The sequence below is a fragment of the Poecilia latipinna genome, unplaced genomic scaffold (assembly GCF_001443285.1).
Source record: "Poecilia latipinna isolate Pla-1442-1.1 unplaced genomic scaffold, P_latipinna-1.0 Scaffold337, whole genome shotgun sequence".
In the NCBI taxonomy this organism is placed as follows: domain Eukaryota; kingdom Metazoa; phylum Chordata; class Actinopteri; order Cyprinodontiformes; family Poeciliidae; genus Poecilia; species Poecilia latipinna.
Window position 1 is genome coordinate 2,120 of NW_015112953.1, and position 72,089 is coordinate 74,208.

Genomic DNA, 72,089 nt, shown 5'->3' on the forward strand with positions numbered 1-72,089 from the left:
TATAACCGGTGATCTTTGAAAGGGACAGAGTGACCTGCATCGGTGTGAAATGCGCTCGGAGGCGGGATGACACCCACCCCTTTATACAGCCCAACGAAGGGAACAAAATGTTGTATTCACTCGACAGATAATTCATGCCCTCACTTGCCAAATTAATCAAGTTGCATAGCAATGCGCTGCAAGCCCACCCTTATCAAAACTGTGAATGGCTCCAGCTTGTACTCTAGACAAAATCAGTCTGTCATTGCATAAACGTTAATTGGTTTTACAGAGTTCAGCCTTGCCTTTTGTCATTAACTTAGCATTCATTTCCAGTCTCTCAGGTATTGTGCTGGTCCTTTTTAACCGCTGCGTTCTTGGCACATTTCTGATGGCAGGTGCTAGACTTTGCTCTTGCTGTGCTTTGCTGCGTTAAAATGAATTCTGCAACATGATAAATAACATTACTGCTATCTGACATTTAGGATGAATGTTGTTGGATTTGAAGCTTTTTGTGCTGGAAACCGTAATAAGCCTTGAGCTGTTTTCTTGTTTTGGAACAACCTCACCGGGCCCTCCCATCCTGCGTTTATCTTTTTTGAAAAGGGCAACATTTTTCATTTTGACCCTTTGTGACCCAGCAGCTCAAATCTATCGGTTTTGTATTGTCGGTTTTGATGTTTAATGGCAGAGATGTACAACAATTTAACATCGGGCATCAGATATAAGGTTTAAAAAAGGAAAAATCAATCAGGTGATCAATGTCAATTTCATGTGGGTGCTGTTATTTTTTTTTCAGCACTACCTCCCTGAGGGAAGGTTTTCAGATTAAACAAAGCAGCGACACTTTCCACTTATTCACCATGTACCGATATGTTTCCACGGCACTGAGTGGGGTCTGCGAAATGCTTTAATTCTATTTGTTGGCACATTAGATTAAATAAAGGCTTAACATTTAAGATGTAGGTGCATCTAAATAAACCAGAATATCATTAAAAATATTTATTCCATTGACTCCTTTTAGAAAGTTAGACTTGTATAGATTCATCGCACAAAAAGAGCGTTTCCAGGGTATTTTCCAGTTATTTGGATGATTCTGACTTGTACTGACTTCTATTTAAAATTGTAAAAGTGCACAAGACCAATTAATTATTTTTACTTTAGAAATGTTACGTTAAAGTTTTAATCACATAAGAGATAATTTGATAGTTATTCACATCCCACACATGGAGGGCAACGTATCCCACATTCATCCGAAGCTGGACAGTTCACACAGTCACGTGGTAGTGGGACGTATTTGCAGTTTTTGGCGCAGACTACCTGGGGGACACCCCAACCTCCCTGCATCCTCTATTTTGATTTTTCGAAACAGTCATGGAGAAAGGGCCACAATTTTCTGCAGATGGCTTTTTGAGTGTTTAACAATGTCTCAACTTCTATCTATTAGTTTTAGCCATTTGTTGGTTTTACTTAGGCCTGTCAAAATAAACAGTAAATCAATTGAGTGCATGATAAACTAAAACAAACTCAGTAATTTTCATTTGCTTGATTTATTGTTTTTCTCTTTTCTCTCTTTCTACCAAAACTGGTCTTCAGTCGGGTGCTTTGGTCTCAACTTTTCCTTTTTGAAAGACTTTTTTTTTTTTATTCATTTTATCTATTGTTTCTATAGTTTTGTTAATATATTTTAGGCTTTAAAAATGTTTTCCAGTTCAAATGTTTAAATGTCCATAAAATTTAAAGTTTATTGACCTTTGATAAAGTGTTCTTATGTTATTCTTTCATTATTACTATTATATTACTTGAAAACAGTCTCAAAACAACAATATTATCGTTTATCGCAATAGGTTCTGGGATAATTTATCGTCTGGCAAAATTTCTTATCGTGGCAGGCCTAGTAGTTTAGTTAGGAACTGTTCAAATGTACACAAGTCCTCACCTCTCTTACGTCTCCTTTGGATACAAAAAACACATAGTGGAAGCTTCTAGTTGAAACAAAATATTAACATTGTTGTCAGAGCGCATTTCTGCACAAAACATGGCAACAACCATCTGACCAATCACACGTCACTTTGCACAGAGCTCAGTCGAAATGGTTTGACCCGGGTCTGGTGCCGGGAAGGGGACGCGGGTGCCTCTCTACGAACAAAATGACGCAATTTTCCTCAAGCATCCACATCAGTGAGAGCTGATTTTGACACTTTGAAGGAAATATGCGAGATCCTTAAGCCATCAGCGGTTATTTCTACAGAAGTTAGGTGAAATAGTTGAAGTTGTGATACTTTTATTAGCATTTGGAATTCTTATTTAATCATTTAATTTGTCTTTGGGATCAACAAAGTATTTTTGAGTTAAAATGTTTCAGTACAGATCTGTATTTTAATATAAAACCATAAATGACTTAAGCTGTCTAACTTGTGGCTGCTACTGAAGAATTGCAGAGCAAAAAGAGTCATTATAATAGCCTGACTTTGTCTTTTTGCCATTTGTCTTTGATAAACACCTAGACACTGATTCAAGTGGTCACTTTCTCACCTGTTCATTTTTCACTTGTCAACCTCTATAGACCTCTTAATATTTTTTGCTAATTAACAGCCAGACCAATGAATACTAAATTATGCTCCGTGTCAAAGGTTGGGGGTCCAGAGACGAGAATTGTCAGGGTCAGTCCAACCTCAAGGAGAACATTGTGTTCAGGAATGAGACTATAAGAGACCTCAGAGCCTAAAAAGCACATTCTTATTAAAGTTGATCTATTATTTATACTGAGTGTGGGAAAGTCTTTAACAAAAACTTTTTGAGGCAGAAGTTTACAACAAAATTCAGGTTTGAAATGGTAAATACAAATCATTATTAACCTTTTACACCATGCGACATTTATTGATAATACTGACATGTTTGCCATATTATATTTTCAATATTGTCTAGACAGAATCCCCACATTTTTCAGGTCAGTCTGTCCTTTTATATAACCTAAAAAAATAAAAAAAAAATCAGACTTTTTCAATTTAATTTAGGAACCAGATATAATGTTTATGTTGACCTGTTATTTGTAAGCCGTTAATTTGAATTGTCTACAGAAAAATAAGTGCGAAAACAAATAATGTGTTGCACTTTTCTGTCACAATACATCCCAGTAGGTGGTGATACTTTTAGCTTTTTTAACCACATTTTCAGAATTTTTTGGCAAATGATAATAGATTTATTCATTTTTCACAAACTTTAACTCAAGGGACCAATGTGCATTTTAAGAAAATTCCAATATTTTTGAACATTTAAAAACTATAGAACAGAGCTAAGGAGGTTAAAATGGGGTAAATAAATATACATTCAAAGGATCTGATGCATTTCTATGGTCTTTGATTAGATCCAATTTGAATGCAATGTGTGTTACCTGAAAATATGATCAAATGTGCATCTGTTTTTGATAATTTGCTTAGGAAAAAATAGACGTTCCAGACGTTCCAAATAGACGCTTTTTTGTACAATTTCACTTTCTAAATGATACTTGGAGAGGTCCAGAAGAAGCACCAGTAATGAGAATTATCATTAAAAAAAACCTACTAAAGGGTTTTAGTGATCTGAAATGCAATTAGATCTTAATGCGCCACACTTAAGCTCATCTCAAACCCAACAGCAATCAGTCATGTCCTTGGTGCCTGCTTAGATATTGATCAGACGGTGCGCTGCTGATGATAGTGTGGCATTAGTTGTTGTACAGTATTGATTAGTCGGGGGAAAAAATGCATTTTCTGCTCAATCTAGGCAACAGAAATCATGTCTCCATGTGATCCAGATACCTAATCACAGTTCTCCTGTAGCTCCTGACTCATTAACCAATCAATTACTACTCATAGTTTTAATTTTACGTATTGATTCAGGTATGTTGGTGGGGTTAAGAAAAGCACATAATGTCCCTTCTGCATTTTAGTAGCTACTAAATTTGGGAGTTTGGGGGGATTTTGGTCAGAATGATTGGTATTGTGAATATTGTGTAAAACCAGGCAATTTTACAATTTCTTTTAAGGCAGGGTTTTGTTGAAAATTTGTTTTATTTTTTCTATTTTCTTCTGCTTTTTCATGTGATATTTCCATTTATCTATGTCGCAAATGTTTCTCCGGTTGAGGTTTTTTTGCTGCCTTAATTGCCATTTCATTTGAAATCTGTCGAAAGATTTATTCAGATCGGGGATCTGAGAACGCCTTCAGATTTGCTTGTCACTTTGCACGAGTGGAAGAGAAAGAATGAATGACTGATTATTTTCTTCAAAATTTTGAACAACACAACAAAGATGAGAAACAGATGAAGCAAAGTCAGGTAAATAGAAAGAAGAGATGTAGGAAGGAAGAGTAGGAGTACATAAGGAATGGAGGTAGTGCACTGGGAAGGAAGGAGAGAAAGAAGCAACATAAGTCGGATGCAAGAGAGAAAATGCAAGGAAAGCAGATGGGAAACAATGAAGCAATAAATGTGGCAAGGGAGGAGGGATGTATAAAATAAGGAAAGAAGCAGAGAACATAAGATGGATGGATCCAACACTTGGACAAAAAGAATGAAGTCTGAAAATAGGAGTATGTTCCCCTGCTCATGTTTTCATTTCCTATGCTTTTCCAGACTGTGCAGGAACTCTTCAATTCTGCTCAAGGAGAAGCAGCTGCCAAGCAAATTAATTTTGTGCATAAATGTTTGTTTTTCTCATATCCATCTGTTTTAGTCTTAAATTCTACCAAACAAACACAAAACAATTAACAGTGATCTTGCTTTGCTAATTGGAAAAAAGAGTGTTTCATCTTTAACTTGAAGCTCTTTGGAGAAAAATCGTTAAGCGATCATAGTAATGTAGCGCTGGCGTTATAATTCTGGTGAAGAGTTTGTATTAACGGCACTGAACATGTGTTAAATGTTTAATATCACGTTTGCTGTGTTTTGTTCACGTTTCTACAGCAGCTGATGAGAGAGCGCCAGCAGATGGCCAGTCGTCCATTTGCATCCGTCGCCGTTTCGCTGGATGCCAGAGGAGAGCTAACAGAAGTCCTGCAGCCTTTGGTTGATGTGAGTCTAAATCCCACATTTCGTGCAACATTTTTATTGTATGGGTTCTTTTTTTTTTTTTACCTTGATTTACAAAATACAAAATGTAGAAATAGCAACAATATTCTTTCAACTTGTACACCCTTGACTTCTTCTTCTTTCAAAGAGATAGAAAATATGTTGTTACTCTAATTCTACATAATTAAAAGCTATTATGAAGTCATCCAAATAATTTTCCCCCAGTTTTCATGTCAAAAAGAAATCAGTGATGATTTCTTTGAGGTATTCAAACTGCTTCAGTTTTTTTTCTTCTTTTTTTTTGTGCCTTGATTTGCTCTAAAATTGGTCTCTATTCGTTTATTACTGTCACTTTCTCTCTGTCATATACCTCTGTTTAGAGGTATATGAGACTGTCCAGGCAGTCCTGTTTTGTTCATACTTCTCAAACAAATGGGAATGTCTGGCTCCAAGTCCAACATAGGGCTCCAGGTTATATGCTGTATTGCTTGGTTTAAAGTAAGATGAAGAGATACGTCCCCAAAATAAGATCTGAGGGACCGGTGGTGATTTCTCAGCCTGGTTCGGGCTCTGTGTCACCTGCTCCTGCAAGAAATAAAATCTCTGTGGCAACCTGCAAAGAGGCAACACATTAGCGCCGAGCGTTCTGCTGAGTGGTACTCACACAGCATTATGGTGTTTTGAAGGGCAATGTAAAGCGAGAAAGAGGAGGAAAAACAATGCTTCTCGGCTCTGTGAGTGCATCGCACCGTCTGGATCAGAATGCTGCTGGAAATGGCCTGGTTTTTTTCTTGATTAAAGTGTAGTTTTAATTGCATACTTGTCACTCTAATGTAGGTCTGTATGGTGTTTGTTCTATTCTAGCCTTCTCATAAATATCTCAAGTGTTTTTTGTGAGGCACATTAAATGGCATACCTAACAGTCACCAGAGAGCATTTAGGGAACACAATTGATGTAGGTTTTATGCTTGAATCTTGAAAAATCCACACCTATTTACTGGCAAAACAAGGAGTTTATACAATAATGCTCCTAGTAGCAATAAGGCAGAACAGAAACTGACCTTAAATCCATCCCATCCAAAAGAATTGAAGCTTAAATTGCCATTTATCTTTTCATTAAAGACACAATTGTTCAGGGGTTTTTACCTTTTCGAGACAGTTAAGGGTTTTTGACGTTTTAATCAGATTTTCTTTAGATAAGAGCAAACTCTCAGGAATTCATGCTCTTGTTTTTGTTAGATTTTCGTTTTGTATTTATCTTAGTAAAAACATGTCGTCCGCACCTTCTTGGTGTGGCGTACCTCATGGTTCTGCTTTAAGAACATATGTGTTTCTGCCACATTTTCCCACTTGGTCACATTTTAGAGTTTTACATGCTACTGGAGGATAAAAATTATTTTTTTATGATCCACTGAGATGTGGACAGAAACAATTCTGACTTCATTAACATTTTATTTTATGGTTTAATTTTGAGGAACACAGAAGGCAAAACGTAAAAGTACGAAATTGCTTATGATCACATAAGGTTTTTTGTGTTCCTTTGCACCAAAGTGACATTTTCTGATCTCTGTAAAGCTAACAGGAAATATTCTGAAATGTGACAAATATCCAGAATGTTTTTTTAAATTATTATTATTATTACATTTTGATCCAAAGGCAAAGCCGAAACCTTATTTGCAGCGGTAAACTGGAATGCGTTTGTTGTAGCAGCGCCACAGCTTGCAACCTTAAATAAAGAATTGCTCATTAGTTGAAGTATTTATCTGATAACTGCCACATAACCTTTGAGCTAAAATGTTTTTTAGCTCAACTTTTAGAAATATATTTAAAAGTTGAATGGTGTACACATTTTGAATATTCAGTTGCACTTTTGGATAACTTACTCAATCATTCATATTAGATGATTGATGATCTGGAGGGAAACTCTCAAAACAACCTAATTCTGCTCTGTGTCAGCTAATAAGTCAACATCTGCTTCCACTTAACTGTTGCACATTTTATTTTGGTGACACAGAGGACACTGGCTTTATTTACTGCTCCGTTTCTGCTTCAACTACTACATTTTAGAGCACTTTCTCAAATGAATTTGAGCACAATCAAGAAAAGTTGTCTCACCATGTTGGTCTCTCAGAAAGTTTCCGACTTACTGAAACATTCAGGTCCAGTATGACTGAGCCATAAGCGCTAATCTCTCCATATATGTCATCAGCATCTCTACTTTTCCAACTGCTTTGAGAAGAGCCCAGCAACCTTTTTGCCCATTTTTTCCACTTGCTTGGCTTAAACCTCCAAGTCGGGCTCCGCTTTTAGTGACCAGGATGTCAGCAGCTGCTGGACAGAGAGACTCGGGCCTGCAAACTGCAGACCAAAATGGCAGGCACTCGACATATGGAACCAGTAATGAACAGCTAGTTTGATTGATGAGACCCGTCAGTCCTGGAAAGAGAGCTCATACCGCCTGTTTAGTTGTGTGTTTGCATGTATTAGCATGTTTGTGCTTGTGTGTTTATGAGCTTTGGAGTTATGAATGACAATGTGACAAATGCAAAATATCTAAATAGGCTTTGAATAATCTTAACCAAAATGTTTGACACATTGGTGGCAGGAAGAAGACTGGTTGTGTGACTAAAAAGGAAACTGATTTGAATTTAAAACTGTTCATATTTTGAAAACACTAATAGCACTACAGCTGTTGACCTTCAGAATCCTATTGGACTTAACACTAATAGTTTTTTTTTAGCTTTACAAATATATGTGCAACGCAGTAATGGTCTGTTAAATATCAAAATGATTAAAGAGCAACATTTATAATTTTGTGGTTTGAGAAGACAAAAACAAATTAAAAAACATGCAGTTCTTCTGAGATCATGGCATTTAAAATTGTCTGATGGATGCAAAAGTGCAATGTGTCTTTTACTAGAAATTTAAAGACAAGAATTCAGTTATAGTAATTATTTCAGTTTCTATTAGCTATTATCTAAAGATCTGGCTTTCAAAGCGAATTTCACAAGAATCTTCTTAAAAATATCAATACTACTAGGGACTTAAAAGTTATTATTATTTTCACTCTGACTTTGCTGTTTCTACTTTAAACACCATCAGGCAGAGAAAGGGGGAAAAAATGCATTTCTATTCAGAGACACGTCGTTTCTCAACAATTTCTGTCCTTTCATCCAAAGCATGCTGTGAAACCCTTGACATTCATTATCAGGATGACATGTTTTTCACGCTTGATACGAGCAGTTCTGGCCATTACGTCTGAGGGGTAGGTCATCGCCTCGGCACTCTGACTGTCTGACAGGGACACAAGTGTTTTTGTTGTGTGACCAATCAAACCATTTGTCTCAGGAGGAGGGCGTCTTGACTTAAATGCAGCAGCTCCATCAGATGACATGAGTGACTTTTGGTCAGCTGGTTCCTTTAAAAAAAAATAAATAAAGCATCACTTGAGCCAGAGCAGAAAGTAAAATTGATTTCAGCTTTAGTTGGTAAAGCAAGGGTGTATTATCCAGCAGAGAAAGCTGTTTAATTCATTATTGCAGTTATTGATGCTGTCTGTCGAGAACAAAAACACTACTTCTTTTTTTAACCCATATTATTGGATTTAGAAGAACAAAATCTTGATTAGTATTACAATTCTGTTAATTTGTGTTTTTTCTTTTGTTGCTTTTAAGGGTGTGCCTAAACCAGTTGCAATGGAGCCATGTTTTGGAGGGAAGGCTGCTGTGCTAACTGTCCTCATGCGTCTCCCGTCTGGATTTTCTGACCTGCCTCCACCTGGACAGTCAGGTAAACAGCTCACACTGACACGTGAATCACATTTCTCTGAAATCGGTCCCAAAGAATGCGATCTGAATTAAGACCACAATCATAATCATCACGGTGGATCATTATCCAACGTAGAAAAGTTAGACGTGTTACACGTACTGCACATATTGCACTAATTATTTAACTTTTGACAAGCAAACTGGGCAATGAGTGCAGCCTGAAGCAATATTGTTTTACTTTTTAATTGAGGCACTAATAAATGAATTATGAGATTTCCCGCCTGAGAGAGAGGGAGGATTTACTTGGAAGATTGGTCAAGCTTTTCATTTGTTCTTGCCAAATGGATATTGTTGACCAGATGCTGGAGTCCTCTGAGTAAAAACAAAAACATCACCACTGAGTTATAAAAGATGACTGATGAGAAAACACATTCTTAAGTTGTAGATGATCTCACTGACAGAGTAAATATTAGATTGTCAGTACTCGGATTATGTTTTATTTCATTTCTTGCTCTGATTTGCTTGTCAGTATTGCTGCAGTGCATCTTGTCAGGCTTGGCAGCAGTCGTCAAATGTCACCTCATAAAAAAAGCTGCTTTATCCTTCGCCCATCGTTGACTGTTTTTGCTGAAATAGTTTTTGTGAAGCCTTTTATCTTTGATTAAATTTCATGTCAGCTTACCCTTTACAAAAGAGATGTATCAAAAGTAATTATTTTGCACAATTAGCCATATTTTTCCCCCTTTGTAAAACAGATTGTCAAACCAATAAAAAAACATCTTGATGATGAAGCTGATAAAACACTAGAAAACAGTTAAAATAACATTACCAGTGAATAAAAGAGGATAGGAAATAATTATTAATTGATCTATCACTTGAGAAGTATATTGTTATAGATACGCTGTCATATGAAAGACTGCTGATTTGGCAGTTAGTAAAGCAACAAAAGATCATCTGAGATATCCAAGCACATTATTGGAATGTTGAGTGGAAGGACAAAGTCTGGTAGAAAAAGGTGAAAAGGTCCTTTCTGGTCCAAAGCAGGAGTCTGCAACCTTCTACACTGGCTCTTAATAATTTAGCAAAGCAGTGCAGAACCAACATTTTTCTTAATTACACATATAACAAATACAGTTTTTAGGTTTTTTTTGTATGAAATAAATTCTGTATTGTTTTTCCACAACCGAATGACACAAATATCAGTAAAATATAGAAAAACTGGCTTTCTTCCTCTGTGTAACAGTTAATCCTTCATATAGTGAACACATCATAAGAGAAACTGTAAAAAGTTTGAACACGGCAAGTTTTATAGTTAGTAGAGGAAATGTCAAACCACAAAACGTATACTTATAGACATCTCTATTGTATTCAAATTGAGCAACATTTTACTTCTTTATTATAAGTTGCCAATTAAAATTCTCCTCCGACCAAATGAACAAAATCACACTGTCCTTTTCCATTTATTTGGGTTTTCTTCAGTTGTACTTGATCAATAAATACATTTCTTTCTGTCTAACCTCATGCGTTTCTCTGTTTTCCTTTACTGCAGGACTAATTGTCGCCAGTGCGTTGGTAGACATCTCACAACAGAAGCCATTAGATTTCAAGGACAAGTCCCAAGCTTTAAAGAACCGAAAAGCCCTTCCTCCAGCTCACCAAGGGACCTGCGTCTGACTCCATCCGGCGGTTACGTTTCTGACCGACCGCCATGTCATTCCAGCATGTCTCAGGTCCCGCAACTGGAAGCCTTTCCACAGACTTGACATGCCTAAGTGACTTGTAGGAGATTTGTTTTGGCTGCTAACATTCACCACTACAGCTCCCACTTCGCGTGAGCGCAGTCCCTCATTTCCGAATATGCCGACATCAGAAATCCACGGCAGCGACCGATCCAGGCCAGGCTTCAGTTTCTTCACTTTCGCTCGGACAGCTCAGTCTACATTTAACGAACATCTGTTATGTTTTCCACATATTATGGCAGATCCAGACTCATTGAAGTACGACTGATGAAGGTTTTTTTATTTGCAAAACATGAAGGAAATGTAAATGCGCATTTGGGAATGTCACAAGCTGACCAAATTTCCTCATACGATCAAAACCAGTTATTAGATGTCCAATATGTGCACCCTGTATAATTTTTTACTTTTCTTTTGTGCACCCGTAAGTGGTACATTTGGGTGCCAAATCATTCAGATTTTCCTGGTTTGTCATTTTTTTTTGTTGTAAAGAATTTAGACTTGAAGAGGTCTCAACTTAACAACCCACAATTATATTGCAAACCATGACAACTTGAGCATTTTCTGCAATTTCTAAGCATAATTGTTCGTTTGCATAAGACTCCTCCACCAAGTAAAAGCTAAAGTCTGTATTTTCTGTGGGATACATGAACTAATGCTGCAGAGGAGAGAGTCCGTTCTCGTGACATGCCAGATGAAGAGGTGAAGGAGCCACAAACAAATCATTCGTCATTGAATTATGGCATGAAATTCTAGAACATGTTTGATGCATTTTATTTGGGAAAAATGTACTTATGTTCTTTTTTTTCTCAGTGTAGTCACTGTTCAATAAACAGAAAAAACACTGAAGTTACTGTAGTTTCTAATGAAAAGTTTTGGACGTTTTGACACTTTTGAACTGAGATTGGGATGGTGGACGTTTTAAGAGGCTGCTCCAGAGAAGTCCTGCTCTTCTAGCTGTTTACTAGTTTGTTTTGTAAGTTTTATATGGAAAAAAAAAAGAAGCTATAACTTTATTTCACCTTTTAAGTACAATGAGTTGTGCTAATAATAAGAATGCCTTGGCTCTTCATGAGCTCAGATGGGAGCATGAAGATCTAAAGGAGCTTCTCAGCTGTACAGTGTCTCGTTGGAACAAATGTGCGTCTTCTTTCACATTTTTTTTTGTCATATTTTTATGAAACTGGTGAAAACCTTTTGTTAATTTCAGGCCTTGTCACCTGATACTATTATATCTATAATAAATTATCGGTTTGCTACACTAGTGAGGAACTTTTCTGTTACTGTTTTTGTATTTAACAGATTCCTGTTTTCTTGCACATTCTCGTTGACTTCAAACCACTTGTTCTAATGTCAACCCCTTTTTTTCTATTTGTGCATCTTTATAAAGTGTTTGGGCATTGTCCTGCTTTGTGTCTCGGAAGTCATGATGAATTTCATGATGTCAGCTAATGTGTTTTTTCTTATTTTTATTTTGTGTTTGTAGAGTAATCCTTTAACCATGTCTTTGCACAGGAATCAGGCTCATGCTGTTCTGTGAAACAGATGACAAACTTGCATATCAGTCATCGTCAGTGTATTGGAAAGATGGACAACATGCCAGAAAATTAAAAGAAGAAATATCAGAACAAAACAAAAAACTTTGCAGTAAACTTTCTTCCATCTCTCACTGAAGTTACATGTTTTTTTGTCTTTCTGAAATGGATCCATAATAAATATTTGCTGCAGATGTAAAAACAGTAGAGTAAAAATACTGCAGGGTGTTCAGTTTTTATAAATGTAAATAAATATTGTCACTCGCACTCGGGCGTCACCATACCGTTTGCGCTGCAATGCATTCTGGGTAAATGACATATGCTAGGTCATAGCAGTGCTAGCTCCGTTCAGCCCAGACATTAATGAGTAACGTTAAGCCTTTTACATTGGAACCGGAGCACTACAATATTGTATATCGTTTGTGTATTGAAGATGAGGCGGACCAAACGGAGGAAGAGGAAAGAGTTGACCAAAGAAGTGGTTTGTGCTGCTTTCAGCTTCATAAATGAAACCATGAATGTCGCGTACCTGTGGTTGGAGTCGGGCACCCGTAAGTCGTTGACGTTCGCTGTGTCAGGTCCGGTGCTACATCCGTTTAGAGTCTGGTCTATTGTCGGGTCTCGCATTAGGTACCGGTGGTATGAGGAATTAGCTTATCATTTAGACAGTGTTGCCTTTCTGATGTTTTCCCCACTTTGTTACTCGCTAGCTGGGACAGTTTAGGCACTTGGTTTTAGCTTGGGAAGTAAAGACCACCTGTTAGCTCCTTCATCAGTTTTTCTGGAGAGAAATGTTTAAGGCACAAATGTGGGGAAATTGTGTTCTTCCATTGGCTTTTTTCCTTTGCTCTCTTTTTTCTTGTGGGAAGCAATGGAAACTCGCCTTACTATTTATTTTTGTTTCGAAATTACAAGCCAATAGCAATGCAGTGTAGCATTGTCTAAGTTTATACCAGTCAAATGCAATACTATAGGAAAAAATGTCCGCTTTCCTGTGTTTCCAGGCCAGCAATACCCTAACCTCAGGCACTGCTGCAGCCCAAATATTACAAAATAACTTTTAAAATTCAAGACTTAGGTATTGCTGTATGTTTAAGTAAAAGAATTGAAAAGAATTACATACTTTTTACTGCATTTAACACGTATAGTGTTTTGCTTTCCCCCTTGAACTTTTTCACATTTTGTTACTTTGCAGTTGGTGGCAAGGATGCGTCGTGTATTTTACCTTTTATTAGCTTGGTGCTTTCAGTGTTTATTTTGAAGTAAAGAACGCATTGCATTCGTCTTTTCCAAGCTCAACGTGATGTTGAGAGGTTTGTCCTTCATTGTATTAACTCCCTATAGATTGTTCATGCTCTTTTTTCCCCAGTGTCATTGCTGTGTGTTTGAGCAAGGATGTAGGCAGCTGGCCAAAGTGCTACTTTAAGGAATCTTCACTTATTCTGTACCCATTAGCTGCAGCCGCTCTTGGAGAAAAAAAAGCTTCTAGTGCCCTACAGGAGCGTTCAGTACCAGCAGGAGATCCTTAAATGATAGTGCACACCATACACAGATGAAGAATGTGATATTACACAATATGACTATGGAGTATTAACTTCACAATGGGTTCAGTCTATGTATTTAGTAAACTTTGTTATCTTTGACTCTCATGTAAACGGTTTCCTTTTAAATCATCTGGACTGACAAGCATAGAAATATGATTTGTGGGAAGCAAATTCCATCAGAGGACCTGCAACAAAGGTCAGTCAGAGACTAAAAGGTTTAGAAACTACCCAAGTAGAGGTAGTATTTTTATTTTATTTAGGTTTAGCACGCTTATTAAGACCAACACAGGAATGTCTAGCCATACTGTTCAGGAAGAAAACATGTTTGGGTTGAAATGTGTATATTAACCCTCAAATTAAATAAAAAAATATTTAGGAAGATGTGGGCTGAATGTGGTAACAGAGCATTGTATAAACAATATAAAACTAATGGACCAACATTTGTTGTCTGGCAGAATGGGCCAAATTTACAGCAAATTGTTATCACAAGCTTGTGGAAGACCAGAAAAAATATTGGACCCAGTTCACACCGTTTTAAAGCTAATACCAAAGATGAAAGAAATGCATGTGAATTTTGATTTTGAAAAAACAAAAATCTTTACATATTTTGGCGTTTATGGCAAAGATGTTGTTGGTAATCTTAACTGACTTAAAGTGGGAACAATTAGTCTAATTAAATGGTCGGTAAACAGTATCAGCAGAGGAGTGTTTAAGTAACTCAGCATTGAGTTATTTCTTCAAAAGCTACTTTATTTTTAATTACATATTAAAATGTTGCCATTTGGCCAGTATTTAAACTGGTAATTTAATAATTGAGGATGTTTTCACTAGAACTATTTTACTTTGCTGATTTCTAGGTAACGTAATAAAAGTTCAAATCAGTGCCCACAGGACATTTCTAAAAATTTGCATGTTTTAATTAAAGTATTACTCTTTTTCTTTGCTTCCAGCAAAATTATTGTGTGGATTTGATATCTTTTTTTTTTTTTTCAAAAAGAATCTCACTTTTTATTTTAACCATTTAGGAGCTAATAATATTCTGTAATATCAAGATAAAAACAGATCCATAAGGTTATCTGCAGTCTTAAATCGGTTTTCTTTATCCATCTATTTTAGAGCTTAAAAAAAAAGTTTGTTCCTCTAAAATCCCAATTTAATCCAATCAAGAAGCCATTATTTCTTATCTCTGTCCATGGGACAAATTTGAAAAGATGTGAAGCAAAGTATCTTGACGTAACTCATAGTTGTTTACTGTGAAAAGTCAGACACACACTGACATTTGGACACAATAAAACCCCCCAAAAGTAATAAAATGAAATTGCCTCTGCTCTCCTGGTTAATAGAAAAGGTTGAGAAGTTCTGCCTGGCTGAAAAATGGTGCAGGAGAGGTCAGTGGTGCAGTAATTAGGTATGAGGTGCCGTGGCTGTAATTGTGCTGTTTTATCAAGATCCGCTTTAATCCATGCCAAGGGAGAGCGTCTGGACGGTGAAGACTTGCAGTGGTTTTATGGGTGTGGAAGGGTTGAAACCTACCGAGCTCAGAGCTTGGTGGCAGGGGAACAATAAATCTGGAGAGCAATAATATTTACAATGGGCTTAATGTCAGCTGATTGTCTCAAGGCATCGATCACCTGAAGTAAGACAACATTAATTGGAATTTGATGTGTTGAAGTTATCAAGAGAAGCAATTTTAATTTAGAAACTAAGATAAAAACTATAAATTATTAGCCCAGAAGCTAATAATTTAATCACATGAATAATGTTGCTGGTTTAAAATGACAAAAATGTGCAAAAAAAAAAAACCGATAAAGGTATAATCTTATATAATTTTTAGTTTTTGAAGTTGCAGAACTGCACAGTGCCTCGCACATGTCTTCCTCTTAACCTTTTTCACATTTTGTCACATTACAACCAGAAACCTCCAGGTAATTTACTGGAATTTAATGCGATAGACCAACACAAAGTATCATATAACAGTGAAGTGGAAGAAAACTGCTACCAGATTTAAAACGATTACTAATAAAAATCTTAAATGTATGTTTGTTTTATAGTCTTGCTCCTGCAGCCCCCAGACAACCTGCTGTATAAAAGCAATCAATTACAGTTACCACCCTGCAATTTTGTGTGCTTCATGTAAAGCCTATTGAGTACTTTATACTTCAGCACCTGATAAAATGGACAGACTGTTTCTTTCTTGTGCAGAACATGAGGTGGACATTTTGGTCCTTCTGTTTCTGCGAGACGTCCAATAAATCTTTGGCTTTCTCTCTGGATCGTGCATTCCATCACTGTTCCCAAAACAGGTGACAGTACACATCCCCCTCCCCGTCCAGGGACGAGTCTGTCCTCTGCAGGTTGCGTCCTTGTCCGCTTCTGTCACTCCACACGGGGACTGATATGATCTAAGTGGCAATAGTAGGGTGTCTGCCAGGTGCCATCCTATAATCCTGGTTTACAGGAGTTTCTTCTATATGGAAAGGTGAGATAAAATGGCTTTTTGGGGGGGGAGGAAGGATGACATGATCCAGGATACATGTCTGTTATTGAGTCTGTAAACCAAAATGTCTTATGATTATATTGTCATGCTTAACATTAAATGTTATCTCCATCTTTTGATTGTTAGAGATTTTAAAAATAATTGTGCCTTGCAGAACCTTATACTTTATCACAGCAACCTTCAGTGTATGTTACTGGAATTCATGGTTATCAAAATCTTGTATAAATAAGTATCTGAAAAGTGTGTTGCGTTGAACACGTGGTACGCTTGAGAGACTTGTTTGTAAAAATATTAAAACCACAAATCTTTTCCATCCCACTTACTAAATATACACTACTTTTAGTTGGTCTGTCACTTAAAATCTCAAAGTTTGTGAAAGTTTGAGATTTTAAGTCAAATCTCATTTTGTCAAGTTGCAACTTGACAAAATGTAAACAAGCTCAAAGCACTGCATTATTAAATAATATGCTTCTTTTTTTCAATCTCAAAACAACAATCTTATGCCCTCCATCTTGGATCAATTCATTATAGGTACTGTTATTCAGTTGTCAACAGAGATCAGTAATTACAACAGACACATTGCATTTTTAGAAATGCTAAAGATGTTTAGAAATGAGCCTTTATTGTGTCGTACATTCGTTGAAAGTCTGTTAACTCGATCCATTTAGTACAAACTAACTACGTGTTTTTATCTTTCCGTCCCTTCAGACCAGCTCTAATTGCAGGCAATTAATGTCTGCTGGCTTTTGTCTTTTGACATTAACTCTGCTCGTGGGTATTTACACATTGTTTATTCATCAAACCCTTGCTCCCTTTGCGCTTTGCAAAGAAATAATAACGTGGAAAAAATAGAAGTGTGTGGTCCTCGAATTTCTGGATGAGACCAGTGCCTTTTTTTTTTTTTTATTTCTTTGTAAATTCTATGGATTGTGTTTACAAATACTTTGATACCTAAGAGAAATGATGCACTTTTCCATCAAAATATATTCACATAAAGTCAAATCTGTAACCACATGAGAAAAGAAGCACATCTCATCACATTTCATAAATCACAATTAGGCTGGATAAAGCTCAGTCACCTGTACTAATTTACACTCTCAAAATGTTACAGACAATATTCTTTACAAGCTAACAGCAGCATACTGGAACAGAGTTTGCACCTGTATATTTCTATGCACAAAGTGAGGTGTACATGATAAAAGCCACAAACCACCTTGACGACCAGATCTACAGAGCTGCTCTATAAATAACGCCAAACATGTATTAGAGAACGTTGTTGCGGACTTTTTGGGCAGATTTGTCTTTGTCGTAGTTAGATTTTTCAGACAAAATGGACGTTTGAATGACCTCATTGATCATAATCCAATGCATCTATGAAATGTGTTGTATGTCCATGGTTTTCCCTTTTGCTTCCCACATGTTTAGCTTTTCCCTCAACTGCAACAAATCAAGCAGAGAATACATGATTTCATGCTCGAAGCAGTTTCCACCTGCACTCCACTCAGTCAAATATGCAGAGTCTTTGCAAATGACTTCCACAGGGCTTTGGAAGGCAAATGAGCTGACATCTCAGTGACAGGCGTCCACAAATCTGACCCACGAGTGGCTATGATTTCAGAAAAACCTAGAGGTTCCAGTTCGGTGAGTGTCTGAATTAATATGACTTTGATTGCGTCTTAAGTCCAGAAAGGTTGACCTCCAGTCCTTGGCTCCTACAGAAACAGGAAACCTTTGAGCTGTAATGCTGTTGAGGCCACTGAGAGGACTAAAGTTGAGAGATGCAAGGAGTTCAGTTCAGATGGTGAACGTCCAGCGATGGCATTCAAAGTGCCAGATTCATCCAGCTGGTGGTTCTGAAGGAAAAAACAAATCAGTTAGTTTTTTGTCGTATGGAAAGTTTTATCATTTACTTACAATATTTTGCAGAATTAACACCACTTTTAATTTTTTTCTACATCACAACCATAAAGCTCAATCCATTTTTCTTGGGATTTCATGTGAAGTGAAAACAATAAATGGTTTTCACAGTTCTTTTCAAAAACCCTGGCATGAACCCCTTTACTTTGATGCACCTTATAAAATCCAGCAGACCCAGATCAAGTCACCTAAACAGAATCCAGTAAAAATCAAGCTTTTCTTTAAAACTCACAGATGCTTGTCAGAATGCAATAATTAAAGATGTTGAGAAGTTAAAAGCAAAATGTAAAATGTTATTTTTTTAACCTTTTATTTAACCTGGAGAGTTAAGAACAGTTTTTTTTTACAATAATGACCTGGTGGGGAAGGATACCTACAGAAGCAGCTCAAATAACAGTTAAAAGATTGCTTAGACACATATAGGGAATGAAATGTAACACTTCATATATTAGCTGAAACTCTAATAAATATAGACCCAGGATTGTTTGGTCTTATGGGAACCGTAGAAACTTCAGACGCTTAATAAAACGAGTCTTACCGGACAAAAAGCTGCTTTTGCTGTTTGATTTGAGACCAGATTTTGGACCTTGAAGGGAGAAAAAGAAAACAGAAGTGAGGAGGTAGAAACGCATTAAATTTGATTTCTGTTTTTTATTAAGTTCTCCACAGCCCGACTGAGGGCGATGAAAAACGATACGATACAAACCACAGACTGTTTTATCCCCACAAATCTCTGGTGGTGTAAACTTTTGGTGTAATTTTCCCTCTGCTTGTGCAAGCTCAAGGTTACATCAGTTTATTACATTAAAACTTTTTTCAGTTTCCTCAAAACCTTTGCATTCATATATATATATATAAAAAACTGTATTTGCACATACAAATAGATAAACAAAATAAAATGCAACCTCATAGATACAGTGTTTGGGTGCAGAAAATGATAAGGGGAATCTGCGGTGGTTTGGAAACAGAATAAACACTCCATGTGGTGATTTCTAAGCAGAAAGAATCCTACAAACCAGGGTTATGAGAAAGAATGATTAATTGCTGTATTGGAGGTCTTTCCTCCTAAAGGATGCTTTACGGGTGATAAATCATATTATCGCTATTAAAAGCCAATATGATAGATTGTTTCGGTTAGAGGAGGCTCTGTGATATGATCTCATTTATAAGAAAAAAGCCCCAAAGTATTTATCAGGAGAGAATAGCAGATATCGTGAGCGTGTTGATCGGGCCAAAATCTGTCCACAGGGGTTGCAGCGGGTTCTGAGACAGTTGAGCAAAATTAAGTACAAATAAAAATGGTGAATATACGTAGCATTTTGAATTCAGGGAACTGGATGTTTGTGAAACACAAAATAGTCTTAACGTGATGCAGTGGGTTTTAAAAGCGCACACACCTCTGCTAAAATGCCAGATTCTGGTGGTGTAGAATAAAGTGACATTAAAATGTGACATTAAAACTTGTACAGCTCAACTGAAGAATATGCAAATCTGTTGGGGGGGGGGGATAAAGACGCAATCACCTGGTTGCATAAGGATTCATAGCTTTAAACTAATACTTTGTTCCATCTTTGGACTGAATTTCAGCATTCAATCTTCTATATCACACCTTAATAATTGGTAATAATTATCCATTCCATCTTACAAACGTTCTCCAAATCGATCATCCTCTCGTCAGCATACCTCTTCAGGTGACTCCAACTGATTTTCTGTCATAATTAGCTCTAATCTCTGGTTAGGCCACCCCAGAACTTTCATTTTATTCTGGTTTTCATTCATTTGGATGCATGTTTGGTCCCACTGTAGCACTGAAAAGCTAAATCCATTTTCATCGCCATTTTCTTGCAACCAAATGAAGGTTTTACATCAAAACTGATGAACATATAGAACTGTTCATCTTTAACAAAAACAGATCTATAAAAATGGCCCAGTTAACTCTGAAGAAAAGTAACCTTAGAGCATGATGCTAGATGGTGACGTGCAGCGTTGATTCTTTGCCTCCCCCCTTTATCGAAAGTTGAGTTTTAGTTCCATCAGACTGTAACCCCTCTTCATGGTTTTTAGGGTGAATTTTAGCCATGGCTGGATGTTTTTAAGTAAAGGTTTCTGTCTTGGAATCCTGTTCCAGGAGATTGCCGTCACATGAACGACACAACCAGTACTGGCAAGAAAAAACAAACTTCTAGCTTTTGTGATATCACAGTTGTCTAATCTTTTCTTTAAGCATTGTGATCTTTTGTAACTTGGGTTTGTATAACGAGGTGTTCGTACAATTCTGAGATCCACTACGTCTTATTAAAGCTGTGGAAGTAATGTCAGCACTTTACAGACAGAACGGTTTTTTTCTTCACTTTGACTTTTACAATGACCTACAAACTGAATGCCAAATAAAGTTGAATTAAGACCCAAATTAAGAAATATCTAGCGCAAAATAAAACATGACAATTATTGTTTTTTAGTTCTTTGCAAACAAGATACAAACAAAATAAATAGAAAATGCCACTCACTTGTCATGGCTTTGTTTGGTGACTTAAGACTTAAGAACATTAAATCATTTAAGTAGATTTTAAAGATGCTTTGTGTCTATTAGGCACTGATAAACTATGATTATATGACCATTTATCTTGCCATACAACTCTTCCTCTCTCTGCCATCAGTTCAGAATTTTTAGAATTTAAAAATAGCAACTGAAAATTTGAGTTTGGGAAAATTCAGACACTTTTAATTTGATCATGTAAGAACACTTATGAGTGAGAACAAGTTAAAAAAAAATTCTAGACTCGTGTCCTTTCCAATAACTGATCTTCCAGGATTGAGGCGGGGAATATGAGGGAGATCCCTTTGGCTTTAGCTCCTGCCTGCACACTAACATTGTCACAAACAGACTGAACCTTCAGGCCATTTCTGAGGTTACCGAGGCATCCAATTAGCTTTGACGTGACAGCTTCTGAAAATGTGACTCCACATTGACATATCCACTTTCTGCCCAGGAGGCGGGATTCTGTGCATGCTGTTATAAAACCTTCGCTGATCTATCACAGTGACGGATTCAGACATCTGACAGTCAAACTGAAGCCCTGAATGGATTTCTTGGTGACCTCCTAAGGTCTAAAGTTGGGATGAGGCATTTTCGTTTCCAAGTTCGGGGAAGTTTCTAAAGTTTTCTCCTGATAAGGCTTTCCCAGCATTCCATTTTCATTAAACCTTTCAGCAAAAATAGATTTAAATGTTTCTGTACAGCAAAATTTAAGATTTTCTTTTCAAAACTCACCTGCAAGGGTCCACAAATGTGAAACGAGTCACTATTGGCGCCCAGTTGGTTGACGTCTGTCAGGACGTCCACAACGCTGTTCGTCCAAGCTTTACCCCTACGAGTGATGCTTGGCTCCACAGTGGGTTGAATGGGGGGTTGCGGTTGCCATACTCCAACATCAGTACCGTTACCAAATGCCTTTATGGCATTACCTAAACAAGAAGGAAGTATTGATCCTATCGACTTTCTGAACAGAATAAATGGAGCATGTCAGGGAAACAGAAAACATGGCAGATGTGGGACAAAATTTGCACCAGATAGCATGACTTTCATTCAGCTGCTCTGTGTTTGATATGATGGATTAATACAGTTGCATCACATTTATCGATTTAAAAAGCCCAAGTAATAAAAACAGGCTACCTAAACATATGCAAATAAATATGGTTATGTACTCGCACAACTTTTACGGTTACAAAAGATTTCATGTAATAGATTACCACAAAGTAGTGCATAATTGTGAAGTGGAAGTTTTCAAAGTTTTCTTCAAAAAAAAATGTAGCTAGTAAAAATGTTTTCATTTGTGTTTGTATCACCTGTGATTGCTGAACAGGTCTTGCTCTCTTTAGTTTCATTTGTAAGTTCTTGGCGTGTTTCTTGCATTCTTCTGTTTATCTTTTAGATTTGTCAGGGTTTTCCCCTTCAGTTTAAATCTGTTTTACTCTGTTCAGCCCCTTCTATGTTAGTCTCCACGTTTTCCTTCTCTCACAGCTGCACCCTGTTTTCAATCAGCCACCTGCCTCTTGTCAGTAATCAAACTCACCACTATTTAAGTCTCTCAGTTTCTGCTGTTGCCTTCTTGATTTTTCTCTGTCCTCCTGTCTCATGGTCCTTTGCATTTCTGCTGGCTTCTTGTCCTGATCCCTATCTGCCACTTTGTATGTTTTTAATATGAAGGAACTTTCACTTTACGTTCTGCCTGTGTTTGAAACTAAAACATGACAAGAAACAATGTTTTGAATTATGTCTCTACCAGCTCTGCTCATCTAGTCACTAAAATTTTCCCCCTTTCTTCCAACATTGAATTCTCAGTGAGACTAGATGTGAACGTTGAATTTTCAAGGATTTCCGCAAATTCTCAATTAGCTGTCATTTTTAGTAAAGTGGGGGAACCAATAAATCCCACACTTTTCTTTTTTTTTTTTGTAGAACATTATCACGTTACAATTATTCACTACTTACTTACTCTATTACATAAAACCTCCCAAAATATATAGAAAAACCCCAACTTTTTTCTCAACCTGTAATAGTTTGGGGAGTATAAATACTTTAGCAAAGCATTGTACGTGTTACGGAAAACAGAATGCTGGAACTCACGGAGACATCGATTGTTGGTGAAAAACTCAGCGAATTTATCACAGTCTGGCTTGCTGTTCCCGCTGCTGCTGCAGTCACACCATGGTGACAGGCTAATGCCAGAAGACCGCACATAATTGGGAGTCATCACTGTACCTGCAGCATAAAGCAGAATAGGACCCCTGTTAGTCATTGCTACTCCGGTTGAAACCATTTAATAGGGCACTTGTGGTTTAGCAGGAACTGTTTTTTAGCCTTTTATGCTAAATTAAAATGTCCAGGTCAGCCAGTGAGAGTGGGCTTACTCTGTGTTATAAGGAGCTTTTATTCCATTTACATCGCCCAGGGAAATTGCAGTGAGTGATAAAATGATAAAATTCCTTAGTAAGCTGTAATGTCAAGCAAAGACTAATTGTCTGCCTTTTTGAAGGAAGTTTGAGGCCGAGTAGGTTTGATTTCTGCAATTACAAGCAGATTCTGTGGTGTGGCGTCAGGAACCTGTCGGGTGGGAGAAGTAGAGGGAATAAACTGTGTGAAGCATGATATCTGTGGTGTAGATTGAAATTTCTGCCTGTTGAGACTGCAATTGGCCTCCGTTGCACTGTGTTCAAATCTCATTTCAAAAACTCTGTGGGACGTCATTTTCCTTTCTGCGTAATGAAACCCCCTGATGAAAGGAAGACTGGAACAAGATCTGTTACTGCACAATGAGCTGCAGTGAAATGTTCGCACTGCAGCGTTGCTGCTGTAATATAAGGTGTTTGCCAGCCTGGCTGATCAGCTAGTTTAACCTTTGCTCTGCAGAACAAACACAGGCTAAACTGCTTGGCTTTTCAATGAGCACCTGTAAATGATCTGTTGTATGTATGTAGTCCACATGTGAATGTGTAGAAGAATGCATCAGCTATGCTAGAAAGTTGTTGGAAAAAACAAATAAGGATTTTTAGTCAGCATCATATTGTGGTTGTTAAGAATAGTCTCTATCTTTTTAGTGACCTATTAAGCAAGAAAGTATAAAAAATAACTTTGCTCACTCTGTAATTTTCGTGCCCTGGACAAGATATGAAAAGTAGGATCCTTATTCTTCAAAATGAGTAAAAACAGAGAACATGGCAAGACGACATACGTATGTGTGTTGATTTACAAATGGGTAAAATAGCTATTAACCTAAATAAGAAATAAGTTTAAAACAAAGTTTTAACACACAAGGTTGGGTGAGGACCCGAATATAAAGTATAAAGTTTCATTTCCACTGAGAAAAATAGTTAAAGAAGATAAACAAATCTCAAAGGGGCACTAATGGGATCAGTATGTCTCCATAACAGCAATCTGGAGCCATTTACATGAAGACAACTTTCCATCCCTACCGTCACTGACATAAATATGTGGAGTTGGACAAACTCTACTGGTACTTTAGCTGGAAATTGTGTGTTTTTAGGCAGGTGAGACTGAAATTGTTCAAAGGACAAATGCATGTAAAACTACTCTGTTCCCATTCTAAAGTTTGATGGAAAATCTGAGAAACTTCTAAAAAATGCACAGCAGACTAGACTTTTTCCAAATACCACATTTTAACAAAAATCCTCACTGGGTTTTTAAGTTGTATAATATGGCTTATGGTCAACAGAGCAGTGAAATGCTTCACCAGACTTTCTTTGATGGCAATTTCAATTCACAGACATAAATAAATCTTATTGAAAATTAATTGGAAAATACTGAAGTCTCAGAACTCTGGATGATTACGTAAACTTGTACATCCCCCTCTCTGTATGCGTCAACATTGTGAGTAAGGGGTTGACATAAGTATTAACAGGACTGTGAATAATTGTGTTATACAGTTGAACCAGAAGTTTACATACAGTGAATAGACACTTACACCTTTTTTCTCACCATCTAAAGGTAAAACAGACCAAACGTCTTTTGTTCTAGGTCAGTTAGAATGACCAAAATGATTTCTATTTGCAAGATGCCTCGATACTGAAGGAAAGAACCTGTCAGAGAATTATTTAACATCTTCAAAATCAGAAGACATGCAGAATGAATATTACCTCTTCAAACAATGGAGGAAAGTCCAGATGATGATGACGTATTAGTTTTGGAAACTTCTGATAGGTTAACTGACACATTTGAGGTAATTGGAGGCTGTGGATGTATTTTAAAGCTACAACTGGAACACAGTGATTTCTTGTTTGACGATGACAGGGTATTTTTGTACACAGCATTTTATTCCACACTGAAACAATGTACAAAAATATATTTTGGATTGTTCTAAAATGTTTAATATGAGGTTGTGCTACCACAAGAAGACAATGTTTCACATTTTTACCAGGTGTGGCAATAATTGAGAGCACAGTTCAGTAAGATCACGGGTCCTTGATGAAAAATACGAAGAACTTACCAATAAGACCTGAATAGGAGAGCAGGCAGTTGGCGTAGTTCTCTAGAAGACAGCCAGATATGGAACCAGCTTCGGGCTGACAGTTGCTGAGAAAGTCCGCCAGCCTTGATCTATCAGCAATGGAGATACATGACACATGTTGTCGATGAAAGCTTCTTAAAACAATGCTTTTGTGTCCTACTTCTGAAATCACTCTCCAAGAAAGATCTAGTAGAACAGCTCTTTAGGGTTTAGAGTTTGTTTGCTCATGTTTAAACAAGATACAGTGCAAAGATTGAGTGAATCAATCAAATCAAGATGGACATAACTTCATTAAATGTTTGTATCTATAAATCTGGACAAGTTTTCACCAAACTTTTGTTTTGCTGCACAGTGAAGGTGAAAATTATTCAAATTCAATCAATCAAATTTTATTTGTATAGCACATTTCAGCAGCAAGGCATTTCATAGTGCTTTACACCATTAAACACAAAAACAAAGAGTCATGCAACATTGAATAAACAATCAAAAACATTAAATTTGCTGCTGAAATAATAATAATAAAAAAAACCTCAGTGGGGAAATTCACAACGTATCTAGAGCAAAGTGACGGATAAGTAGGAGACGCCAACATACACAAAACCCTAACAATAAAAAAGTGTAATGAAGATTCAGTTTTGCAGTAAATAATTTTGCAATAAGTAGAAAAATGTTTTAAATAAAGTAATCTATTCTTACAGTGTTTTGAACTTTGCTTCTATATTGGTGCAATTTTCATACGCCTTGCAGATTTCGTCTTAAATCTTTTACCATCATGCTTTATTTTTCCGACTGGAACAAATCATTTTGAACTGGTTCTGACTTGAATCTGATGGACGGAGCAAACAGAATGCCTAAAACTGCCAGGAGAATGAACAGTTTTGTACTTGGCTATATATGGTTGAGATGATACACTCAGTTTGACCTCAGTGTGTTGAATAAAATATTGGTGCTGAAAACTGTCTTTAAGGTCAAAGGTTAGGATACTTCATGCGGAAGATTTAAGATGACACTGAAGAAAGAGCAGGGAACGGTGCTGAAAAAACATCATTCCCTTTAGTTCTTCAGTGATATATTTAGTTCATCATGTTGCAGACATTATATATTTTCACTAGCCACTTTATAAGCTAAACTTGTTCAACCACATGGCAGCAAATCAAAGCACGTAGACATCTACAGGGACGTAATGAAGACAACTTGCTCAAATTCAAACCAAGCTTCAGATGGTGAAGAAGTTAAGTGGTTGTTGGTGCTTTGAGTGCCCACAAATACAGATTGCAAAAAAAAAAAAAAAACCTGGCTCAATGAGTTTAAACTTAGTGGAGACACACAATTTGGCCGCCTTTAGTAAGAGTTGAGCATCATTTAAAAGCCACTGCCCACCTAAATCATCACTTTATGATCTCAGTTTAAACATCCTATCCATGCTTTCTTTCTAATAATCTCCACCTGGTTTCTTGAACAGAACAATGAGTTCAATGGCCTCCACAGTGACCACATCTCATTCCAACAGAGCACCACTGAACTGTGGTGGAACAGGAGATTCACATTGTGTCTGTGCAGCTGACAAATCTGCAGCAACTTCTGGCAAATTCTTAAATCTGTGTCATGGTGGATTAAGGCAGTGTCGAAGGCAAAAGGAAATCCAACCCAGAACCAGCAAGGTGCAAAAGAGGATTCAGTTAACATTTAAACCTGTTAAAGATTCCTGTTTTACCTGCAGATGTAGTTAGTCTTGCATGTGTTCTGCAGAGAAAGACAGTTGGGCTTGTCTTTATCCTCATAGGAGCAAATCGGTACGATGGTTTGTCTTCTGCGTTCTGCACAAGCCATCTGATCTCCCGCTGGACAGGAGCAAAACAGCATCCCGTAGCTGTGCTTAGGCGGAACCTTGATTTTGGAACAAACACAGAAAACACACAAGTCTCAACATGAAACTGTGTTTTTTAGTAATGTACTGCGGCGCACAGGGCTACAACATTTTCCCAGCTGAGACATTTACAAAGACACCTCGTTGAAAGTGAAATCCCATTTAGAACTGTGATGGAAGCAAGTTTTTGATCATTTTGAGAAATGTTAGGCTGAACGTCAGGCATCAGAATGGAAGACAATAAAAGCTCTTAAACCTGGCATGCTTAATTACCTTGTCAAAGAACTGTCGTAGGGCCTTGTGGCACTTGCGCTTGTTGCAGACCTCAGAAGCAGACACCCTGCTAGTGCAGGGGTTGATGTAAGCAGAGCGGTATTTCTTGCAGGTGTCGTTCAGGTTACAGGCTTTGGCAGCACTCAGACAGTTGTTCTCCTTTGTGGATGCAGGCTCAGCTGGGACAGAAAAAATGGAATATGTTGAACTGAAGATTCTAGGCTTTCTTGTAGCATGCTATAACAGTAGTGCATAATTTTGAAGTGAAAGGAAAATGGCAGACTGCACAATGGTACAGTTACAAATACTGTTTCCTGTGTTTGCATCCCAGCCTGGAGTATATTATGTGTGGGTTCTACAGTCCAAAAAAAGTATGTTAGGTCAGTTTGACTCCTTATTTTTGTTCTGCCTCATTAAGGATATCACTGACTCCACATAACTAGAACTTCAACTCTAATCACAAGTAATTCATCAGGAGAATGGCTGGTATGTTAATTTTAGCCTTAATGTTACTTTTCAGGGTGGAATAACAACAAAACTCCAACTGGTGGCAAAAAAGTTTTTAATTGTTGGTTTTGTCTCATCACCACATGGCCGATATTTTACCGGCAGGCTCAGAAATGCACTGACTAAATGTTGCACTTCAACATCTACAACCTTCCTGTAGCCAGTCATTGAGCTTTAGGCATAATTTTGATATTTGACTCGACTTCCTGGCGAAATGTGTATGTTTTATGTAAAGTTCTTTGTTTTTTGGGGGGTTTTTTTTGGCCCTCGTGTGGTTTTTGAATCTGTTGCGCAAAATTTTAATTGTGTGGATGTTGACGTTCAGACAAAAGACAAATGTTAAGGTCGTTTAAGAACAACAGAAACACAGAACCAGCGGTAAAGGACAGTGGTGACAGGATCGAGGTGAATAATGACGTAGGAGGACTATATCTGTTTTACCTCGACTCACAAATCTGAATGATCCGACAGGAAAATGATTCCAAACACAACAAAATTACTTTTGGAATGTAAAAAAAGTCAGGCTTCTGGTCTTCATGGTGTTCCTTAAGCCTTGAAAGTTAGTGGTAAGAATATCCACAAACGCAGCTTCAAAATAAGCCATTTAAACATTTTTATGGTGTAATTTTGTTCTTCTTATCCATTTACATATTACAAACTCATATGGAAATAAGCTCACTCAAACTTGCTTCCATTCTGGTATGCCTTTACTTTCATCTCATAAAAAGAGCATTGTGTGGTCAACATAATGCCCCTCGCTTCCTATTATTTCTCATTTATTGTAGTTAAAACCCTTTCTGCTCCACTGACTCCTGCACAGTGGAACAAACTCTATCCTCGGCCTCGACATGGAAGAATGAGCTCCGTAATTTTGCTTTTTGAGGTGGAATTGAAGCGCACTGAACTCTTCAATGCACCACAGAATGAGCTATGATTAAATCTGAATACATTCTTGAACCTTGAGGTTAATCATATATTACAGAATCCATTACTTATATGTGACGAGTTCTCAGAGATCTGGGCTGTGATCCTGGAGTTCTTGTTTGTGTCTCTCAGGGCAAAGGTCTGACAGCTTTACCCCAGTTAAGGTGACCCCGAGGCAAAATGCACACTGCTGTTGAATTAAAGACAAAATTTTAAAAAAAAAGGTATTATGACAAGGCATTTGTCTGTACATGTATACAAACTGCGAACAGAGAGAGGAGAGCGCAATCCGAAGGTGTAGGTCACAGTGTGGGTTTGCATGGAGGCATTGCACCAGAGCAGAGAACAGAAACATCTTCTTTTGGGGCATTTTTGCATTTAAAAAGGCCATCTTAATGTCATGAAGTGCCTTGCATAAGATTTCATGCTTTTTTGAACTTTTCCACATTTTTCATCCATTCATGGAGAAAAAATATTCAGTGTTCAGTCATTCAGCTTTGCTTTGATCTGGCCGGATGTTCAGAGTTTTGTCCTCCTGGACGTTTTCCTCCAGTACTGCCTCGTTTTGTGCCCCATCCATCTTCTTATTAAATCTAAACAGTCTCTTTCCCTGTTGAAGAAAATCATATGCAAAGCATGATGCTGCCACGATCATAGTTCACCGTGGGGATATTGTAAAGATTTTCACTATATAAATAGTAGACCCCTGGTTAGAGACCACAGCTGCCTTTGAATGACTAAAATCCACAAATACTTAAGGTGCCCTCTAAAAATGCATATAAAAATACATATAACTGCGTATTTTAATAGTTCAGAAATCAAAATTTACCTTAGTATGCACTAATACACACAGTGTAATATACAAACTAACATCTACAGCCTTGCTTATCTTTGCTTTTCAGGATACAGCCAATAAGCACCAAAGGAAATGAATGGCGCTCCAGCCAATAGCATGACATTCTAGGATTTTCATCTTGCCAAACTGAATTTTCTGTTGAATATCAGATAAACTCTACTTAAAAAAATCCTCAAATAAGAGGATTTTCTGCAAAAAAAAAAAAAAAAAAAAACACGGAAGGAAGTTGTGAATATTAAACTTTGAACAGGCAGAAATCAACTCTAGTGTTTAACACTTCTATCTGACCAGAGCAACTCTGACTTTAATTAGTTCACTTTTGAAAAAATCGAACTAGATTCACTTTGGTTATACAAGTAAAGAGCACTGAAAAAACAAATGCACACCACAGTTATTTGTAAAAACAAAAAACAAAATCATATGTGGTTGTAATGTCACAAAATATGAAGAGAAACAAAAATAAGAGGTGAATACTTCTGAGGTTCTTCACTTGATCGCTGTTTTCTGTCTTTGTATTTAAAATTTAGTTTTATAAAAAGGCTGTTTTAAAGTTGTTACTTGTTCTGATTTGTATGGATAGCTGCGTACAAGAGTCTGACTTTATCAGAAAGCATCTGATAAAGTCATCTGGCTTATTGGAGTCTTAATATCTGTGAAATCTCAGAGTTTCAATCATACACGACGAATGAGAAGTCACTTGCGGGTGCCTCTGTATGTTATGATGATAGATGCAAAAAAAAAAAAAATCTGACAATGAAAAACAAATCTATATGCCACTCTTCTTAGGTTGCTGCCCTTGAGCAAGGCCACCACAGCAGACATAACAGAAATCTGACCCTATAGGTAACTCTCAATAGGCTGCTACAAGAGATCTTTCCAGTGATGTCAGTCAGGCGTCGTTGAATATGGTTCCAAAATGTTGTTAATTACGGTGTCCTGGAGCGGGAATTAATTTCAGTAATGCACCGAGGGCAACATGTGAAATTATAGTTATCCAAACTACGGTTTTTAAAATGCTTTCTAGCAAAGTGAGGAGTTGGAGCTGGCATTTGTCTTTTACAGTGGGGGGACATAATTATATCATCCTCCTGCTGAGTGTTCTCACTTATAACAAAATGAACAGTCTCTAATTTAGATGGTAGCTTCGTTTTAATTTGGAGACAGAATATCAACTAAAACAACCCCATTAAATAAAAGTTTAAATCAATTTTACAACACAGATCACACACCCCTGACTTAATGCAGTATTTATATGGAGCATACCTGCCTACAGGATTCATTTCTTCCGATCCAGCTACAAGATCAGAGTGCTGTCAGAAGATGCTACAGACCAAATAATGAATCTGTTAGACCTGGACCATCAGGAGGAAGGTTGGAAACTGTCAGAGATATGAAAATTGTCTTGAGCTCCATGGAAGGTTGATCATGAGAAAGTTGAGGAATTGGCCAACCTAAGAGAAACCTAAGGAGATTATTGATAATCTGGAGGAGACCTCGCTCACCAAGAACGCCGTTGTTGTTGCACTGTGATATCTTGAAGATTCCAGATGTTGAAGGCACAAGTACAGACAGTGAAAGTTTGGCTCTAAATAAGTCAAAGAAAGCTTCAGAGAAAGTGCTGTGGCCTGGTCAGACCAACAATGAACTCTTTGGAATCACCTCAGCCATGTTTAGAGGAAGAGAAATGGTGAGTGTGACCCAAGAATGACATTCCCACAGTGAAGCACGGAGGTGGAAGCGTTATGCTTTGCAGCCGTGCCTATTCTATTAGTCGGTGTATTTTCACAAAAAGCATCTTCCTTTAGCTAGAAAACAAATGTTGTGTTGCAGATGGGTCCTTTAGCATGACAGTGACTCAAAACATCCAACTATCAGAAAGTAGTAGCTAAAAAAAAAAAAATACAAATTAAGTTTATAGTCTCCAGATCTCAATTTTTCAGACGTCTGTGAAAGAAGCTGAGTCTTTAAGTTGACAAATTACAGGAGAATCCAAAGGTTTTCTGTAAAAATGCATATCAACAAAGGAACACAAGTTATTCCCCTGAATAATTTGTCTTGCTTTGGTATGTTTACTTTTCAGTTTTTACTATTTTTTTCAATCTTCTGAATTTTGAGCTCTTTTCAGCACAAACAGTGTTTTGTGAGTTACATCAAGATTTTTTTTTTTTTTTTTCAAAATTAGCTGAACACTTTGAAATATAGAAATCGGTCTGGTTCTTTAATGTTTTTTTTAAATCATGAAAAACAAAGACCACTTTAAAAAGAACAACTACATGATGCTACCAGTGTGGGGTTTAGTTTTAAAGTGACAACTGTGGATAGTCTGACAAGAACGTTCTCAAGCTCTTCCTTATCTTTCACTGTGTAATAAGAGCATTAGGAAAATGCAGCTGTGGACTTACCCTCTTGTCTTTTTATAAGATTTAGGCCTGACATTGTCCAAGAAGCTCAAGAGTGTGACTGACCTGCAAGATAATCCCTAAAGCTCTTACTATGACTAATAATCCCACAGTAACGAGAACCATAAAAGCTCACAGGATTGGATTAAAGGATGCTATGATTTCAAGCTGACGCCCAGCTCCCTACCAACATGCCTTTATCATGATTATTTGAAGTAATCATGTCTGCATGAAGCAAAGTTCAGTAAATCGTAGACTGGCGACCTGCCCAGCTACTACACTCACAAGAACCGGTCATGAAAAAATTAAGATGCCTCATTAAAATAGTCAATCCTTTCAAATGTAAAGTTCAGGCCATGTCATTATCCAATATGTTACTCTGTGAATGAGGAGTGAAGTTAATCTTTTAAACCTTTGCATCCATAAACGTATTGTTCCTTCACAATTCAGGAAAAAGAGACCCAGCGCTCAGAGCCTTTCCCTCATGCTGCCCTCCTTTCTGTCGAATCTCCGGTTAGCATGCATAAATCCCCACCAGAGTCTTAATATTTATGATCAGACTCAAGACCCATTTATTACGTACACCCATGAAATTAGTGAGATCCCTCTTAGCTCCTGCTGCAACCGCTGCTCCTTAATCTTTGTGCCAGTCATTTATTCTGGAATGATATAGTGTTTTTGCAGAAATTACTTGCTAGGATGAAGCACCCAACAGACGCAGCAATATTGTCAGCAATAGTTGAAGTCTGCGAAAGTTTCCCAAATGTTCCCCTTTTGTAGAACGTTTAATCACCAATAGAGAATAAATCACTTGCTTTTAAAGCCAAGCAGATATTTTGTTACCTTGGTGGAACTCCACATTGTGGGATAACAGCGTCTGCTTCAGGTTTGGCTCACTAATCATGATGATGTGCTGTACTGTAAGCTTGAACGGACATATGGCGCATCGTCACTGCAGCATATGGGTGAGCAAGCCAAACTTTTTCACTGAGATGTGCAACTTTCTGACGCACTTATAAAATATGTCATTTAGGAATTCAGATGTTTACTTGTAGATCCATTTCTTTTTCTTGTCCTAGTTATAATTTAGGTTTTGTATCTTCAAATTGTGCAATTATTTTTGAGAAAAGAAGAAAAGAAAAATCACATTTTTTTGTATTTGTGAGTTCACATTTTCCCTAAAGATGACACAATTGTCATTTTTCAAAAGGGTTGGGGTTACTTTTCACAGAAACACATTAATGCAGATGCTTTTAAATGTAACAACTAGAAGTTTGGATTTCTCAAATTCAACATTTGTTTCCAAAATGATTAAAAAACATGGCTGTCAAAATACAAGAATGGTGCTTAGTTGATAAGTTTTGTGTATTGTAACTATTAGTTTGTATGCGCTGTATAAAGAGACACAGGGCTTTTTTTTATTTTTGCTCTGACTATTTTTCACATTTTTTTTGGCTCATATTTAATCAGAATAAACCATTTCTCTTTAGGCTGCTTAGGGATATTGGAAAAAACGTTCTGTTTGCTTCACACTAAGATAACTATAACTTTGGACCCAGATGTTGATGCTATATGGCTTTATGCTATTAGCTTATATCACAACATTTGGATGAAAGGGAGGCATTCACCAAAACAAAACTAAAGATCTCGTGAAGATGCAATTGGAAGCTGATAAATAAGCTCCACTGAAATAAGACTTGGAAGAAGTCATGTCTCCAAAAGTAAGTAAGAAAAAACCATTTTTCCATGCCAACCGTGAAATACAGAGGTGGCAACATCTTATTTTTGTCTTCGAGAAACTGGTGCTCTTCTCAAAATAGATGACGTCATGAGAAAAGAGAACCAGGTGCAAATATTGAAGTAACATCTCAAGACATTTAGCTTTGGATAAGCAGGCAACCAGTTCTGCTATAAAGCGGCTTAAGCAGAACGAGGTTTATGTTTTTGGAGTGGTCCCCACAAAGTCTTACTGTGTCTGATAGGAACATGGGGGCAGGGCTAAACATGCAGGCTGCAAGTCTGACTCTGTCTGGCGAAATGGGCGGAAATCTCAACAAACTATTGTGCGAAACTTGTGGAAGGATATCCAAAACCACAAGATATCTTGTTTACATTTGGCCACAAGCCATGTAGGGGACACGGCAAACATGTAGCTCAGTGGGAAGAGCAGTTGTCAGACAAACAGAAGGCCGTAAATTTGATTCCACCCCCACCCTTCCTTTGAAGTGTCCTTGAGCAGGATACATGACTCTAAGCTATTAATCCATACATTTGTAAATGAGTTATTGTGTGAAATTGTGTTGTGTGATATGGATAGAAAATGCAAAATATGTGCTTTATTTTTTTTTTCATTTGGAAGAAAGTGATCTGGTCAGTTAAAATCAAAATTTAGCATTTTTGGATACATGTAAACCGCTTTGTGAACGGATTTGGGGTCAGCGGCGCCAGTAAAGCTGGTCAGATTAAATGGGAAAATGAATGGAGTTAAACGCAGGGAAGTTCTGAAAGAAAAACGGTTGGATGCTGCGAATGACTTGAGACTTGGGTAGGGATTTACTTCCCCAAGGGACAGGAGCACTAAACATAAAGCTAGATCTACAATGGAGTGGCTCAGATCTGTGTGTTGTAACGGTCCAGTGTCCATTTGTTGCAAGACTTCAATCTGACTGGGCAATTTGGCAAAGAAGATGGAACAAATATGAGGAACTGATTAAGATTTTTCCCACATAAATATGTGTATGCTTGCCAAAAATATTATTGTGTGTTCCTTACAGCCAACAGCACTTTGGTTTTGTATTTCTAAGCCATGGTTAGCCAATGACTGCATTTCCAATGAGTGCATACCCACTTGGCTCGTGGTACTCAGCCTGTCATGGCTCGGCCATCAGGTACATTCATCTTGGTGAGGAATTTCTGTTTTTCAAGCCATTTAACCGAGCCTTCGTCTTCCAGCACCATTTATTTATGTCGGAGTGAAAGTCAGTGAGCCAGTATGCAAATGTGCGAGTGTGTGTGTGTGTGTGTGTGTGCAAGCTGAAGTTGATGTTAAAAATTGTATTTGCTAAATAATGTTCTTGGCGTGACTTATTTTAAGTCAGTTTTGCTTAAATTAACTCAATTTTGCACGTTAGGTCATGGTGAGCTCTTGGAAAAGCAAATTCTGCGTTCTAATATGTTTTTGGATTACAGAGCACAATTTGAGCTCAATCCTCTGGAGTATTTGGCAGGTGAAATATTGGCTTCATACAAGCAGCACGATGTCCTCCAATGTTTGAAATTTCAGGTCTGGTGTTAAAACATCAGAGCATGCACACCAGTTGTTTTCTACCTCTGAGGCTCATTTAACTTTTCCTAATATTGAAGTGAGAAAAGAGGTACGAATCAGGAAAATTATCCGTAAAATACTGAACTACTTGTGTTCATATGCACACTGGACCAGCATAAAAATCTCATGCTTTGGAAGATAAATCTGTTCCCTCGGGGAACTAGAAAAATCCAGATTATTTTAGAGATGCTTTCTGGAAAGATAATCAAGCTGAGCTTAATTTATTGCTCTGTAACTCAGACTACTGATAAAATATGAACTAAGCACCGTAGTTCATGATTGGGTCAAAATCTGTGATTTCCTCCAGGAGAAAACTGCATTTTTGTCTCTTTTGAAATTGGATTTAAAAATATAAACCATTTAAATGTAATGGCATCAAATGAGTGAAGAAATACATAATTTGCTCTCATGTCTATGAAAAATGTAATATAACAAGTTTAGATCCACTTAAGTAAGCTCATTTTAGTATCATGTAAGAATCAAAACCCTGTTTTCCAATGATGATTTTATTTATTATGGAGAAAAACAACAAGCCTTATGTTAAAAAAATACCTTTATCAGATTATTTTTATCCTTTCACACTGGAGGGCTTTTGAGAATAATAATTATCTTGGGAGTCATGCTATTTGAGCATCTGAGTTGGATTTATACCCGGGTTTTGACTAGGCCATTCTAAACCTTTCATTTAGATTTTTTGAATCATTCAACGATGAAGCAGCCGGTCTGCTTCAGATCAAGTGAGGCTGAGCAAAAAGCAAAGCAGAGCGAGACCTCCACACTTCCACAACCATGTTTGACTGTAGGTGATGCTGGTTTCCAAAATGTTGTGCACCATTTTGTTTTTTTGTTTTTTTAGAGTCAAATCAAGAACACTGAGCTTCACTGAGGTTAGAAGTGTGTTTTTAACCCTTTCATGCATGAATTATGATCCTTTGTGTCAGGATTTTTTTTCAATTTTTTTATTTTCTTAAGGAATAAAAAAGTAGGAAAAAAATTTGTAAAAAAAAATATATTTTTCTGTTTTACAAAATTATTTTTAGGTGATCAATTGTAATTTTCTCCAAATACAAAGTTGTTATTTGAAAAATACATCAGTAGCATTATTCTTTAGAGGTCATCTGATGTCACAATATTTTTTTTTTACCTGCAAGACTCGTCTACAGTAGAAGGAGGGACCGGGTCGGTCGGCATCCTTTTTTTTGTCTGTCGGCCATATTGGATTTAACCAAAAAATAATTTATTGCATTTGGAGCTGATGGCCAGTAGTTGATAGTATTTTTTATGATGCATTAGTGTCCACTTCAGTGGTCTGTGTGCATTTATAACATAAAAATCCACAAGAAGCACAAGGAAATGGCTTTTAGATAGCTGTCCACTGCAGTGACCACTATGCATGAAAGGGTTAATGGCTTCTTTTGTAACTTTCTGGAAAAGTTAGGGAAAAATGTTAGTGTACTAAGAAGGTTTACTACTTCTATGTTCCATGTTTCTTTCTTTAATGGATCTCATTGTTGTTCACTGGGGTCCAACCCCCTTTTGAAATTCTTTCCTGTATGATACATGAATTACATTTTTCTATCAACCATTCTTGATTTTTTTTCGAGTGGGATATGATGAATTGTCTTTTTTTTTTATATAGATTTTCTTTTTACCTACTTCATGTTGTCAGGCAGGTTCTGTTTAGGTGATTTCATTATCTACTTGTCTGGCAGTAAACAGGTTTAGATCTGGATAATGAAGATAAACAATGAAATGTGGTCAATCACAGTTGTCTCATAATTTAAAAAGCTTGATTTTAAATTTAGTTTGATGATCTGAAACACTTAACAGTGACAGTAAAAACATGTGAATTCCTCACCAAGGCGAGTTTCAGTTGTGCACATGTGACATCTTTTTGTAGAAACTCCAACCACAACCGTCCGTCAGTTCATGTATTGTATTATGTGACTGAAAGGCAGCTTTACAGATTGATTGTGTTTATTGATTTTTAAAAGATGCAGCATTTCATTTCATCTCTTCCTGGAAACCATGCTTGTAGTTAGTGGTTTGGGTTTCAAGCCTGCAGGTCTGAATTATTAATGTGATGATTACATGACACCCAAAGTAGGAAAAAAAAAAAACACACAAATTCAAATTTTACACTTCTAGAAGATTGCTTTTATTTTTAATATAATTTTATGTATAACTACAGTAATACTTTTATTTAGTCGTAGGTTAATATTATTATTAAAATAATTGGTCACTTCCTGGCATTTCAGCTTTTACCAGTTTCTTATATAACTGCAACCATTTTCTGTTAGACTAAACTCAGAAAACAACCATGTTTTTAAAGCAGAACAGCCCCTCCCCTACCTGTTGCTGTGCCTACCTCTCAGCAGGCTAAAAGAAGGCTTCTGCACTTTTCCCTGACAAAAAAGACAAATTGAGCTGTTTGGAAATATTTATTTTCCCAAAATATCCAGATATGACTTGTTAACTAAACTAGAGTCAAGGACTAGGACTGTAGTTTGGATATAGCAAGCTACATGCTAATGCTAATATATGTGTTGTAGCATCTTAAGATAAAACCTGCATTCATGAACAGCAACATTCCTCAATGCCAATCATTCAAATGATCAGTCCAATATGCTTTTGCTAAAGAATAGCTAACTTCTGATTCCCAATATAATTAATAAAGATAAGTAAAGTTGTAACCATATGCATTACAACAATGTTTGGGGTCAGAAAAAATTTAGAGTTTGTGAAAATCAGGATAAAAAAAAGAAAGAAAATTAGCTGTTAGAAAGGAACCTTAATTACATATACAGATTCTGCCTTTTAATGGGGATTTCACTTCTCATTATTTTTTGAAAACAACATGAATAGTATAATGTAATGCTTAATTGTTCATGCTTAATTGTTGATTTAAGTGTGTGACACAGTACTTTCTTTTCAACTAATTTTGGAGACACAGAGCAAGGAGTAATAGTCGAAGCACCTAGAGCCTTTGTTTTACTTTAGGATGCTTAACAACAACCATCAAGTCAATAACTCAGTTCTATCTTGAGTCATAGGTGCGTTATTTTATGCTTGGCTTAGTTTCAGGCAGGAATGAGGTCACTTACGGTTAATGGACTTGTGATATCTAACCCATTAGGTGAATTACGTTTTTTTTTTTTTCTTTCTAAGGCCGCTGTGGCTGTTTACACAGCTACAAGTTAAAATTGCTGCTCATCTTCAGCCACATAACGTCATAGCTTGTAATGCTCATATAATATAGGTAATACATGTGATGTTTTTTGTGATAACACATAATAATCCTGATAAGTTACCCTGTCAGACTTCCATATTCCCAGTCACTGACTTTGATGGAATAGCACATTAGGCGTGTATCAAGTTTCCAAATGATCTCTTGATCAGGATTTCAGCATTTCTCATTTCTTCAGTGAAATAATTCCAGTTTTTTGCAGCCAGATGCCTCATCTAAGCTACTTCAGGCATATAATGGTTTAGTGAAAACTGCGTAGTGAAAGTTTTACATTAATATAGATTATTGATGTCTCTTGGTCATATTTTCTGTTGACCTTGAACAGTTTTAACAATATTTTTATCTTTCTGATTTCAGCACTTACACACCCTTGAATTTTTTTTTTCCGTTTTATGTTTTAAAACAAAAACGTCAATATATTTTACTGCAATTTTATGTGTTAAACCATCACAAAGTACTGCGTGATTGTAAAGCAGGAGAAAAATATTGCATTGCTTTGATTGTTAGAGCCAAGACATGGTGCAAGCAAGTAGAGCATTAATCAGAGAAAGAGAAAGCCAAGATGGCAAAAAACGATCTGAAACGTGCAAAATAGAATATGTTGTGGAAAATAAATACTTATATCTGCCTGGACAACCCCTCTTAACCTTTTCCTGCATAGCGGTCACGACAGTGGTCAGCTATCTAAAAACCATTTTCTTGTGCTTTTTGTGGATTTTTACATTATAAATGCACACAGACCACTGAAGTGGACACTAATACATCATAAAATACACTATCAACTACTGGTCATCAGCTGCAAATGCAAGAAATTATTTTGGTTAAATCCAATATGGCCGACAGACAAAAAAAAAGCATGCCGACCGACCCGGTCCCTCCTTCTACCGTAGACGACTCTTCCAGGTAAAAAATGGCAAAGAATGAGCAGAAATGTCAGTTTCAGAATTTGAAAAGCTAGTAGACATAATCCAAAAGACTTGCCTCTATTATTGCACATTTTCTTCCATTTCACAACTATGTCTTAAGTTGTGTTTCTATGACACCAAAAACCTATTAAAAAAATACATTAATGGTTGCGGATGTAACGTGAAAAATATATAATGTTCAAAGGAATATTTCTTTTGGCAGGCACCAAACCTCATCATTTCAGCATTTTTGCAGGAGAGTAATGTGGATCTTAATAATGTTTTCTCCACTCTGTTTGAAATACATTAAGACACTCAGTCATTGTATGCTGAGCAGAGTGACTCTAATATGGCAAGTTGGTTTTGCCACAGCGAGAGCCAGAAACAGCAGGAGGCAGAGCACAAGAAACAAAAAACAAAAAAAAAAAAAAAACAAAGCCAAATGTTTTTTTCCATCGAAATAGCGGCTGGCCAGTTCAGCAGATGCATTCCTCCAGCCAGAAAGCCCAACGCTGTGGAGTGCCAAAGGGTTCTGCACATGTCACAAAGCTCTTCCTCTATCATTGCAACTGAATGCAGACAGATGGCTAATTGCTCCTCTGCGAAACTAAATATGGGCTTGCCTAAGTGTATGCTCACAGGTCCACCGTTGATGGCTGTGGACATGTATGACATTTATATTTTCACAAAAGCAAACAAGCCATTTTTTATTTATTTATTTTTTAAAATCCAGGGATTCAGCTCTAACAGGTTCCTGGAACTCAGACGCATCGAGCTCGGCTCTAAAAGGATGATTATTTCACAACTAGCAGATAAATGCGATGTTCAGCATTAGCGCCATGACAGCAGAAAAACACGCAGGCCTCTCATCATCGCTTCGAGGGCAGGAACTCAAATATACTAAATTATTCTGCTTTGTGTACCATGGGTCACAGTGGCAGATAAAAGCTTTTGTGATGGATAATGGGCATTGAAAGCTACAGCCTGAAAACTAGACGGCGATAGAAAAAAGAGCGGTTGTCAGAAACGGTGACGGATGTCTTGCAGTGATGTGGCGTCTTATACGGAGTGCAACTGAGAAATACCAGGGATATAAACAGTGACTTAACACTACACAAACTGAGACCTTTAGGAGGTTAAAAAAAACCTCTTACCAGCTATGATGGGAGCCAAGCGGAAGATGTCTGAGAGCCGGCTATTGACTGGTTCATATGGAGAGTATTCCAGTAAATCGTTACCTGCAGAACAAAACAAATTGTCAACACTGTGTGCTTGAAATTGCATGTGTGTGTGAGACAGAGAGACAGAGTGTGTTTGTCTTAATGGCATAATGGGGCCTTGTCATTACTTTCATCCTGTGGGGACGTCAGTGTCTTTGGAAACGAAAGTGGATTCCCAACGGTTTTGACAAGTAACAAGTAACTTATTTTGTATGCAACCAAAATGAAGCACAGTTCTGTTTATCACGTATCAGTGAAGCAGTATTTTGCTTTATATATGGAGGGACTGACAACTATTGAATACTTCAAAGGTTTTTTTTGTTGTTGTTGTTGTTTACAAAAAATTGACACCAGGCATTGGTAAAAACCCAAATAATCTAGACAAGACAAAACAAATGATTCCAGAAATGTAATTATGTGTAATGAGTGGAATATCACAGGGAATAAATGTTAGGAACATGAAGAGAAGAGGCAACAAAAATGTATGAAATTACCTGAAATCTATAGAATGTAGTTCTGCTTCCTCCTATTAATTTTATTATTGCATAAGAAGCAACTCATGATGGTTAAAAGTCAAGAGTTCTCTGTAGAGCTTCACGATCATATTGCTGCAAAATACAGCGATGGCACTGGCTACAGACATATTTTCATTTCCCCGTGAACTAGCCTTGACCAGATGTTTATTGCTGGAAATTTGTCAAAGGATTCAAAAGCATTATAATCAAAAGATTTTTCCAAGAGACAAGGACCACATGTAGAGCTTTGGAGGTGTGTATTCCATGAAGAAATGCACACAGCTGCCAAAGCTTCTATGCACACTAACTGCTTAATAGTTTTCTGCAAATTATTTACAGAAATAAATGGAATATGCCAGTGACGTTTGGTCAGATGAGACCAGAATTTAACTCTCTGAATGTTACTAACAGAGTCTGGGATGAGATTGTACGGCATATCACTTCAAATAAAATAATATAATAAAGTATTAATAGAAAACCGACACTCTTATTTAGGTATTATCTGTTAAATTTATTTATTTATTTTTTGCATTTACAGAATGTTACAATCATTGACTTGCTTGCACAACTTTTTTTAGTCCTCAACTTTAGATTGAGCATTAAAAATGCACATTAACACAATTCACACATCAAAATCCAGCTTGTGTAGATGTTTGGTCTGTCCTCTACACAACAACCTCATGAACCTCATGCATCATTACATGTCAGTATGTGTGAAGCTTATAATGTGTATCTGCCATGAGGAAATATGAAAAAGCTGACTCTGAATTCAAAAGCTGAAAATGTATATGTGCATTTCTGCAATTTGAGTCACTGAATGAGGAACAGTTTGACTTTATTTTTAAAATAATCCCATAAAATTACAGGCAAAGAGAAAAAATGGCCTTGTTTCCTATGGTCCAACACCCGACATACCTCAACCTTTACTTGCAAAGTGTATGCTCCTCATATAGAGCAGGGTTCATGCTTTGACCTCATACGTAATAAAAAAAATTACCCCAATAATTATTTAGCTTAATCAAAAAAAGGACCTGATTGCATTGTGTTACCAATGCATAAAGTTTTTTATATGTTTGAAACAAATACTTCAGCTGTTAAAGCTGCTGTCATATTTACATATTTAAATTGAAGTTCTTCTTTAAGTTTGTCTTTTGTTCTTTAAAAAACTTTTTTAAAAAAGGAAGCAGCTTGAATAGTACAGCACATAAAAGACATACTAAGCTCAGACTGTAACGTGAGATGTTGCAGTTGTTACCTTTAGGGTAATGATAATAAAACAAACGACTGTCTGACTGTAAGATGACTCAAAGTTAACCCAACATCCTGAGGCCACTGGGCTCTCCAGCTTATGAAGGCAACCATGACTTCATATGACGCGCTCTCAAGTCATTACATTTCCACTCTCGCGGAGTGTTGTGTGGGTCATTTCCAGTGTCTCAGTGTGATTCTGGCAGCCGATGAAATCGCAAATCATGACACATGAATATGTCCTTCTTGCCAAGGTTGGTGTTTGACCCTGGTGGAGTCATTCCTGCCCTCAGCTTTAAGTATTTTATAAGCTACCAGAATGGACTGAAAGGTGTCAGTTTATTTATATTTCCAACGACAAGCTGTGGAAGCATAGAATAAAAGAACAACGTTCGTTTTACTCAAACATACACATATAAAAAGCAAAATGAGAGAAACTGATCATTTTAAGTGGTCTCTTTTTTTTTCTCCAGAGCTGTATGTTGCTATTCATTCTTCTAGCTTTGAAAAGCAAGTTGGGGTCCAAAAGTAATGCTGCAGAATTTAATATTGAATAAATTTCCCTCTCATTTCCCTGATGTGTTCTACCATCGTTAGCCCAAATCTGCGACCAAGCGTCTCAGTCAAAGCATTTCTGCCACCTCCACTCCATTCTGGTAGGATGTCTTACTCAAAATCTAATTCACTTAGACAAGTCAAACCTGAACTTCATTATTCTGCAATGAACAGAGAGTTTTAGAAACAAAGTCTGACATTCAGTAAACATTTGTTTCATTTGTTATTTAGATTTAGACACATGTATTACAGTGGCCAACCCTGAACTGAATTATTCATTGTATTTGCGTATATTTTCTATGCATTATGCCTCCCTTGAGTTTAAAGCTCACCTTGTAAACTCTGAAATATGCTCCAAAAAATCCTGAGGCAGTTCTTCTCCTTCTTCATGCCTCTCCTGCACCTGCAGTTGTACAGGGAGCTCTGCTTCATGGCATCTATGGCGCTGCGGCACTCGCCCTGCGCCTCGGGACCGGTGACCGCGCTGAAGTTGCTCTCCCTCCCCGCCACGCACTGCCTCATCACCCGGTACTTGGTGCTGCAGGAGTACTCCCTCAGACAATGCTCGCTGGCCTTCACACAGTCCAGACGGGCTGCGCGGGAGGCTGCGCCGCCGTCACCTTTCAAGGTGACCACCGAATCTGAGAGTCGGGGGAAAACTCAAGTGAGGTTTGTGAATAAATGGAAACCATTAGACTGTTTTACGCGCGCCAGCGCTTGAGAAGGAAAATATGATGGCGTAAAATAGGGAGTGAGCGCTACAAACTTGATCAGTCATAACACAAAAAAATGGATTTACAGCGAGAAAATGAAGTTAAATCAATCTGATGCAGTTTATGGAAATGTTAGAAGTCTAAAGAAAAAAAAGCTACTTACCCCAAATGGATAAAATAAAGACAAAAGTTAAAATCATTGCGCTTTTTGGATGTTTTTCAGGATCTAATCAACTGTTGCTGGAATTAAAATAAACTGTGAGAAGAACTTGTCAGATCGATCCACTTTCCGTCTGGTTGCAGCTCAGGTGTGTTGAAATGACGACGCATTGTGTTAGATCCGACAGGGACAATCCAGATTCTGGAATAAAACCACCGCCTTGTGAATCCGTCGGAGGTTTTTTTTTTTGTGTGTTTCCTGCAAAGCCCTCAGAACAAGTAGCCTAAGTCATGAATCAGCGCTGACTGACTGTTCCCACTTCGCTCCGCTGCTGTGCCGCCTGCTCTGACTGAGCAGCCGAGGCGCGCTGACTGAGTTGCGCATGAGGAGGACAAACTTTCTAAAAGCACAACAGCGAAAAGAGTCGCTGCTCTAAGCAATTAGTGGAATTTAATGAAGGTTCGGAGAAAGTTGGATTTGTCCATCAATGCGCTTAAATTATATCCCAACATCTGAAAAAGTAAAAAAAATTAAATGAAATAAAATTTTTAAAAAAATCCTCCCATGCAGAGCAGGTGAAAAGACAAAGTAGTGACACTTTGATCCGGACCGTCCTCCACTCCGTGGGGAAACTGAAGGGATCGAGATGTGCAACCCACGAGATATGTGACGTCATGCGTCTTTCCGCCGACTGATCGTAATAAAACCTTTAGCATCCGGACCTGAATTTAAAGGAACATCAGTACTCGATCTACTTAATTTTGTATGTGAGGAATGTTGGATTATTTTACTAATTCAGTCCAAAAAGTGAATGTCAAATGGATTCAGTACACAGAGTAATTAATATCTTTCAAACCTTTATTTCTGTCCAGTTTGATTGCTAAAGCTTGTAGCTTCAACAAAAAACCCAAAATTCAGTTTTTATCACACTGGAATATAACAAAGTCAATAAAAATAGTTGTTATAGACATTCTGGAGGTGTGTAAACCACAGAATACCATAACTAAAGATGCTGGGTGCTTATAGTGATGTGATGCTTATAAGAGTGCAAAGTACTGAGTGTTTGCCCATTGATTTTGGGTCCTCTATGCAGATTAAAGTGAATTCAGTAAATTTTCTCTTATTTTTATTATTCTTATTTTTTCTTAAGTCTTAGTCTGGAGGAAAATTGTGCACTTGTCATCTTGTGTTTTATCAAAGTCAGCCATCTGTTATCAGACCAGCAAACTCACCTGACCTATATAAGCTTAAGTGAATATGCTTAACAATTATAGCAAAGTAATTACCTTCATATTAGTCCACCATATCATACATTTAAGAATAAGTAAGAATAACTGGATGAGGCATTTCTTAAAAGACATGTTCATATATTTCTGCATAATACAGGTGGCTTACATTTTTTTTATTACAGTGCGGTTACAGTGCTGAGCAGATTCCTGTCTCCTTTTTAAATTTCCATAAGCATGCACTTTAGTCCTGGTCTCTTTTCCCTCAGCCAGACAGTTTTATATGCAAAAAATGAATAAATTTGCTCTAATGGTAAACCTCCTTTTCTTCCCACTTCATTAAAAAACTATTTATTACCAGTTAATTCTTTATTGAGAAGGCCAGTTTGTTAATTAATTGAATCCTAAAGCTCCTAATTTCTCACTAAGTTAAACCATATTACCTCTAAATACTGTTTAAATCAGTTTAAATCGAGATAACCTGTAGACCACATGATAGCTGATTGTTACAGTATTATTATTTCCTTTGAGTAATTTCAAGACATTTCAGTCCTTCCCTGGATAACTCAAAGTGGAAATTGGGCAGAGGGGGAAAAAAAACATATTCTGTCTGTATCTAAAATTGAAAATGCATTATGATAACTGCAGGAAGAACTTTTTCTATTAAAGTTTGTTCTTCTGCATTAGGAAATCAAGATTCTTATTTACAGGCCGGGTGCAAATCGAGGCGGAAAATTGTGCAGGAACTCATAATCTCCAACCTCCTGCACACATGTTCCTCACTCGTTCTATTCATGCTCACAAACAGCACAAATTTTAAAGGACCAACGTTCAATGTGGTGAGCATTCAGTGACCAGGGGTGTTGCCCAAAATAAACTTTTGAAATGTACCTGCATGCGAAAACCTCGGTGGGAAAGGTCGCTGTTGTGAACTGTAAGGAAATATTCCTCTACATCACAGGTATCTTTTGTCTGATTCGCAGTTTCTCTGTTTTAATGCTAAATTTAAGGGCAATATTTAATTTAATTTTATTTTTTTAGGGGACTTTGACTAAAATTTATGTTTTATATTTAAAAATATAAGACACTTAAGCTGGTCAATACCCAAAAGGATTGTTCTGCAAATAAATAGTGTTTCCTGTGAACAATTTGTTTAGGTACAGGTTTCTAGTATAGGCTGGACTCCATTTTGGCTTTAGAACTGCTTTTAGTCTTTCTTAGAATAATTTAGAAAAAGCTAAGGATGATCAGCTGAATTTTATTTTTTTTTCAGTGGCTGATGATGCTGCAAATTGTTTTGTGCAGAATTTGGATCACAGTGTTTTAGGCTAAAGGACTCTTATTTCTGAGTAGAAGTTTCTCTATTAAAGCCTGTTCAGCATGTGGAGTTCCTCAAGGCTTGATATCAACGCCACGGTTATTGTCAGTTTGCACAATTCCTCTTCTACTCCTTTTTAATGTAATCTCTTCTATTTATGCCGATAACATTCAGCGTATGCAGGTTTTAAACCCTGCATAATAGCCAAATTGATCTGCTGCCTGTAAAATTGGCTGATAATTAATTTCCTTTGCAGTCTAAGAAAGGAGAAATAATATTTGCATCCCCATTGGAAAAATACCCAATGACTATGCAAAGGTACAGCATCACTGTGAAACTTAAACCACATGTGAATGTCTCTGAAAATAAGATTATTATATTCCTGGGACCAACCATCTGGAAATTAAATGGAAAAAATTAGCACTAACCACTGAAACATGGTTTATTGATACCAATTTGCCTACCATCACACTCAGATGTCTTCTGAAGTGTGCATTTCTAAACATGTATATATTGTGTTATTCTGTGGATTTTTGAATGAGCTGATAAAGGCATGACAGCAAAGTGTCCAGCTGACTGGACAAAATTTATGGGACTGTTTAAATGAATCAATTGGACGAGCCGATCAGATTACTTTCCTCTGGATGCAAGTCAGGGGCCATTTCCTGACTTAAGTAAAAGCCAGACATTTACGGCATTGATTTGTGTATTTATGACATTGTGCGGAATAGAAAGATCAAGACCTTCCTGTAGTCTCATAACTGCATTTTTTATAACAGAAATATCATCTAGCTTTGTCCCAGCAGACGACCACCTGCGCTGTTAATCCACAAGATGATTCCTCATCTATAATAATGCAGATTATCGGATGGACTCCTGTAAATGCACTGAGCCATTAGAGCAACAGGCCAATATCTGTCAGCAGAGCTGGACCTAATTAATTGCTTTAAACACTTCATTAAGTGTTGGATGTATGTGCCGTATTGAGCGCGGCATTTGTTATAATTGATAACCGATGACAATGAAATCTGTAACCTAAGCTTTGTGAAATACTTGGGGGGGGGGGGACTAAATTAAATGATAACTGCCATTTCAAATAATCACATTTTCAGGATTAGAAACTTTAGAATAAAATTGTCAGGAGAAACTAGATTAATCGCCATTAATTAAAACCCTGTTGAGGTGAAGAAGCCACTAGATTTTAGGTTTCTGGGGGGAAAAAAGCTAATATCTTATTTTCTTCTTATAATGCGTCATTCCTAAACAAATGAAGAATCTATACTGAATCAGCAACAGGAAGAAACTCAACCTCTGGGGTCCTTTGCTCATCCATGGGAGGTTTCTTCATTACCTTGCAAAAGTTCTCCTTCAGCATTTTCCGTTCCATCTCCTTCCATTTATGGGGATCATTTATTTGATGTGTCCCCCAAGAACGCTGGAGCCGTTTCCGCTCGGGCTCATTTCCAGGGTTGAGATTTATTTGGGAATAATCAATATCATTGTTATGTGTATATCACAGGATCAACACTAACCAATTACTGTGCCCAGGACCGGTTTCTGCACCTCCGACAGGAAGCTATAAATCAAATCACTCGTGGCTCATGTCCTGTTAATGGACCGGCCAGTCAGACCGCTGTTCATCTAAATTGCTAATAATCGTGGAGTGGATCAGGAAGGTGTGCCTTACTGATGAATTATGTGCTTGATGCCTCTTCATAGCCTCGTATAACATTATCTAAATAACATTTATTAAAAAACCTGAAATTTTAAAAGTACTCAAAGCGTTTTCTTTCCTATTTTTTAAATAGTAGCAGATGGTAGTCACCAGTTATTGCAGAGAAAATGCAAACATGAAGAAGAAGGATCTTTGTATTGATGAGACTGTGATTTAACAAACAAAATGCTTTATGTTGTGTAAATCTAAGGCTGGCAGTAAACAAAGAGTATTACTAGAAGAAAACCTGTTTGAGGCTGTAAAAGACCTACAACAGGGGAAAAAGTTTACCTTTCAGAAGAACAGTCCTAAGCATACAGTCAGAAATATGATGGACTGATATTTCTGACTGGAATCATTCAATTTATGATGGAATCATGTTTTTATGTTTGAAAGGCCTAGTCAAAGCCTGGAGCTTCAGTATATCCCCTGGAGAATCTCAGGCAAGACTGAAAGATTTCTGATCACAGATGCTCTCAAGCCAACTGTACTGAGTTTCAACTATTTTGCAAAGAAGAATGGACAACATCTACCAGATGTGCAAAACTAGTAAAGCCGTACCCCCCAAAAAACGTTTTTTTCAGCTGTAAAAATGACACATAGGTTCTTAAAGTTCCTACGTAGTTTGAGAAACTAAATCCAAACACAACACATACAGATGCACGTTGTGCAACATTTTGTTTATCTACTGCAAAACATAAAAGACCAACTATTACAACACACCACAGCTTGTGACAGCATTTGAAGTAAATACGTTTTCAGATCATAGTGCCTATTTGCATGTTACGAAAATATTCTGCACAGCAGTTGTGACAAATAAAATGTTAGAGTTCCTGACATTAATTTGTGTGAGTAAAAACACAAATTAATTAATTCATTAATGCTACTTCGCCATTCTTGCCTTAGTTTTATGTTCACAGCTGTTTAATAAACAGTTTCTGATAGTTGGTTCCTTGTAGTAGAATTATACAATCTGTTTATTTAGTTGACACATTTGTGCTAGGTTTCTTTACTGACTGAATAACAGATGCTGTGTGCAGCAGCAGTTACAAGTTACGCTGAACAAATAAGTGATTATTTCTGAAGGAAAGAGTCTCTGCATGTTAGGAGGCGGAAAAACATGTTTATTCAAGCCTCTGTGGAAAAAGAGGAAACACTGCCATCTAGTGGAAAGAATTATGACTTGCAATCTCTTTTTTTCCCAGTATTATTATGTTCAGGCATTTGGCAGATGCTTTTTATCCAAAGCGATTTATAACAATGCAGTTAATAGGACAGCTAGGAGCAACTTTTGCTTGAATTTTAATTCTCCCTCTTTTGGTCAATACATATAATACATATATTTAACTATATAGATACATATAGTTGTAATAAATAATTTTTATCATCATTTTAAATTTATTTGTCAGTAGCAGTCAGTAGCAAAAAAGTAGCAAAAGTCAGGACTTTTGGCTGACATCAAAAAAACTACAAAAAAGAAAAAATAGTTGTGAAAAAATTAGTACTTGTAAAATACACGTTGCGCTTTTATATTTACCAGTATAGACAATAATATAAATAGATATACAAAACACATTTATTTATTTTCCCAGCAGATTTAGGTTTAAAGTTGTCTTTTAATTTGACCTAAAAATTTATTCTGACTAGAAGTAAAACTAACCTTCTTATGCAGAGTTCTTCAGAATTTGTAAAGGGAGCAAAAGATTAAGAAACCGGCAAGAAAACCATCCAGCACTAAAACGTGAGAATATCAAAAACGTGAGAATATCGTCATATAAACAAACACTTTGCAGACACCGAACTGCGGTATTCCTACAGATTTGTTTTGGTCAGTTTAATTGGTGTGCTGGTTGCACTGGTGCATGACAGGATGCAATCTGCTGGTTTTCTTTGAGAGACAGGTTTGTTTTTTTTTACTAACTGGCATTGACCTGCGTTATATGACTCAGACTTGAATCTGAAGATGACTGTTTTGGATTGAATGGTATTTGAACTGCAGACTTGTTTGCCTGTTGTGCTTCATAAATAAGCCAAAAATAAATTTGGTTAGATTAAATTCAATAACATCAATGTTTTCTTTTGATCTATATGTTACATATAGGTGCAGATAAAACCATCTATTTTTAATGTAAAAGCTTAACCATGTGTTATGAATGAATTCATGAAAAAGATCAAACAAACCTCATCCCACAGGGTTAATATTTTTTTAGGACAAACCAGTCTTTGTTGGCCAAGTTTTTTTTTTTTTTTTTTTTTTTTTTTTCTAAATCAGCAGTTCATAATAGAAACTCCCAAATTCCTCTACATTCTCCTCTCAGAGAACAGACGATCTGATTAGATTTTGGAAGTGCCTTGCTGGATTCATTTGCATAACGGAGATGCACATGAGGGAAAAGGCAGGTCATTAGCAGGCTCAGATGCCTCATGTTTAACTAGCAGCTTTCCTGAGGCAGAAACTGGGTCACTTTGGTTGCATTTCACAACAGGGAAAGGTTACTTTGATTATGCTAAAATAACAAGAACAACTGACAGAAAAGGGTTGATGAAAACATCTTTCTTAGACAGAACAAGTTTAATTGATGTATCCTCGTGCTACAAAACTCACAGCATTTGTGACCCAGAATTTTTTTTTTTTTTTTTTATTTTCCTGTCAAGGTGGTAACACAGTTGTCTTCCTTATCAGAGCCTTAAAGCTAAAAATAGACAAGACTTATAGAGAAAACTCCAGCTTATGTTACTGGAAAATATGGCAGGATGTCAAGTTCATATGTTTGTGCTCGGTTTATTCTAAACGTCGATGTAATTTGTGGCAGAAGTTAGTACACTTCCATCTACTCAGTTGGAGATGTAAATATCTGAAAGAATAGAAAATGTGCTTTACTTGTATTCCGTCATTCAAAGCTAAAGGGTTTCCTTGCAAAATAAGGGGGCTTTGGTGGAAGCCAGCAAAAGAAAACTTTAAGATTACATGGAAATTTTTCATACACAAGACATCCAGAATTTATTGTGTTGCATCATCTTTTGTAAATGCAGAAAAATAAGTAACTTTATATAAAAAGCACCAGCCACATTTATAGGTATTTCTAGTGGAATGTGTAAAAAGTATTTAAATAAATGTTAGTTGTTTTTTTTTTTTCATCGATAACCTTAAAGTGGAATATGTAATTTAACTCAGACTTTTTTTTTGTACTTATTTAAACTGATCAAGTTTTGTAAGAACATATAATTAGTAATACAACAATGTAAAAGTAAAATGTGACATAATGTGAGCATTTCTCTTAGTCATTCTTCTAAATAGGAGTTTTGGCTTAACAAGAGTTTATATCAACCTTGAAATAGTTGAAACACTACCAACATCACAGGAAGTGATGGCAGAAAAAGAGTTTACTGTCCTTCCATCAGACACAAAAAATGTGGAGATTCCTAAACACCTCTGGGACTTTAACTAGACCAGATGAAATTGAGATTGACATATTAAACTAAAACAGTAACAACAAAAAACAGTTAAAGAAATTTGGTTTTAAAGAAAGATGGATACACACAAAAAAAGAAAAAAAAATCAACCCATGCCAACTGTTAAGTAAAGTGGTGGTGCTGTAGTGCTGTGGGCTTGGTTCATTAAAAAGAAAAAAAAAGCTTAACACAGATAAGACACAGAGACAAAATCAATGTTCCTTCACTGGCATCTCATAAAAGAGTGTATAAAGGAATAGAAAGGATTTTTTCTAAACAGTACAGTTTTTAACATAAGCTCTGAATGCAATTTGTCAAATAAAAGGTTGATTGTTTTTCAAAAATGTTCACTGTGAGCTTACGCTTGCAGCAAAAATAAATAAATAAATAAAAAAAAAACAACAATAAAATAAAATAAAGATGGATATGTTAAGTCCCTTTTACATACCAGGAACCAACTCATTCACTGGTAATTTATGGCGTTGTTTTTGATAAATCTCAAACTGCCACAGAGTCGCCTGTGATTTACTGAAATCTTCTTTATGATCCGTGAACATATGGGAACGCAAAGGCGCTCTCTTATAAAGATCCACGCCTCCAGCTGGCTTTGAGGAAAGCCAAAATAATGAGTAAGCTGATTTATGGCATGGTTCTGCTCATTTGATCGTTCCTGTTGTGTCAGCTTCCACCAAGGCATCAAAACAAGCGAAGAACAGCATGTGCAGACTGCAGATAAAAGGAAACAGTACCTGGAGTCGGCTGTGGGTTATATAACCAGCAGGGGGCAGTGTTGGTGCACGCATCATCAGGGAAGCAATGCAAAGAAGTGAAGATGGCTCCTTATTTCATAACACCTCTGTGGAGATTATCTTAAAAATAGTGCTGAGTGTTGCACTGCCATTGTGTGATGGCTGCAAATGTTCAGTGAGATATTAGTCCACATGCTATGATTTCTGCAGGCTTCATCTAGGACGTTCCCCCCCTACACACACACACACACACACACACACACCTCCACTTCCACCACCATCACCATCCTTTCTGGTTTTTCCTGTATCCAAGTTACACTAAAAAAAAAAAGGCGACAGCTGAGGTGACTGAGCCAGTCATGTGGAACAGTTCATTCTCTTCTTCCTCTCCAAAAGCTCAGTATTTATAGGTTCCCTTTTAACTCCTCACATATACGCACAGACTGTGAGTGGGCAGAGTCACAGTCCTAAAGAAACACGACTAGCTTGCATTATGAACACAAAACCACGGCTCAGCTTTGCATTTCACATTTTTATCACATTCTATATGTTAATTTCAGATGGTCCGGTTCCAGGTCTCTCTCTCTCTCTCTCTCTGCCGCCGCGGCAGAGCTGCGATTGTTCTTCTTGCACTCCTCTTGCTCTCTGCAGTGTTGAATGACAAATTGGGTGTGTGTGTGTGAGTGTATGTGTGTAAAAGTGTTGGGCGGGGCCCCTCCACTTAGCTCAGTTTCTGATTTGGGTAGTGCTTTGGCATCCAGCAGGTTTTAATAGAGTCAGACACATTTAGGCTTGTTGTGTTATTGCACAGTAGTTTGACGAGCTGCTGTTGCTCCCGTTTGGTAACTATCCAAAGTGTCTACATTATACTGTATGCTGTTTTCAAAGGCTACAACATTTAAATAATAGTCTGTGTGCGTCCATAAGAAAACAAGGCGTCTTGAAACACAGGAGAATAAGATGATTTTATCAGGTCTGACTGAAGACGAAGGTCAATATATGCGCCATGTACTGTGGGAGCTTTTAAACGTTAAACCTCTTGCCAACCCTGCATAACATACCGCTGACATAAATCAGACAAAAGTCAAAATTTAATTAGGTACCAACAACAAGTACTTATTAAATTCATGTTCACGAAAGCAAACAAAACAATCATGATCAGCTTTGCTGATAATAAGAAGTACCGTTTTGTTCTGCTCCAAGCTACAAATCATTTCAGAAAGCAAAACATTCTCATTCACAATGCTAAGTTATCAACTGGTTTTCATTAGACAGAACCAATGACCATATTTACAGTGCAGTATGATGTAAACTCGTGGAAACGTTGATTTCAGATGAATTTGAGGGCTTTAATGTGAAATAGAAAGCCAGTGGCGGATATCTGAACTGATGCCTTCTTACGGAAAGAATCAGAGAGGACGCTCTCTGCTGAGGCGGATGGATCTTTTGGAGTGCAGGGGGCGCTGTTGCTGAACTGGAGTGCTCCGTTACTGACAGACTAATGCATCCCCGGTGCACAAAGGAGCGTCATCACAGATCATTCCTCCCATCAAACCATTACTGCGCCCAACAGACTCAACGTCTTTAAAACTATGCTGTTTTTTTTTGTTTTTTTTGCAGTGTTGTCATTTCAAATGGCAGCAAGATACAGAGAAATCTGTGGCACAGAAGAGGTTTAGGGCCACTGAAACCTCCCTTCCCAAAATTCTGACTTTAATCTCAGAATTTTGATTGAAAACTTTTAAGATCAAAAGTCAAAATTCTGAGAAAAAAAAAGTCAGATTTCTTTTCTTCCGTGTGATCCGTTCCGTTCTTCAGCAACCGTGTGATCATTAATTGTTTATTGGTAGGAAACTGTTTTCTTCCAGTGCTTTCAACTTTTAGGACAGTTAATATTTCATTTCGCCCCTCTGGGTCCCCCAAAGGTTAAACGCATCACGAAAGTTTGTGTTCCTTCAACGAGGCACAAAAATGGGATCGAATCATGTTTGTGCTGCAGTCTGCAGCAACAGTTCATACGCAACAAATTTCTGGCCAACTGAGACAGTTCCCATTCATTCTGCTTCATCAGTGCTCAACACCTTGCTCCTTCAATTAGCTTTATCAGTTGTGCAGTTTATCTCTGCCACCTCCCTAAGCCCTGGGTTAGCCACTTTTCCTTCACAAATATCCTCCATCACTGAGAACAGAAAAAAACCCTGAATATATTAGGACTACCTCAGTAACTTTTTACGTTTTATTTGATATAAACGAAAAAATAAAGCCATCTTAAGCTATTGGATTAGTCCTACTTTTTAAAGCTGATTTGTCATTAAAAACAAATTCACTTAAAGGTGACCAGAAAAATTGAGCAAAAAGTGATTTTAATGTGTTTAGCTCCTTGCAACAAATATATCATTGATATTCTTGAAGGCATGGACTTTAATATTAAGCATTATACGGATTAACTTTGCAGAACGGTGCCTTGCCATACACCCTTTTGGTTTCGGATTAGACTGGAAACATTTGCTGTGCATGTTATTGAGTTGATTTGCTGGTGGCAAAATGCATTATCATAAAACAGGCTTTCAATTGATTAGAAGAGAAAAGAGTCTGAAAGTCGACCTGAGCAGAAGATAATGACCGTCTGCCCTGATTCCTCACTTGTGATGCAGTGCTGTATCATCAGCGTTGAAATGTCCTCCTTCTCTTAAGCAATTCATCCATATATGTTTCTTTGCGATGGCATCAAACATGCATTTTCCTATCGGCTCGTCACTCAGTACCACTTATGCTTTCATTGCCTCTCCCCTCTGACTTACTCTGTTGTAGATATACTTCTCTCTGCAAAAGGAGCTGGAAAAAGACTGAAAATGTAGCTTCTTCTTCTTTGCAAAATAGGTCAAGTTTGGCAAGAGAGCATTTCAAGACTTGCAGCAGTTTCGCTGTTGGATTAAGGCCTGGGCCTACCTACCACATTAATATACTTAGATCTGCATCATTCCACTGCAGCTCCGTTTGTTTAGTGATAATTTCCTGCTGCAAGGGGAGCCTCTATCCCCGTCTCTCTTCTTTTACAGCCTTTTGCAACTTTTCTTTCTGCTGTCCCAACTGAAGAATAAGTGTAGTCACAACATGATGCTGTCACCAGTAAGTGCTAAGTGTGTCTGCAGTAAATTGCACTATTAGTTATTTGTTGTATTCCTTATGGCTTATGCCATAAAGAAACTGCAAACACAGTTTCTCAGACCTCATTTCAACAGTGACTTCCTGCCACTTTGTTCTTGCTGCCCGTCCATAAAGAGATTCTACCACCTCAGCATTGGATTTGCGGTTATGTTACTGGAAAAAAATACGCACAAAAACCATTTTATTTTATTCGGTGCAATATGGAGGAATACAATTTAACAGGAGAAAGACTTGCTTGTTTTGAAAATAAAGTGGAATGTGCAGACAAGAGGCTTGAATATCCAACAAAGTTCTTCAAATCAGAAACTGTGGCATTTCATGCACTTTCTGCTTGATGCTATGTGCATAAAGTTAAAAGAGCAAAACAAGTTTTATAAAGAGATATTTTTATTTGATAAAATTGCATATGATAGGAAGAATAGCATTAGGCTCAATGGGTATGTTGCTTTACAGTGTATTCAGATTGTGCACAATTTAAAAAAAAAAACAAAAAACTAACTAGAACTATTAAAGTGGCTAATTACTTTTGAGAATAAATAATCAGTAAAGTAACTGGATTATTTTTATGAGGAGGTAATTAGTAATTAGTAACTAATTGCTATTTCCAAGTAACTTGACCACCGCTGGTCTGACTTCTGCTATTCAATTTTCTTTAGAGATTTCAAAGTATTTTCAGATAAAAAAAAATAAAAATCTAATAATTTTCATTTCACAAGTATAAACTATTTTATGTTGGTTTTGTAAAATAAAATCGTACGACCATTATTTGAAGCTTGTGGCTTTGAAGAGACAAGAAGTGTGTTATATGTTCTTCTTGGACAACGTTACTGTTTTTTGCTCGCTCTGAATTTTGGACAGAGCTGACTGGAAACAACCCACATCCCCCCCCCCTTCTTTATGTTGATTTACCTACTTGAAGGAGTTTCATAACCCTGTCCATTGTTTCGGCTGACAGCGCTCTCGTTGGGGCCGTGTTTCCCATCAATCAGCCAGGTGTAACAGCTTGTTGAGGCCTGTAAGCTCTCTTTTTAGGCCACAGACCAATTTGCATAATTAGACTTTTGGAGACATTTGTTTTTGAAACACAAATTACAGACTGATTCCAAAATGCTTTCTTCCACTTGATAGAAATCGTGTGCCAGTAATTACAGCATGGTCATTTATTTTTTTAAGGGTTGTTTTCTCAAAGTCAAAATGTTCAGCTGTTAAAATAAAATTGCTTTATATTAAATCTGTGATTATTATTTTTCATATTTGTTATCATTGCTGTTCTATTTTTGTTTCTTTATTGCCGCGCAGCAGCTGATTTGCCGAGCTGAACTGCTGAACTCCATCAACAATCTTTACTTTACTGTTTCTCCTGTTTTGAAAAAAATAAAGCTCTGAAAAATAAAGTTTGATTTGATTATATTGGGATTATAGAACATTTAAAACTGTAAGCATCCACTGCGCTACATCTCACCTCTCAAGCTTTGATATTGCTCTAAGCCTTTTGTGTTTTCTTTCGCCATCATTTGGTTGGCAGCCTTTATGTTTGGTATTCCGGCCCACACTTCCAATTACCCTCGACGTGATAACAGCTCTAATGTAACGCACAAGGGTAAACGAGTACTCCGTCTGGAAACAGATCGCCCCCAGATCCAGTCCTCCCTCATGCACACAAGCAGAGCTCATGTCAAGTCCCGCTGGATCGTCACTTACAAACATTTTCAGCATTAATATTTAGATTCGGCACAAGGCAATACGGGGAAACTATTCATTACACAACACAATAAGGTGTATTGACGCCATTGGAACATGAAGAAATGATTTCAGAAGGCCACATTACGCAATAACTGAAACTAGGATATAAAGCATGGAATGAGTAATAACTATCTAGTTTTAAAGTACAAGGTTATAAACGTTTTTTACAAATAAAACTAAAAGGAGTGCCTGACATTCTGAATTAGTGCCTTTTGTGGCGGTTACAGGTGGGATTGTTTGAGGCTTGTCTCTGTTTCTCCATCCAGAGGCCGACATTCATTTTTGCAAAACAGCTCAGGCTCTGTTAGACTGAATGGATAGTTTCTGTGAAGATCAACTTCTCAACACTTGTCATTGATTTCCCATTAAGGGCATAGGCACATACAAGCTGAATAACTTCAACCGTCACCTTTTCAATTTATGCAACACTCATGAATTATTTTTACTGGACTTTGAGATGGTGAGGTGGTTTCACCAGGTAATTCAAGTGTGTGGGACCAGGGACTCATGTAAAAGTTGCAGGGCTCCGGCCCTCGAGGAAAGCAGTTTGAGACCACTCATCTAGACCAATCAGGAATGATGTTGAACTCAGCAGACGGAGGTTCAGGCTGAGGCTGGTGTTCCTAAAGGGACACTCTGTACCGGATCACTGCACTGCTGTTTAACGGGCTGCTCCAGTTGATCCCTGGTGGTTTCGAGTTTCCCTCCCTTCATCTCCTCCAGCAGCTTTCCCTGCCGTGCTTAAAGGAGACTTTGAAGAAGCTGGCTCTTTTTTTTTTTTTGCAGTTCTTTCGTAGTTGTGGTTTGGGTGTCCATTTTTTGAGTTAGTGGGTTTGATAACAAACCATCTGCAGTAGAGTGATAAATACTTACATTTAAACAAGATGACACTCTTTACATTCAAAGTACAAAAAAAGTTCAATCTGGTCTTATTTTCAGTTCAGTTCAACAGTTTTGTGCTTCGTTGTGTTTGTCCATCTTATAAAGTATCCATCCATCCATATCGTCTCTCCGTCTTATGAAATGCCAATAAAACATACCATCACTTTTGACAAAAAATGGCTTAGGCCAATACTAAGGTTTGCGACTGTATTGTGACAAAAAGTGGGGAGTTAATACTTTGCACTGGTTCTGCTGCCAGAATTAGCTGTAAAATATTGCTCTTTCTTCCAGCTTAGATAAACTTGCCGCTTGTTTTAAGCTCTACCCAGACTCATCTTCTTAAGCTTACTGTATATCTTCTCCTCAATGCAGCTCAGTTTGCTGCTGCTGCAGCTCAGGAAGTTTAGGTTATTTCATCTGGAGAACGCCCCGCTCTCCACTTTACTTATGTAAGAAAATGGAAGAAGTTTTCGAAGAAATTAGCTATTAGGAACTTCAAGTCAGAACATTATTAATGTTGGACATTGATTGATGACTGATAGCGGTTCGACTAATTAAAACAAGCCAGTGCTGCCAAGGCAAGGTTTTCCTGTGGGAATGTCACTGTAAATCCTTCTGCTGCAGACTTTCCCTGCAAGCTGACTGTGGGTGCTGAATCAAGAATGACCTTTCCGAGACGTTCAAAAATTAACGAGACACTTTTCAGTGTCTGAAATTAAAGATCAGAAGAAAAATTGTTGTAGAAAAATTAGTGATGATGCTAAAGGAAGATGGGTAAATTTGTTGGCAATTAGGAGTCAGCGATAGAAAAAAATCAGTCTAAACTGTTTTTTTGCTTTTTTGCCTCACACACATGCAATCTTTTCTTGTTAGCTGAAATAATCAACTTTGCACACCACAAGTTTTTACCATCCTATTTTATAACAAAAAAAAGGTAAATCAGTGACAAACTCAGGATAACTTTTCCTTCCTTCCACCTAAACTTGGTGATCTTAGTTGCTTTTTAGTGCACAGTTAATGAGGTGAATAGGTTCCAAAGCCGGCCAATTACCAAGAGTTGTTTTTCTCTTAAGTCTGGCTGGCAAAGGATTACTTTAAATAAAACAAGCTGTACTTTAACCTTCTACACATTCAGACCTTTAAAAATACAGTATAAACTTTCCACTGAAGAAAAATAGGTTCCCATTCAGATTTTTGGCAAAATGAATGATCAGTATAAACCGTCATTCTCCCCTTTCTGCCATCTGAAAGAGTCAACAGCTTCATATTGACAGACACAACAGAAGCCTGAAAGTCAGACACATTTGTTCTTTTTGATTATTGTATTAAATATAAACCAGCAGGCCCAGATGTGTTCCTGTATGTAGAAGTTCAAAATCAAAAGGTTGGCTCACTTTACACAAATCCAAGCGGACTTTTCTGCAAACCTTGGATTACTAGGTTAAACTGTAAAGACACCAGGCCTATAAAGAATGCTTTCTCCTATAATGCTTTATGTTTATCTCAGGGCTGTTTTCCTATGTGCGTACATTACAGCAATACCCTGCATGTCTGCGCTCTTAAATCAATATTGGCTGAAGCTGCAGGAGAAGACAATAAGCCAGGCAGGCTTTCAAAATGTGTCGGCAGATTGGTATTGGTTCATATGAAATAAACAAAAAAACACCTCCTGCTCCATTATTAAGTCATTTGATTTGTAATTTTCCCCCCCTTATGACAGGAAAACAATATCCACCAGATCAGAAGCATCAGTTGAACTCAGCTCTGGTTTTACTCACGTTTTATTCCCATGTGTTGCTGTGTCAAAGTCGCTGACTTATACGCTGTGATTACAGCGTATAACTTCAGTTCAGGTGAACCAAATGCAACAAACGCACTCAATACAGATGTGAGGTCAGAGCAAACTGAAGACACAGTGACCTAGCAGTGAGCAGTAACTATGCCTGAGCTTCTGTAAACAGGTGGGAGAATCTACAACGCCGCATGCTTGGATAACATGTCTAATTAGGTTCCTGTCCCGCTGTGATAATAATGATTACAGAGCCAATAACTGAAAAATGTGTTACTTAAAACACAAGACTTGTCAGAACTTTGACGTGCTTATGCGCCATGTATTTGTTTTTCTCTAATGCGTATTGATTAGTGTTATTATGTCTCAATATCAATAGATGGAGTCGGTATTGATACATGATGAGTAAAAAAGCCTTAACATCTCGTATCCATACAATTTAGAAATATTAACCTGCGAACATAAACACATTTATACAAAGGGATTAAAAAAAACATCCCATATTAAAAGTAATTGATTTTTATTTCCTGCAAAATCATCAGCGCTTCACTTATTGACATTCTTGCTATTAATATTTGATACAGCCTCCTTTGGCGAGTAGGACAGCACTTAGTCTTCTCCTATTACATTTCACAAGGTTAAACCGTACAGAGAAGGATCCCTGACCCTTCCTCCTCCAGCATGGCTCTATATCTTCGGGATTCCCAGCTCCTCTCTTCTGTTGTCATCTTTACAAGCCGGCCCAGAGGTTTTCAGATTCACATCTGGAAAGTAAGATGGCTGAATTATTCACTGGTGAACCATTTCTGTACTGATTTTGTTAATACGGTGAAAGGTGACTCGATTTCATCAAAAGTCATTAGATTTTAAAATACCCTTCAATTGTATTTCAAAGAGTTGTACCATAGCAAAGTTCTCCGGGTCTTTGGAGGAGATGCCGACCCCCCACCATACTTAACAGGCCGAATTTGATGCTTTTTTGTTGGGAATGTCTCTGAAACTCCTTTCAGCGCTTCATGCAAACTTTAAAATGTTGCAATTTCATCTTGTTTGTTAACAGAGATATTTTGTCGTGCTGATTAGAACAGCGCGTATTTGTTTGCCTTTTTGCTTTATTTTTCCTAATTACATCTAATGAGGTATTTAATTTACTAACACATTGGAAGTGGTGAACTCTGAACCTCAGCTGATTGCGATTCAGATGAAGCCGAACATTAAATGTCTAAGTTACGTTTTCTTCAGCAGTAATACTTCAGTAGCTACAAAGAGGAGAGCTTTCTGGAACCTGAATAAGTTTTTCTACACGTGAATCTCACTGAGGAAGGAACTGATGTGGAAGAAATGATGGGACTTTAGGCTACGTCTCATTAACTCGGTTCTGGATACAAAGTGATATTGAGGCAGTTGAATCTCAACAGTGCTGATTTACTGCGGTTTAGAAGTGATTTATTAACTTCACCGTGGTCCTGTCTGATGAACAATGGTGCCTATAATGCTCTTCAATCATCAAATTATTCATTTTACTTTGCTTGTGACCAATCAGAATCTATATTTGAGCTGCACTGTACCAGTAAGTATTGAAGAAAATAGCTCAACCAGACATGACAGAATACATGTTGGCTGTTTGATATAAATATGTGAGAAACATCAGTGGAAACTCTGCGTACAACTCACAACGTAATGAGCACATATGCTTCAAAAGACAAATAGTCAGTGTCAAGAAGTGGTATGGTTGGTGGTGAGGAGAGACGCTGAGACCCAGGTTATGGTGATGAAGAAGATTTAATGAAGGCTCAAAAACAGTCCAACACAGGCAGCACGGCAGAGAGACAGGCACACAGCCAAATACCGGTAGCAACTGATAAACAGGACTTGGAGACGAGAGCTAACGCAAACCAGGACTTAGCAGTTCAACTGGCGCGAATAGACGACAACTTAGACAAACCTAGACAAGGACCCGACGAGGAACACAGAAAACAGGTGGGTTTAAATACACACGGGGTAATCAGGGGAATGAGACACACCTGGGGAGCAATCAACGGGGAGGACAGGACTGAGACTCACAGGAACGGGACTACACAGGAAAAAACTCAAACACACAGAAACACGGATCATGACAGTCAGAGTCTTCTGCTTCAAATAAAAAAGTATTACATTTGATTAGAGTTTTCTTCCTGGAATTGTAAGTATGCATGTAAATTCCCTAAGTGTTACAAGATGTGAAATCAAATTTGTGTTTCCAGTTTCCCAGCCTAGAAAACCAAGGTTTACATGATTGTAGACTAGTAATTAATGGCAATCCTCTGGGAAAACAGGAGAAATGAATGATTGTATCTACATGGAGCAGTCTGTATTATCTGGACAAATGGCTGAATGTGTGGATAAGAAAATGGTTGACATGAGGCCTCTCTTTCCCTTTACTGCATTACTTTAACTGGATGAATATAATGTCTTCTAGGCTAGATACTTCGTCTTCCAATAAGCCTAAGACAAGATTTTAAAATGTCTCTATTAACAATGTGCCCCTATCACAACCGACTTAATTAAGAAAAAAGAGAGTAAGGTCATCCTAGACTTGAACTTGTCTCATCTGTACTGTATAGCTGTGCAGACCTTAATATGGACCTAATGACATGAGCGCTCCGAAAATGAAATGTCTGGCTCACTGATTGTGTGTGAACTCAGCTGTGTTTTGCTGCTTCAGCTGTTCTGCTCCGTATTCATGGAGTGACACTTTGGTAAAAGCCTCTTTCATTCACTTGTCTCACTCCTCAGGGTCTTTTCACTTTTTTTCAGCCCTGCTGAAATTGAGTTACATTTTTCTCCTTCCTTCTGCCGGCATGTTGTAGACGTTGCACAGCTAACAAAAAGCTCAGTTGTCAGCCCTCTAACCTATCATTACCCATGAGGTCTAAACTCTTTACACATACATGTTTCCTTCAGCTCATTTAAAGTTGCAAGTAGCTTCTACAGTTTCAATGTTATTCATATCATTCACATAATTCACATATTAAGTAATAATTGCCTTCTGTAACCAGTAAGAACCTACATAAACTCAAATCTGGATTTTTGTTGGAATTTCCTTTTGGCAACCAGTTTGTATTCCATTCATTATGTTGGAAGTTGTATTTAGGTGGCTTTTACTTCTGAGTTCTTGCCAGAATCAGCCCTGACGGTATTCCCTTTATACTTAGAAGGTACATGTAGAAATACAACCAACCAACCAACCAACTGGACCAATGAATCAGCCAGTCAAAAAACAACCAAATAATCACATAACTGACCAGTCAAATGACTAGCTAATCCAATAACTGACCAACCAAGCAGCCAAAAGATTCATTATTAACAACCACACAGGCAAGCTACCAACTGACTGCATTAGGCACAACAGCCCCGTTGAAAAAGAGGGTAATTAAATAAAACACCTGGAAACTGAAGATAAAATTGCACATCAAAAGGAGTCCTACTTCAAAAAATAATCTTCTTTTGTAAAAAATAAAAAATAAAAAATAAGAAAGATCCTTGCCTAAGCTCTAAACATTATTACTTGTGGAGAATAAGTGTAAGGTTTTGTCGATAGCTCTGTTGCCAACCTCTCTCTCAGCAGTGATTACTTCATTGGATTGTTTAGAAATAACATTGGTTTTTATTTAAAAAAAAAAGAATCTGAAATGATTACCAGGTCTTCAGAAAGTGAGGCACCATAAGTGGTAACTTCAAAACCTGATCAAGGTTAGAGTCCTTGTCAAACGGCGTTCTGACTAAAGTCAGAGAGGTCAGAGTCCTTGTCAAACGGCGTTTTGACTAAAGTCAGAGAGGTTAGAGTCCTTGTCAAATGGCGTTTTGACTAAAGTCCTGTGTGTTTATTTTTTGAGTTATTTCTGTGTTTATTTGTAATCCTGTTCCCTGTGAGTCTCTGTCTCTGCGTCTTCCCCGTTGATTGTTTCCCAGGTGTGTCTCTTTCCCTTGATTACCCCTGTGTGTATTTAGTCCCACCCTTTTATGTTCTTCGTCGGGTCCTTGTCTAAGTTTCACGTTTGGATGTCAGCGTCTTCACGGTAGAACTGCCAAGTCCCGTGTCGGCGTCAGCTTGTTGTTTCAGTCTGTTTAAGTCAGTTGCTACCAGTGTGAACTCTAGCCTTCCGTTCAGCTGTAGTCTTGGACTATTTTGAGTTACATTCATCATTAAATCACCATCTTCTCTTCATAACCTGTGTCTCGGGGTCTCTCCTCCTCACCTCATCCACCTCACTTCATGACAAGTCCGAACGGTTAGAGTCCTTGTCAAACGGCGTTTTGACTAAAGTCCAAAGGGTTGGAGTCCTTGTCAAACGGCGTTTTGACTAAAGTCAGAGAGGTCAGAGTCCTTGTCAAACGGCGTTTTGACTAAAGTCCAAAGGGTTGGAGTCCCAGTTGAAGGCGTCTCAACTAAAGTTCTACAGCTTTTTATTTCTCTTTCTCACTGTTTACATTTTAATTATGTTTTTTAAATCTCTTTCTCGTTCTCACTGTTTATTACATGCTGTTTTTATTTTAATTATGTAAAGCACTTTGAAATGCCTTGCTGCTGAAATGTGCTATACAAATAAAATTTGATTGATTGATCTATGTTTGGACTGTTGAGTTTTTAGACTTAACATATTTGCTTCATCTAAACCTTAAATCCAATACCAACAAAAATATGTAAGAAATGATTACCTTTGATTACTGCCTCACTTTTAGATGTGATTAATTTATTCTTAGTCAGCTGATACATCATTCATTAGCTTTTTAAAAGGAAGTCACATATACCGTTTGTTTATAAAGCAACGTTTAGAGTGAGAATATTTCTAAGTTCTGCTTCACTTTGTCTTCATATTCTTTTACAACTCTTTGTCTTGCCCTGCTCACCTATTTGTCCAGAAGTCCTATAGTTAGCTCTGCTGCCACAGCAGCAGTGGCTAAAGGTAAACTGAGCAGGATGCCCTGAATTCGTTTTGCATATTCTGCTATAGCAGAGTTGACATTCCCCTGTTGACGCCTTAAAACTATGACAGAGGTTCTGAGCAAGCCTCGTAATGGACTGGCGCCCTGTCGAGGGTTTTCCCCACCTGTCACCCAGTGGCAGAAAATGAATTCTTCAGCATTCCCACAACTCTGGGCAGGATAAAACATGCATGCAGGGCAGCTAGAGGGTTGGCCAGACCACTAGATTTTCTATTCTTATCGCTGTTCTGGCACAATATGGTTAAGATTGATGGACATGATTGAAACAGAACAACTTGCATGTGTTATAACAAGAGTCAGAAACATACATTTTCCGTTCAAAGCAACCTAATCAGTGCAGCTTCATTTTACTAACAGTGCCTTACAAAAGGACTTCAACCCTTTGAACTTGAACATTTTCTCATAATATAAAATATTTTTTTAATTGGGATTTTATGCAATGATCTGACCTGAAGCAGATCGTGTTTTTGAAGTGGAAGACAAATTATACATGGTTGCTGGGTTTACCTCTTATTAGGATCAACAGATTTAGATACTTGTTTTTTTTCCCCCATAGTTATTTTTTTCAAGGCTGCAGGAAAGCATAAAAAGTTATTCCCATTTTGTTATTTTATTTTTTTCACAACATCTTTAAGGAGATTTATTATTTACCACATTCTGTCACTGCCTTGACTGCCAGGATTCCTATGTTACTGCATGCTAGACTACTCTTTGGGTCTTACACTTGCGTCTTATTTTAGCAACACACCAGCTGCATTTCTTTGACTTGTGAATAAAGCTGAGTTGAGTTAAGAAAAAATGTTATGCAAGACAAAAACTACATTTACAAGTTTCACCTCCCAGCAAAACAACCCCCCTGAACCTAGAACCAGAGCCACAACTGAATGGTTTAGATCAAATTGTATTCATGTATCGGAGTGATCCAGTCAAAGTCAAGACCTAAATCCAATTTAGAATCTGTGGCAAGACTCTAAGAGAGATGTCACTCATGTTCTTCATCTAATCTGACTGAGTCAGAGCTATTTTGTGCAGAAAATGAACAAAACTTTAGTCTCTGGATGTGGAAAATGGGAAGCTTACCTCTAAAGACTTGCAGTTGTAGTGGTAGCTTAAGCAGGTTCTGCAAAGAACTGAGTCAAGAGGTTAAATACAAATGGAAGTCACACTTAGATTTTTCTAAGAAAATTGTTAAACCAACGTATTCCTTTTTATTTTACCTCACATTTTCCCACTACTTTGTGTTTTCCATCATGTAAAATCCCCATGAAATCAAGTGAAGTTTACATTTCTGACGTGAGAGAAAATATGAAAATATCTATCTGGTAATATTGTGTTGTTTGCATAGTTAGTCAATGTGTGTTTTCTTACATTTGTGATTTTTTTTTCTAAGCAGCTCACAAGTCAGGTACAAAATAATTTAGGCTGTGGCAATATGTCAGTCACAGCCAATATCAGCGCAGTCGTATAACACCGCCTTGCTGAAGCGATTTCTTTTCCCCGTGCAACGCTCATCAATCAGGCAATACAACAGCTGAAGCTCTTTAAGTAGAGGTTGTATAATGCATTTTGGGATTTCTGATTACACCGTGAAAATGCTTTAGGCAATACAAAACATTCATCATTCAATGTTCATTTACCTTCTTTCTGACTGCTCTCTCATCTCTTAGATTCCTCCCACCTCATAAATCCTGCCGTGCTGAAAAGTAGCCGCGGATGATCTATTATTCCTCTAATAAAACAGAACAACTTATGCTTCTTATTTTAATCTTATTTTAAAACGCATTCTATGTATTTCACCGAGCATGCATAATAGCCTCCCGTTAATGCTGTTTGTGTGAGCTGTTCTGATTATGTAGTGATTAATGCCTCTTCAATGATGCTTAGAATGTGCATATAGGTGGTAATGCACATAGCTTAATGAGAGCACAGCTTCAGATGAAATGACAGTTCTCTCCTTTTGCTTAATTTTTGCATTGATGTAGGTGACTTACAAAAATGACATTTAATGGTTTCAGATCAGGCGATTTTAATAAATAACCCAACACTTCTGCTGATTTCCCATTTCGGCATGGGAGAAAATAAAAAGGTCAGGACATTCCCGTTATGGGTCGCCAAACGGGAGATCAATCTAAAGCTGCAAAAATCAGAAGACTCACGACCTGGATTCTTACTGAGTGGACTTTGAGTGAACTGCAACAGATCTTGGCTTGTCTTACAGAAACTCCCAAGCTGGCTTTACAGATAGCGGCTGAGTTCTGCCTCAGGCGATACGCTTCATCAAGATAGATGCCTCATCAAGATGACTGGCAAGTGCTGAAGAGGAGCTTTACTTGCTAAGGGAGAAGAAGCAGAGATGAGGCAGGTGGAGCATAGGAACCGACTTCAGCTACATCCATCTTCCCAGAAACCGGGCTCCGTAGATTAAAGTGCTCCTGGTTTTGGCCAAGAGACAGTGATAATATCTCACTTCCTTGTTTGTAGCAAGAGGCAGTTGTTGACTCTACAGAATTGCAAGAAGGATGCTGCACCCTTACACGTCTCAGCTTTTCTGTACAGTGATCCAGACAAGGAGGGAGTAACGGCTGGAAAAGCTTAGCCTTCCTCCTCGTTCAGTTAACTGGTGCTGACCTCATAAAACTTTTCCAGCATGAAACCAAAACATTGTGTAGCCTGGGAAATTAGCTGCCTCACTGCACACAATTACCATGGTTCTCAAATTGCAGCAGTTTACTGTTCATGAACACGACAATAAACAGTTACGACGGCCATACGACCTTTTCTCTGTCTTTTATTCCAAACTACAGGACAATGGACTCATCACAAAACATTCTGGAATTCAACACTACTTTTTTATATCCTTAAATAACATCCAGAGAAATGAGTTCCCTTCAAAAAGCACCTATAGCCGTCTACCTGTGAGTAATTGAACGCATGGATAAATGCATTTGTTCTCTGAAGGCCTCAGAGGTTTGCTGGATATCAAACAGCATTATAAAGAAGAAGAAGTAAGCAAGATGAATCAGGGAATAAGTTTTCAGGTTTAAATCAGGGTCAGATTTAAAAAATATATGAACGTCTCACAGAACACTGTTTAGTCATCTGAAATGGAAAACGTATTACACAACTACAACCCTGTCATGACATGACTGTTCTCCTAAGCTGACAGGCTCTGCAGAAGGACAGTTTGGTAACTCTGCAAGAGCAGCAGAAATCCTCAGCTCAGGTGGGAGATGCTGACAAATAATAGTTGATTAGTTGTGCATTTCATAAATAGTCTCAAAGGAAGAGAAGCAAGAAAACGCCTGTTGTTGCAATAACAGCATTCCAGAATTGAGCTATTCATATTTCCATGCAAAACACTAAGTACTGTGGAAAACATCCACAGCATAATGTTAATGGCAGCGTCATCCTGTGGGGATGTTTTCAAGCTGATGAAAGTCGACAGAAAGGTGGATAGAGATAAATGAAGGGCAATGCTGAGAAGAAACTGTTGGAGGATGCAAAAAACCTGAGACGGTGGCAAACGTTTCCCTTCCAGCAGGACAATGACCTGAAGCATAGATTCAGGGCAATAATACAAATTAATTTTTTAGAATAGCAGAGTCTGAATCCAGTTGAGAATAAGTGGTGAGAGTTTAAAACTGATGTTCACAGACACCACTCTGATTCAACTCTAGAAAAATGGACAGAAACAGACATAACCCAAAAGATTGTAATCGCAGGTTCTGCAAAGTATTGACTAGGCGAGTTGAATAAAAATACGACACATTTCTCCATAATTACCTGTAAAAATTTTCCTTCTACTTTACACTTATTTATTAGGAACAAATCCCAATAAATTATATTCAAGTTTATGGTTCTAACCTCCCAAAATTAAAGTGAACACTTCCGCAACTGTTTAAAGTTTAATTTATTGTATAATTTTAATGAAGCCTGTAGTACAAAAGCCACACATTCTAGAGGGAAACACCACCGATTAATTCCATTAGAACAATCTCTATTGTTCTGGTATGACTGAGAGAAACACCTTCTGACTGTTTAATGGTACACGGCACAATGATATTCATTAATGGAAGTCAGGTGGGGCGTTCGCTGCGTGTAAGAGTGAAACGTACAAGTGAATAGCTATCATCTCCGTGAAAGCATTTAGATGAGTATCTTGTGATTATTTGAACCACTGGAGATGCTCAGCCAGTTGGAAATCTGTGATATGGTTTTGATAAAAGATAAGATCCGGAGTGCAGCGGTGAGGTGAAAGCATAAATCAAAAGACAGATAAACGATAGGAGATACTGCCAGTTCAGCAGCTGACACTTGCTGCTTGTTTAGTCTGCACAGCGCCGCATTCATTGTACTACATTGCTGGAAGGTGACACAAGTTGTATTTGCGTCGCACACTTTCATCAGACTTGAAACAAGCTTAGAGTGGAAATATGGCCCCCAAGGAAGAAAAAAAAAAAGTCTCCCATCCAGAAGATGTTAAACTCATTCAGTTTGCTGGCATTATATTTAAATTATGATAATTACTTTGAACAAACATAACTGCCAAACAAGGCTCAGTGGTTTCTACACACCTGTTCAGTTTGGATGGAACAGTTGGTTCATTTCAATTTGCCTTCAAAGGCGCGTCTGCTTCTGGCATTCATCTATATTCCAAAAACTAAACTGGCATTTTGTATTATTTTGTATGCAGCCAAGTTTTCCCTTAAAATATCAATTCCGTTAAAAGTGGTAGATCAAAGCAGATATTTAATCAGTCATTTGCAAATGAAATGCCCACAAAACAAACAAAACAAAACAAACAAACAAACAAAAAAAAAACTGTTGGATTATGACTTTAACCCAAATGTGCTGAAAATCTGAGTAGTTTTGACCAAAGGCTGGCTAAAGCATTGCAGCACATTTTGTTGGGTTTGTTTTGAACACTAATGCGACCTGATCAAAGCTCAGTGAGCTGTGTGAGTTGGAACAAAAATAAAAATGGTTAGACAAGGGCTGTAACGTGAATTTTGCCCAAAATGTTTGGTCAAACATTTGCATTTCATGATCCATTTCGGCTTGGCCTGTGTACCAAATGAACAGCCTTGTTTTAAATGTGGACACATGCAGAAGCTAATGTGCAGAACTGCAGTGTGAGCCTCTACGTTTCCCTCGTGTGACTTTAAAAAGTGGCAGCCAAAGCAGAGGGAACTCCCAGTTATCACTGGAGTTTGGTTTTGGAGAGAAATCTGGCTTTCTTTCCAGCTACAGTGATGATGGAGAGTGTAAGGTGCTCAGGAGCAGAGCTTTACATCAGCATTTTTTTTTTCCAACTGTGATAATGCAAGCTTCATATAATTGTATAACTGGTGCAGAAAAGCAGGCTTAAGTCCAAGTCAAGCTGCTTGTAGCATTCAACCAGTTCCCAAGTCTTTAAAGCAGCAGACAAGCGGGACATAGATGTGCAAGTACATTGGTAGCTATGTACATATATAGCTTTATGGATTGAATCTATGGATAGTTTTTTCCCTTTACATGGGGATTTATGTCTTTGTATCCATAAAACCTTGTCTGTTTAATCACAAGATACAATTTTTAACCCAAAGCTAGAGTGGCATATGATAATCATGCTCAATAAATTGGAAATATTTGAAAAGTTCATTTATTTCAGGAACTCAGTTCACTAAGTGATACATATTACATATATTAATTACACACACAAAAAAAACCTGGTGTTTCAAGCCTTTATTTCTGTTAATTTTGATCATCTTCCACTTACAGCCAATTAAAATATCCATCCATCCATCCATTTTCTGAACACCCTTGTCCCTCAGTGGGGTTGGGAGGGGTGCTGGTGCCTATCTCCAGCTAACGTTCTGGGCGAGAGGCGGGGTACATCCTGGACAGGTCGCCAGTCTGTCGCAGGGCAACACAGACACACAACCATGCGCACACACACACACACCTAGGGGCAATTTAGACAGACCAATTAACCTAACAGTCATGTTTTTTGGACTGTGGGAGGAAACCGGAGTACCCGGAGAAAACCCACACATGCACAGGGAGAACATGCAAACTCCATGCAGAAAGACCGGGGCCGGGAATTGAACCCAGAACCTTCTTGCTGCACGGCAACAGCTCTACCAACTGCGCCACTGTGCAGCCCCAATTAAAATATGCAATTTAAAATCATTAAAATAATTAAAAACCATTTGCACTACAGATCATAGGCTTAATGAAATGTACCTGCTGAAAGCTGCAGTATGTAACTTTTATATAAAAAAAGTTCTTTTTGGATTTGTTGAAAACCGTCATTATGTTGTGACTGTATGGTATGAGACAAAAATTGAGCTGTTCCGCTTTCTCTCAGCGCTCCCAGTGCTAACTAGAAACAACCAATCGGAGCCAGGAGGTGGGTCTTAGTGCTGTCAATCACAATCTTGTGTGGCGTTGCTCATCCTCCCTCCAGTCCTCTTTCTGAGAAAATGCTAAATAGCGCTCAAGCTAGTTAGCATGGCTGCCAATGACGGTATGTTGACAGTAAGCTGTTTCTCTGCTGTTAGGACATGCGGCAGTGCGTACACGAGGTGAATTGACAGCGCTAAGACCCGCCTCCGGGCTCTAATTGGTTGTTTTTGGTTGGGAATTCATTTCCAATGTCTTTCCAATATATAAAGTACCAGCTTTATAGGTTATTTTCAAAATAAACTTTTAGTCTGATGATCCTTTGTATCTGCAACACGTAGCATCTAAGTCCAATAATTAAACATTTGATGATGTAAAAAAATAAAATAAAATAAAGCAATATTCTGAATTTTAGATAAACGTTTTGGATGAAAACCATAGAATCCAGATGCAGAAATTCAGATTTACTAATAAACCTCAAGACATCTTTATTTCTCTTTTTTAGATCGCCCATTTCCATTTCCACTCTGAGCATTGTCTGCATGTGTGTGCATCAATATGTGATAGGCTGCGAGTGCGAAGCTATGACATTAATAAATCCTTACTGTATGTGTCCTATGTCAGCCTGGAGATGTGCCAGCACTTCCTGGCAAGACAAGTGGTGGGTATAGCCTAATTAAACATGGGCTCTTGAGTTTTCCAGTACACTGAACATGCAAACACTCCTTATATTAAAGGCATCTTAAGTGATGATGACACTGATAGGTGTCAAGCAAGCTCCATGTATTCCTCAAATGAGCCTTACCTTAGAGGCATGTTCAAACATCAGCTATAGCTTCATGCAAATTAGATCAGATTCCCAGCACTGAGAGTACCCAAATTTCAATCTTTATGCATATGGTTGTAAAGTGTC

At 37.5% G+C, this 72,089-nt stretch overlaps 2 protein-coding genes across 2 annotated transcripts; one reads left to right on the top strand and one right to left on the bottom strand.

The window, feature by feature from the left end:
• The first annotated feature begins 4,900 nt into the window (after positions 1-4,900).
• LOC106949340 (attractin-like) lies at positions 4,901-12,199 on the top strand. The gene is made up of 3 exons (XM_015035515.1): positions 4,901-5,032; positions 8,704-8,818; positions 10,346-12,199. Exons 1-3 carry the CDS (start codon positions 4,931-4,933, stop codon positions 10,468-10,470), a joined length of 342 nt encoding a protein of 113 aa, XP_014891001.1. The 5' UTR covers positions 4,901-4,930; the 3' UTR covers positions 10,471-12,199.
• A 4,511-nt stretch (positions 12,200-16,710) lies between these two features.
• Positions 16,711-44,401, bottom strand: gfra1b (gdnf family receptor alpha 1b). Its single transcript, XM_015035516.1, has 10 exons — positions 43,768-44,401; positions 43,224-43,532; positions 40,508-40,591; positions 27,191-27,369; positions 26,765-26,937; positions 25,030-25,139; positions 22,653-22,787; positions 21,297-21,490; positions 18,564-18,611; positions 16,711-17,961 (listed from the first exon to the last, which is right to left on the bottom strand). The coding sequence occupies exons 1-10, from the start codon at positions 43,802-43,804 to the stop codon at positions 17,821-17,823; spliced, it is 1,410 nt and encodes a 469-aa protein (XP_014891002.1). The 5' UTR covers positions 43,805-44,401; the 3' UTR covers positions 16,711-17,820.
• Between the last annotated feature and the right edge of the window lie 27,688 nt (positions 44,402-72,089).

Excerpts from the sequence above, each read along its gene's own strand:
- LOC106949340 (XM_015035515.1), top strand. The coding sequence starts at position 4,931 with ATGAGAGAGCGCCAGCAGATGGCCAGTCGTCCATTTGCATCCGTCGCC. Across the intron at positions 5,033-8,703 it reads TCCTGCAGCCTTTGGTTGAT|GGTGTGCCTAAACCAGTTGC; the intron begins GTGAGTCTAAAT and ends GTTGCTTTTAAG. Across the intron at positions 8,819-10,345 it reads GCCTCCACCTGGACAGTCAG|GACTAATTGTCGCCAGTGCG; the intron begins GTAAACAGCTCA and ends CCTTTACTGCAG.
- gfra1b (XM_015035516.1), bottom strand. The coding sequence starts at position 43,804 with ATGATTTTAACTTTTGTCTTTATTTTATCCATTTGGG. Across the intron at positions 40,592-43,223 it reads CATATTTCAGAGTTTACAAG|GTAACGATTTACTGGAATAC; the intron begins GTGAGCTTTAAA and ends TTTGTTCTGCAG. Across the intron at positions 21,491-22,652 it reads CACCAACAATCGATGTCTCC|GTAATGCCATAAAGGCATTT; the intron begins GTGAGTTCCAGC and ends CTTCTTGTTTAG.